This window comes from Populus trichocarpa, chromosome 10 (genome assembly GCF_000002775.5).
Source record: "Populus trichocarpa isolate Nisqually-1 chromosome 10, P.trichocarpa_v4.1, whole genome shotgun sequence".
NCBI lineage: Eukaryota > Viridiplantae > Streptophyta > Magnoliopsida > Malpighiales > Salicaceae > Populus > Populus trichocarpa.
The window spans coordinates 6,169,627-6,241,715 of NC_037294.2; the positions used below are offsets into that span (position 1 = coordinate 6,169,627).

Here is a 72,089-nt window from a genome sequence, read left to right on the forward strand (position 1 = left end):
CTTTAATGGATCTCTTGGTGTTGAAGCTAAGATCGCATCATTCCCTTTCTTCTTGAAAGATTCCTCTCTCGAATCATCACCTACATCAAGTAAAGAAATATCAGATACATTATATGTAACACTAATACTATACTCACTTAATAATTCCACTTTGTAGGCGTTATCATTAATCTTCTCAAGAATTTGGAATGATTCATCTCTTCTCAACATCAACTTAGATCTTCTTTGAGTAGGAGATCTTTTTTTTCCTTATATGCACCTAAACCAAGTCTTCTGATTCAAATACCATCCTTTTTCTATTGACTTTAAATGCATGGTGCTCAATCATCTCAATCCATTTTTCACTAATAACATAACTTAAGAAAACAATTATTTCAATGCAAAAATCACATTTCTTTATATTAGCATATAATCTTTCTTTTCTAAGTATTTTAAGAACCTGTCTTAAATGATTAATTTGCTTATCTAATCCTCTGCTATAAATCAAGATATCATCAAAATAGACAAAAATAAATTTTCTAATGAAAGATCTCAACACATGATTCATTAACTTCATAAATGTACTAGGGGCATCAGTCAGACCAAAGGGCATTACTAACCATTCATACAATCTATATTTAGTTTTGAATGTTGTCTTCTATCCATCATTTTCTTTCATTCTAATTTGATGATAACCACTTTTCAAATCAATTTTAGAAAACATAGAATAACTATACAACTCATCAAGCATATCATATAATCTAGGGATAAGATATCTATATTTTATCATAATGTTGTTAATGGTTTTACAATCAACGAATATACACCAAGTATTTTCCTTTTTAGGAACAAGTAATATTGAAATTGCACAAAGATTCATACTTTCTCGAATGTACTCTTTCAACATCAGCTCTTTCACTTGCCTTTGAATCTCCTTAGTCTCCTCGGGATTACTTCTAATCAATTTATAATTGATGCTCTTGGCATAAAATCAATTTGATGCTCAATCCCTTGAATTGGTGGCTAACCATTAAATATCTTTTTAGGAAATATATCTTCAAATTTATGCAAAATAACTTTAGCAACATTTGGAATTCAAGAATTCAATTTATCAAAATTAAAATATGCCTCCTTATACAATAGTAAAATTATAGGCATATTGGAATGATAAGCATGAGTAAGGTCACTTTGTTTTGCATAAAAATAAGGTGTATCCTTAATTTTTTTACACACTTTTCTTTTCTCACCCTTACTTTCTTCTCTTCACTCTCAACCTTCTCTATTTTTTTTTTATTGAAACCTTCAATCCTATTTCAAATGGCCAAAACTTTCCCGTTAATTGTTTCACACTCATGGCTCACCTTATTTTCACTTGGCCTTACATCCCCATTGTTATTTTTCATAAAATCTTATTCAACTTCCTCGACTTTCTTAAGTTTCAATTGATCCTCATACACTCGTCTTAGTGATAATGGAGCAAGTGTGTGAATTTTCCCATCCTTATCAGTAACATACCTATTGATGAACCCATCACGCATGACCTTTCTGTCAAATTGCCAAGGTCTACCCAAGCCCTTGACAACAAATACCTAATCTCTCACTTATGCTTCGGTTGAGCAATATTTTTCTCTTTTTCCTCCAAAACTGCAATTGCTTCCTAATAAAAAAGGTTCAGCTACTTTAGGTGTAGTCATTGGTTTCATCGGTGCATTACCCTATCTCCTAAAATGTGACTTCCAACCCAAAAAGGAACCTAAATATCCATTAAGTTTTGCACTAAAATGGAGAAACAATTGAATTGGTGGGTGGCCGAAGGGTACTGCGTGTATGTAATAGAGTTATTTGATATGTGTTGCCCAGGAGGATAAGAAAAGAACTGAGGAAATCTATAAGTTATAGGGGAAACTCTGCTGTAAATTTGGTAAACCAAAGAATTAATAATGAGATATATTGTTAGACAGATTGCATAAAAAAAAATTTACCTCATTTTACCCAGACATGATGATTAAAAATATGAAAGTTACATGAAACTTTCAAATCGTTGCATGATGAATTAGAAGGTCTACCATATATCACTAGAAATGTGTGGATGTCTACCTTCCAATGTAATTAGAATCACATCAAAATTCATTTTATAGCTTTAGTTATGGCTAAAATAGTGGTGAAAGGTCAAAACTAGCAGATTTGAATCTTCTTATTTCAATCTTTCTGTAATATTCATTCTTAAATATGAATAAAATTAATCAAGCCTTGTTTTTCATTCTTTAATATTCTCTTGAAGTCCACCTTAGCTCATATATCTTGAAGAAGTCCATTAATTGCCTTCTTGAATTTCTTTGCTCTAAGTCTCGTGACTAGACCCAATGGATCTTTTGATATTGAAACTGGGATCGTATCACCTAGGCTAGAAAAATAGTTGGATCAAAAGATTTTTTCTGTCAATTTCATCATTTTTTTTTCTCAATTTCATTCTTAAACTTTTTCTAATATCGATCGATCAGGTTATCTTTGGACATGCTAAGTCGATTGGATCACATTAGGTTAATTTTCATATAATTTTAATTTTAAACTCAAGTTAGACAAGAAGTCGGGTTATGAAATTTTAATACTGACTTGTTAAATCAGATTTAATAAAAATATAGCACGGATCATGCTAGTAACATCTATTTAACTTAAGTGATGTACGAGTGTTATGAGTAAGATTAAGATATATGAAATAACCTACAAACTCAAAGTTGACTTATAATCCTTAATTTATACGTTTTCATGAACAAACATGCAAAATCAAATTAATAATGCATGATTTATTTATTTATTTTAGTCCATCTACACCAACATTACCTTTCTCCTGATTTTGCACACGTTCTTTGCTCCAGGAGAAAATAGAAATGGAAACAGAAGCCCTAATTAAACCCTTTTAATTAGAAAAGAAAAGGAAAAAAATTTCTTACACCGGCCTCTTCCTCCGATCGATACACAAATTAACTATATAAACCAAGAAACCTCCCTCTCATCTGCCTATCTAAAAAAACAACAATATTAATGGCAATCAAGAAACATCCTTTTTTCATCTTCCTCTTTGTTTTCTATATCTTCATGAGTTTTTCACCAGAAATTGCCCATGCTGGATCGTATTTGTCCACCATAACAGGGGGCAACTGGGTGGTTCTCCAAGAAAGCATAGGCATCTCAGCCATGCACATGCAAGTCCTTAGAAACAACAAGGTCATCATGTTTGATCGCACAGACTTTGGCCGCTCCAATCTCTCTCTTCCAGACGGCAAGTGCCGGTACAAAGACGAAGCGGTTAAGCCTAAAGATTGCACTGCTCACGCCGTTCTTTATGACATCGCTTCCAACACCTTCCGCCCTCTCATGGTCCAAACTGACACTTGGTGCTCTTCTGGTTCCCTCGATTCCTCCGGCAATCTCATCCAAACCGGCGGTTACAAAGCAGGCGAGGCCGTAATACGCTCTTTCACCCCCTGCGATGACGATTCTTGTGATTGGGTGGAGCTGTCAAACCAGGTTCTTTGGAACCGGAGATGGTATGCCAGTAACCAATTACTCCCTGATGGTCGCATAATTATTGTTGGTGGAAGAAGGGCTTTCACTTACGAGTTTTATCCCAAGAACCCTCAAGAAAGAGACAATTTCACATTGCCTTTCTTAATACACACCAGAGACCCTCAAGAAGAGATCAATCTTTATCCCTTCTTGCACCTCTTGCCTGATGGTAACCTTTTCATTTTTGCTAACAACCGATCCATCTCGCTTGACTACAAACGTAATAAGGTGATCAAGGAGTATCCGGTTATGCCTGTTGGTGACAGAAGAAACTACCCTTGCACTGGCTCTTCTGTTTTGCTTCCTCTCCGGTTAACCGGAATCACTAATGTGACTGACCATCCTGAGGCAGAAGTCATGATTTGCGGTGGGGCACAGAAAGGTGCCTATATCAAGTCCAATTATCTCCACATTTACGGGCAAGCATCAACAACTTGTGGCAGGTTAAAGGTGACGGACCCGAAACCCGAATGGGTCATGGAGCTAATGCCCATTCCTCGGATCATGAACGATATGTTACTGTTACCCACCGGAGACTTGATTATCATCAACGGCGCAACCAATGGAAGCGCTGGTTGGAATGACGCCATGAATCCAGTTTATAACCCGGTTCTTTACCAACCAGATGAAGATCCGACCCGAAGATTCGTTGTGCTTAGCTCCTCCAAGATTGCCAGGCTGTACCACTCCACAGCTGCGCTCTTGCCAGATGGCAGGATATTAGTGGGAGGGAGCAATCCGCACCAGGGGTATAATATGACAGGGAAACCCTACCCAACTGAGCTGAGTTTGGAAGCTTTTTACCTGCATTACCTGGATCCACAGTACGCGTATCTAAGACCTTCAATTTTGACAGTGGAGTTGTCCGACAGAGCGGTGTCGTATGGAGAGTTGTTCTCCGTTACCTTCGTGTGCTCCTCCTACCGTCTGGATTTGGGGGTCTCCGTCACCGTTATTGCACCGTCTTTTACTACACACTCGTTTGGCATGAACCAGAGGATGGTGGTCCTGAACGTGGTGAGTGTGGTCCAGCTATCCATGTTTGCTTATAAGGCTAATGTGATTGGACCAATTAATGTTAATGTGGCCCCACCTGGATATTATATGATGTTCGTTGTCCATGCTGGCATTCCTAGTAATGCTGTTTGGGTTAACGTATGCTAAACCTTAGCTTTCTTCTTTTTCTTTTCTTTAATCCTTGTATGTCAGATTTTTTACTTTTCATTAATTGTTGAAAATATTATGGAATGTTGTCATGTAATCTTGTGCTGTAATTGCCTCTTGCTGGAGGCTAGATATATAGATAGAGCTTTGCACTCATATGAAATTGTAATCGATAAAATATATTTAAGAGTATGATAGTTTTTGTTTTTAAATATGTTTTGAAATTATATCTCAGTAAAAACTACAATAAAATAATGTTTTTTAATGTTTTTTTTATTTGATGTACTACTATCAAATATGAAATATTACATTTTAAAAAATATATTATTTTGATATATTTTTAAACAAAAATACTTAAAAAAAAACATTTTACACAACAATACTAAACCTAACCTAACTAAATAAAGCAGAATTTATGGCAACTATGCATATTCAATGGGCCTTTTCATTGTCACATAAAAATACTCATACATATAACTGGAAATGATTTGAAAATTTGGTTTCCAAGCCTTATTTGAATTTGATCTTTAATTGAAATGAACAAGATTTAGTGATTCAATTGACAAAATTAAACTTGATACAAACCTAAACAAGTTAATAGTAATTTTTTTTTATTTCACTAAAAATAGTCAAATTAAAGTGATCGAGAGCTAAAATTTTTCTAAAATAGATCTATAAGGACATGTATTTTCTTTGCATTGCCCAAGATTTCAAAGATAAAAGTGGGTTGGATGAGTCCCACTAGTTAGTCTTCTATGGACATCTCAACTGTTGAGAATTGAATTGAAAAACCTAAAATACAAAAAAAACTAGTTGACTGTTGAAATAAAAAGGTGTCCACAAATGACACAACATTGTTATAATTTATATTTATATTTAAGTTAAAATTTTTTCTTTAAAAAAAGTAGGAGATTTTAGTGTACACCTCCTCACAAAATAATATTCACTCTAATAGTGTTTTTCTTCTTTTTCTTTGGCTTTTTTTTAATATAAACTATATATTTTTTTAATTTTAATTTCATCATTTAACATTATGTTTATTAGTGATTACACTTCATATTTTTTTTAATTTACTTTTTATGAGGTTATCCCAATAGAATAACTTGGAGAATAAGTTTAGCATATTAACTCAGTTGATTTTATTTTTTTCCTCTTCTCCAAATTGATTTTTTTTTTCAATTTTACTCTTCAACATTGGGTTGGTTGGAGGTTGTATCGTACCTCTCCTCATAAAATACTATTCAATGTAATAATGTTTTTTTTCCCTTCCTTTTTCTTTTTTATTTAACAAACTATGTTTTTTTTTTAATTTTAATTCCATCATTTAACATTATTGGACTTCATATTTTTTATTTACTTTTTACAAGGTTATCTCAGTCTAATGACCTGGACCACAAGTTTAACATGTTAACTCAATTGACTTGAGTTTTTTTTCTCTTTTTCTGATTGATTTTCTCTCTCTCAATTTCATCCTTTAATATTGGGTTGATTGAGAATTAGACTTTGTGATTTGTTTCGATTTTCTTTCTATAAGGTTATCCCTATCTCGTGACTCAGGTCACGAGCTTAGTGGATTAACTCGGACTAACTCGAGTTGTTTTTTTTATCTTTTTCTTACTTGATATTATTTTTAGTTTCATCTTTCAATATCAGGGTGATTAAGAATTGAGCTTCATAATTTATTCTAATTTGCTTTCTATTGGGTTTTCCTGGTCTCATGACTTAGGATGTGAGTTTGGCAAGTTAACCTGAGTTGACTCGGGTGATTTTCATGGTCATTTTATTCATTTTTTTTTCAATTCCATCCTTCAATATTGGATTTATTGGAACTTATGCTTTTTAGTTTATTTTGATTTATTTTCTATAGGGTTATCATAATCTCTATAACTTAGCATGTAGATTGACAAGTTAATCCAAGTTGATATAATATGTTGTCGTCCTAATATTTATAAAAACAATATCATCTTAGATATTTATATTGAGTCAATATGTTTTTACTGGTCATTTGGGTTGTCTGTGAACCTATCAAGTTGACCAGGTCATATCGAGTCAATCCTCATTCGGTTTTAAAAAAATTTCTACTAAAAAAACATTAGCAGTGCCTATATATTTTTTTAAGTTAAAAATATTTTTTATCCGACCTGCAATGCGGTGCGTGCTAATGAACATTATTCAATAGAATAGTGTTTTTAAAAATTTTCCCCTAGCTAAAAAAAAAAAAAACATTAAGCTAGGATTTGGGGGTGAGATGGTTGTTTTACCATGATTCAATGTTATTTTCAAATTGTTTGGGGGTAGAATAGTCTTTTCAGTTTTTTTTAAAAAATAAATAACTTAAAAACCTTGGGAACAAAAATTAAATAACTTAAACAAAAAAAGTTTAAATTGTTTTTCTTTTAAGTTTCATCATTTTCGGGTTTTTTTTCCTGTCAAATTTGATATCTGTTTTTTTTATTGTTAGTTTTTTTTACTTTGAAAAGTTTTTTAAATTGATATTGTTTTCATGGTTTCATCTTTAAATATTAAATTGGTTAGAAATTAAGTTTCCTGATTGAACCCAAATTCAAGATTTCACGAGTTCTGAACCAAATATAGAAGGTTCACATCAGGCTTGCTTGGTTTTTTTATTTTCCTTTGCTTAACCTTTTTTTTTTTTAATGTTCATCCTCTCGTATTTATTCAATTAGAGTTCAAGTTATGTTATTTTATTTATTTGCTTTTTGTAGAGTTTTTGTTGGTATGAAATAACCCTAGTTATCTAGAGTCTTTTTACTTGTCATTATTTGTTGGGTTTTTTTAGCTAATTATTTAAATTGATATTTTTCTTCTGATTCTATCCTTCAATAGTTAAAATAATTTTTTTAATACAATTTATAAAAATAATATTTTTTTAATTTTATCTTCCAACATTATATCGGTTGGGAATTATTTTTCAAGGTTGAGATTTTTTGATATTAAGCTTCGTGATTCTCTCCAATTTTTTTTTTTTTTTTTCTGTTTGTCTACCTTATCCCCATCTTTTAAACTGGGGGTTGGTCTAAGTTGGCTCTTTTATGACTTGATCCCCAAATCCATGACCGGTACATAGGTAAAGTCCCTCTCTAGGTTCCTTACTTATACAAACCAAAACATACATACAAACTTTTTATTTTAACTCAATCAGAGTTCTATCCAACATTTGATATCATAATTAATTCTATAATATAAATAAATATCTTAATACAATCCTTAATACAATTCAATAAATGAAGAGCACTAACTAGACATAACAAAATAGTATCGATTACAATAAAAAAAAATGGTTATGAAAGTCCAATAAAAATGACCTACTAACAAAGCTATAAGCCTAAAATAAATAAATAATGAGAGGGTGAGTTCAACAACTTAGTGAGTAAATAACATTTAATATACACTTACGAGGTAATACAATAATGAGGAATATATACAAGCTTGGCTTCATGCTTTTAAAAAAGAGTTTCACAAGCAGGCTATAACAAGAGATATCATGAGGTAAGGCTCGTCAAAAAATCAATATGCAGTGAGCATGATACTCCAAACTGTAATATGATCAGTTACCACAAGGAAATCCTATGGACGCTCAGTAGGTGAAATATGAGGAGTATTTGAATACAAAAGAAAACATATTGAAAACGACTTGAAACATATTAAAAACATAAGAGATTACAACTCTAAGATTAGAGACCAAATTGCAATTATAAAACCAAAACAAATCCACTCGATTGAACCGAAACTAACCAAACCTAAACGAATCAATCATCTTCCATTGTTTGGTCAATCGGTCGACCAAAATTGACCAAGCAGTTGACTAAAACCATCAAGAAAATCGGTCGACTAAAATTGACAAACCAGTCAACCAGAGCCATCAGGCCAACCCGTTGACTATTTTAGACAAACCAGTTGACCGACTGATCGAGATTTAGAATCCCAATTTACAAGTTTCCCCAAAATGACATATATTTAACATTTCAACATATATTTTAAAAACCAAAACAATTAACCCATAACGTTTAAATTAATCCATAAACTAAACTCAAAACACAAACTTCAAATCCTTAATTATCAACAAATTCAAAATCATAGCTAACAACAACAATTATACATATAAAATGCCATATCTTTAACATTTCAACAAATACTTTAAAAACCTATAACAATTAACCCATAATATTTAAATTAATCCATCAACTAAACTCAAAACACAAACTTCAAATCTTTAATTCTCAACAAATTCAAAATCATAGCTAACAATAACAATTATACATATAAAAGTATAATGCTTACCTTAAAAACCTATTTTCTCAAACTCCCTTCTCCTTTCTTTATCTTTCCATCTTATAACTTCTTCTTTTCCTCTTTTAATTTTCTCTATTTTAAATTCTAATTTCTTTCTTCTTTTTTTGTTTTTCACTTCCTATTTATATCTATTAACTTTATGCAATTATCAAAGTGTCTCTATCTCATTTATACCTAATATTTACTCCTCCAAGGGCATTGTTGCCCTTTCCTGTTAATTTTTTTTTTCCTTTAAAAATATTACATTATCCCTACCTTATGAGAGCTTTGTCCTCAAAACTTGACAAAAATACTTGAACACTTATCAAATTTATTGAAAAGATAAGGATATTCACCGCATATTTTATCCTCGAGCTCTAGCGTCTCTTTATCACGTGAATGACCTTTTCACTTCACTTTCACTAAAACTATTTCCTTCAATCTAAGTTTCCTTACTTGTCGATCCACTATAGCTTTTGGTAGCACCTCATAAGTCATATCATCTCTCAATTCAATCGGCTAAACTTCTAATTCATAAGATAGATCTGACATATACTTTCATAACATCGAAACATGGAATACCGAATGAATAACTGACAAGTTTGGTGGTAGTACTAACCTACAAGCAATTGCTCCAACTTTCTCCGGAATCTCATGTGGCCCAATGAATCAAGGACTTAACTTGTCTTTCTTTCCAAACTTGAATATTCCTTTGGTCGGTGATACCTTAAAAAACACACAATCACCTACTAAAAGTTTTAAGTCATGTTTTTTTTATCTGCGTAACTCTTTTTCCTACTCTAAACGGTCTTAAACTTCTCTCTGATCACCTCTATCTTATTTAAGGTAATTTGAATCAATTCTGGTCCTATTGGCCTTTCTCATAAACCTTAAACCAACAGACCAATGATCTACACTTTTGACCATACAAAGCCTTATAAGGTACCATCTCAATGCTAGTATGATAATTGTTGTTGTAAGCAAATTCCACAAATAGTAAGAGTCTAGTCTAACCAACTCTAAAATTCATAACACAAGTTCTAAGCATATCCTCTAAGGTCTGAATAGTCTATTTGATTGACTATCAATTTGAGGTGAAAAGTTGAACTTAATTTCACTTCAATACCATAACTTTTTGAAATTTCACCCAAATTTATATTGTGAACTGCGAACCTTTATCCAAAACTATCGAGATCGGAACCCTATGCAATCATATAATCTCACTAATGAACAATTCTACTAACTTTGCATATCTATAAGTAATCTTAACTGACAGAAAATGAGTTGATTTCATCAACCTGACAATAATTACCCATATTGAATCATAACCCTCCTAATTCTTATGTAATCCTGTAACAGGGTCCATTGTGATCCTTTGCCATTTTCATTCTATAATCAACAATGGTTGCAACGATCCAGGATGTTTCTAATGTTCATCATTTACCCTCTGATAGGTGAAATGCCTAGAAACAAAGTCTGTTGTATTAGTCTTTATCATATTCCACCAATAACACACATTAAAATCCTTATACATCTTGGTAGAGCCTAGATGCACGAAGTAAACTATTTGATGTGCCTCTGTCACCAATTCTCTCCTCAAATTATCCATATCAGGCACACAAAGCCTATTTCCATATCTCAGTGCATAATCCTCACCAATCATAAAACCTATAACTTTTCCCTATAATACCTCATCCTTAATCCTAAGTAGCAAATCATTTCTCTTCTAAGCTGTTTTTATTTTATCAATCAAGTCCGACTTAACTTGAAAGTGAACAACTATTGCTCCAGCTTCATTGATGTCAAAAATAACTCTTTCATCCATTAACCCATGCAGCTTCCTAATAAGAGGTCTTCCTACCTCCTGAATATTAGTTAAGCGTCTAGATGATTTTCTGCTCAAAGCATCGACAATTATATTTACTCTGTCTGGGTGGTACTATATGGTATAATTATAGTCCTTTAGTAGTTCCATCCATCTCATCTGCCTCAAATTTAGATCCTTCTGCTAAAAGATGTATTTCAAACTCTTGTAATCTATGAAGATATCACAAGTTTTGCCATACAAGTAGTGCCTCCAAATCTTCAATGTAAAGATTACAATCACCATTTCTAATTCATACATAGGGTAGTTCTATTCATGCTTCTTTAGCCATTGTGAAGCATAGGCAATAACCATTTCATGTTACATCAGAACACATCCTAACTCTACTCTTGAGGCATCATAGTACATCGTGTAACCACCAGAACTAGATGGTATTGCTAGAATAGGTGTTATAGTCAATCTTTGTTTCAAATCCAATTTTTTTTTTCATAAGCTCTTTGTTTCAAATCCAATTTTTTTTTCATAATCTTTAGACCATTGAAACTTAACATTTTTTTGTATTAACTTAGTTAGTTGTGGAAATCCGAGAAAAGCTCTCTACAAGCCTTTGATAATAATTGGTCAAACCTACGAAACTTTTAATCCCTGTCACCAAAGTGGATTTAGGTGACTGCTTCAATCTTTTGAGGATTGAATTCTATTCCATTCCTTGACACTAAATGCGCACAAAATGCTACACTTTCCAGCCAGAATTCGCTTTTTGAGAACTTGCCATACAACTGATGATTTCACAGAGTTTGAAGTACCATCCTTAAGTGTTGCTTATGTTCCTCTCTAGACCTTAAATACATCAAAATATCATTGATAAAGATTATAACAAATCAATCAATAAATGTTTCGATCACCCTGTTGATTAAGTCCATAAAAGTCATTGGTGCATTCATCAATCCAAAGGACATCACTAAGAACTTATAATAACCATACCGAATTTTAAAATCGGTCTTTGGAATTGTAAACACTGGATTTTTAAAGCTAAAAAAAATTATATACTTGTTTTAAAAATGATAAAATAGCCCCTAGGGTTTAGAGGTCTAATTGATATGTTTTATGCAAGGATTAAACAAAAACAAATTGAATTGTTTTGCATAAAATCACCTATCGACCAGTTTTGTGTTATCGAACATAACATCCAATCCGACCGTGGGAGTGAGCTGAAAGTTAATGAGGAATCTCTTCACATATAGTTTTATATACAGTTCAAATTTTAGAGTGATAAGAGTTTGTTAAGGTCATAAAAAAAATGTTGATAATTAGACTTTAAAATAGCATGAAATTCATTAATGGCAATTTTGTAAGTACGCCTGATGAGTTGGAAAATTCCAATAGCTCTCTTCTTCCTTAAACCATGGCTGGACAGGAAAAAAAATGAAGAGAAAATGAGAGAAAAGAGACATTGGAGAGAGAAAGAGAGAAAAGGCAAGGAGGAACCCTAAAATTGTGCTAAGAAAAGTGTTTTTAGCTATAAATCAACAAGAAACAAGAGAGAAAAGAAGGAAACATGGGAGACAAAGTGAAATTCTAAAGAGAGAAAGTAGACTTTGAATGAGAAAGATAATGGATAGGAAACCAGGATAATGCAGTGAGCCTTGATTCTAGCTTAATACACTTGGATAAGTTGTTTTAAAGTAACAATTGCTTGATTTGTTATGTTTTTCATATGGTTATTTGAAATTCCTATTTTTTAGAAAGTTAGGGTTTGTATTAATGTTTGTATGATACACTTTGAAATTAGCTTTTGTGATTTATGTTGATATTGTGAGATTAAAAGATGGTTAGAAAAAAAATATGATGGAGGAGAAAATTGAGCTTAAATGGTCGGCCATGGGAGAAGGAAAATTTAATGAATGGAATGTGTGATTATTACATAGAATGAAGAAAATGATATGAAAAAGGAAAGATAGGGGAAGGTTGTTATGGCATAGGTGATAAAGGAAATGAGGTTACGTGGTTTTGTTTAGAAAAGTATGTCATGAGTAATGTAGGTTAAGGTTAAGATTATAATAGGAAAATGTAAGAAAGAAATATTTATTTGGCATAAAGGTGAAATGTGTTAGGGTTATGTTACTTGATAGGTTAAAAATTTAGAAAGGAAAGTGAAAATTGTTATATATGGTGAAAATTAAAAGGACTAATAGACTTGATGAAATGTAATGTAAGGATTAGGTAATGAGAACCATGTAGATGAGGAACATGTTAAATAAATGTTATGATATAGGCATTGTGAAAATATTATGTGAGAAAGGTAAATGGATATAGATATTGTTTGTCATATATGTTAGTACTAGTACAGATGTTTTCCAATAAATGTTAGGAAGAGCATCCGGAGTTGGGACATCGACGGAAGGAGCTCGAGCATCAAGAGCTGGAGGTAGGTATTGCTACCTTAAACTTTTTTACTTTAGTTGTTTGATTTTCTTGTTAAATTAATGTTCATGAATTAGAAGGAAATGAAATGTTGGTACTAAGACCATGAATTGGATAAAAAAATGATTGTTGGAGAATATAATTGAAATGAAGTTTGTGATGAGTGATGATGGATAAAGGTATTATGAAAAATATAACTTGTCTATAGAAATGGAAGCTAAAGGCTAGTGAAGTAACTTAATCATCCACAAAGTCAGAGATTAAGGGAATGAAAATTTGAACTTAGTTGTTTGTAATTACAGAATCTAAGGGTTATCTTAATTGTCCATAGTGGCGAAGATTAAGGAAAAGAAAATTTTAACTTAGTGGTCCGTAGTTATGGAAACTAAGGGATAATGGTTTAACCTAATCATTTGATAAATCAGAGAGTAAAAGGATAAAGTTGTAATTTAGTTGTCTGGTAGTCAGAAACTAAGGGATTGATTAAATTAGCAACGCGTAATTGAGAAATTGATGAGTTGGGGTTGGGAAGGCCATTTAGTTATGTTGAAATTTAATGAATTACAGTAAAAGTGTTATGGTGAGATGATTTCCAGGCTAAAGTGTTTATTTTTATTTGGGGATGTTTAATTATAGATGAAGGTCTAAGTTTTAAATAGAGGAATTTGAAAGAATTAGATTTTTTGAGAGAATATGGGTAATTATTGTGAAATAAATTTTTAGTAAGGATTTTAAGCATGAGTATAAAGTGAAATGTGATAGATGACATTTTACATGTAATAATTATGTTTCTTTAGAAACAAAAATTTGGAAGAAAGGGATAAAAGAATGGGTTGATGTGTTGGACCTGCCTAAGGTTGTCTTTTTATGATTGAGTTGTGGATATATAGATTTATTTTGATACTAAGTGCAAGTATATAAAAGATGTCGATAACTTGGTACCCATAAAAATAAAGGAAACTCTGTTGATAATTTTAAGAATTTTAAAAAATAGATGGGGTTTAGTTTAATGAATGATAAGGAGGTAGATTTACTATAAAAAAAAGTCGAGAGAAGTGATATATATATATATATATATATATAAATATAAAAAAATTACACGGTATTTTCAATACTAGTTTTTCGATAATAAGGATGTTATAAGAATGTCCTCTCGAATTCATAAAGCCTAGCATCCCTAACACTCTAAGGAAAAAATATGTCTAAGAACATGGTGCTAAACATTTTTCACGTTCACTGATCCTCTACCGGCCTCACTCTTTTTCTAGATTCGAACTAAGAGATGAACACATCCCCCTCGAAACTGAATGATGTCAGACTTATAACCCGATGGTTTGTACGCCCCAAAGCTTCACATTTTTGTCAAATATCATTTTGGAACCTCTAAGGATCCTTTGAGTTGCTCATCCTTGTAAAGGTAAAAGGTGCCAACTTCATATAGTTATTTAATGACACATTGAATCCCTAAACAATATGGGATGACAATGGCACATTTCTATCCTTTCTTTGATTTCTTTTCATATTAAACTTTATCTAGGTCCGCATACATAGCCTGGCTAAGCTGTTGAAATTCTATAAAAGATTTAGGGTTAGCTACTCCTGCACCTGTTTCACCAACCACATTTCCTCTCTTAATTTCCAAGGCTTTTCCTCAACTGGTGGGGGTATATTCTCAATATATCAATGTGTGGATGCACCACTCCTCTTTTGATGCCTTGTAGTCATAAACTACATAATAGGGACGTCGTCCTGATCGTCACCTACCCTACTAACACCAGCTATTTGTCTACTCTTCAGGATTTTCTATAAAAAGTGAAAGCATATAAGTCATACTAGAACAATAGCATGAAAATTATCATTAAATTATAGGAAATCATATCTATCATAAAAGTCAAAGAGTTGAAGAAGACATGCTCGATAAGAATTCAAAATTTCAAGGACAATAGACAAGACGATATGGATCTTAATGCTTCACATATTACAAAATTAATTTTATTCATGGTTCTTTAACCTAAGGCTCTCATACCAAGTTTGTCACGACCCGATCCCCAGATCCATGACTGAGACATAGACAAGGTCCCTCTTCTAGTTCCTTACCTATATGAACCCAAACATATATACATATAAACCTTTTCTTTTAACTCAATTAGAGTTTTATGCAGCATTTGATATCATAATTAATTCCATAACATGAACAATATCTTAATACAATTCATTAAATGTGGAGCACTAACTAGATATAACAAAATAGTATCAATTTTTTTAAAAAATGTAATAACTAAAAGTCCAACAAAACTGACCTATTAACAAAGTTATAAGCTTGAAAAAGATAAATAATGAGAGGGTGAGTTCAACAACTCAGTGAGTAAATAACATTCAATAAACACCTATAGGGTAATACATTAATGAGAAATACATACAAGTTTGGCTTTATGCTTTTAAAGGAGAGTCTCGCAAGCAGACCATAACAAGAAATATCATGAGGTAAGGCTTATAAAAAAATAAATATGCAGTGAGCATGATGCTCCAAACTGTGGGATGATCAATCATCACAGGTTGGTGAGTCCCCCAACTAACCAAGGTTTAGAACTACGATGTGCACAAAGACTAACACTACCATTTTAGCATGGGTATTCTAACTGATATACCATAAGGTAATAATCAAACAAAATAAAATTATTTCTTAAAGGCTCAACTCATACAATCAATCAAATGAGGAATTATCAATTTAGATATCCATAATATCTCATATCAATAAATCAATTTCAATAAGAGATATTGAGTAATATATATTTTACCAAGAAATATGATCCATTCATATTAACAATTCAAATATCTATATTATTCCTCATGCATATAGAATATTATTCACTCATTTGGCTTAAAAGTAAAAAGAACACTGAAGCAGATATCAAAGAAAATCCTACTGACACTCAGCATGTGGAATATCAAGAGTATCTGAATATAAAAAAGACATACTCAAAATGACTCGAAGCAGATAACATAAGAGATTAAAACTCTAATAATACAGACCAAAACGTAATTAAAAACCAAAATATAACCACTCAATTGAACCCAAACATATCTTAAACTGACCGAACCTAAAATAGATCCACTCAAATATATATTTTACCAAGAAGCATAATCCATTCATATTAACAATTCAAATATCTATACTATTCATCTTGCATATAGAATATTATTCACTCATTTGGCTTAAAAGTAGAAAGAATATAGAAGCAGGTATCAAAGGAAATTATATTGATGCTTAGCAGGTGGAATATCAGAACTATATGAATACAAAAGGAAATACTCAAAATGACTCAAAACAGAGAACATAAAATATTACAACTCTAATATTACAAACCAAAACATAAGTACACGCTAAAATAGATCCACTCGATTGATCCCGAACATATCCTAAACTGACCAAACCTAAAAGAACATATCATCCTCTACTGTTCAATCAAATGGTAGATTAAAATCGACCAAGTAGTCGACCGAAACCATTAGGAAAATCAGTCGATTTAAATTGACCAACTATCAACCAATTGATCTGGATTTTAGAATCCCGATCTACTAGTCTCCCTAAAATGGCAGATCTTTAACATTTCAACATATACTTCAAAAACCCATAACAATTAACCCATAACATTTCAATTAATCCATCAACTAAACTCAAAACACAAACTTCAAATCCCTAATTCTTGATAAATTTGAAACCATAGCTAACAACAACAATTATAAATATCAAAGTATAATGCTTACCTTAAAAACCTATTTTCTCTAAATCTCTTTGCCTTCCTTTATCTTTCCCTCTCCTTGCATCTTTTTCTTTTCCTTTTTTGGTTTTCTATCTTCTAAATTCTGATTTCTTCCTCTCTTTCTCTTTTTGTTTTTCTCTTATTATTTATATCTATCAACTTTATGCAATTATCAAAGTGTCCCCCACTTATTTATACCTAATGTTTACTCCTCAAAGGACATTGTTGCCCTTTCCTATTAATTGTTTTTCAAAATATTACAGGCTTGAATTTTTTTAAGGTCACTCTTTTTAAATTTAATATTTTTTGCATTTCATGTTTCAGCATTATGTTGTTTTGGAATTGAGTCGCATGATGTTTTATGGTTTGCCTTCTATTTAGTTGTCTCTTTCGTATGATCCGGATCGTAGAGTTTGGTTTGTTTGGTTTTTTTTGTCATTTTTTTAATTGATCCTACTTTTAATTTTATTATTTAACACTGGATTTGTATGGTATTTGCCTTTAGCTTTTTTTCTTTTTTGCTTTTTATTTGCTTATCCTAATCTTATAGCTTGGCTTGCATATTTGGCATGCTTGGTCAAGTTGACCTGGGTCACTTTTTTTTTTCTTTTTTACTTTTGTCTTACATATTTGATTGGCTAGAATCTTAATTTTGTTGCTTTTTTTTTAATTGTTCTATTTTTACAGGTTCCCTGTTCTTTTTTCTCGGTTGGGTATATGCCCCAAGTCTCATTTTTTAAAAACTTTTTTAAAATATGCTTACATTGCTCGAGCATCTTTTCTTTACTAATAAAAAAATATTTTGGCCTGTGGTGTAGCGCGGGTCACAAATCTAGTAGGTGTTAAAGCAATAAAGTACAACATTTTAATCTATAAATAAAGATTGTCACACTAATGAAATAACTATTAATTATGTATGGAGGTTTTGCTAATAAAGATTGTCACATTTTTTAATAGACTCACGTTGTCAAGTCAGAACGACAAGTTCAAACGAATGGTGATCTTCAAGCAAGCAACCTGTCAATTTTAATAATTCTCTTAATTTATTATCAATTATATATCTACATGAATTCAAATTTCTATATATTTACCAAAAATTACAACTCAACAATAAAATTGACAAAATATAAAATGAATCCGTTAAATAAGTCATTATTTATTTCATCACAAAACACTGAAGTCAAAAATTCGATACAAGTTTCATCAATTTACAAACAAATATAATTTTATAAAATCTAAAACAAACTATATATAACATGCACAAATCATAAATCCATACAACAAAATTGTATGAGAAAAAACTATAAAACAAGTAAACACCCAAACAAAATACATATAATACAAAAATATGCAAAAAAATTAACATTTAAAAATTGTGTACAAATAAAAAAGGGCAGATTTGCTTATTTAAGGTGGAAAATCCGCAATAAAAATTTGCAAAACACGGATGCTGACAAACCGAGTGTTGTGGTGGCCGGATTTGTTGTAGGAGGTTGAGTTGTGTTGAGATTGAGGGGGGATGGAGTGGTTGTTTGTTGCAGGAAAAATTGCATAAGAAAGAAGGAGAAATGGGGGAGGGAGAGAGGAGGATTGATCACTAGGTCATAAATTAAATATTACTGATGGATTTATCGACGGAATTATTCCGCCGGGCATTCCATCGGTCATTCTGTTGGTAAAAAGTGTCACGTCACCGTATGATTTGTCTTTTTGAATCCCACTATAATACCATCCGTAATTTCGTTTATATATACCAAGATATTATTTTTGTCGGTATATTTAAGGATGAACTTTAACGTCGGGTTAATACTGTCAATAAAGCTGTTGGTAAAAGTTATACGTCATCGTACTTTTCTGAATTTTTTATTCCTTCTTTCCCACTGTAATTCATTTGGTGTTTACCAACGGATATAGTGATGAAAAAATCTATCAGTAAAATTCAATCTACCAACAGAAAAATTTCATCGGTGTTTCCATTTATATTTGCCAAATTTTCTAGTAGTGTGCAGTGTCATTTTCATTTTAAACAAAAATCAGGTTTCTGAGGATCAAATTAAAAAATTTCGAACCAAAACAAACTGTAAGTGTCCCGGAGGAAAATTCATGACGATAAATACTATGAATCTAATTTGCTGGAACTAAATTGAAAACTTTTACAGAAAAGGGACTGAATTTATTATATTATTAACGGATAGGAGAAGAATTTATTGAATTCGTCCTTGATCATAGCGTTGTCGTACCTGTCACATATTGCCTTTGTTTGTTAAGATTTTCTTCTTGTTGTTGTTTAATTTACTACGTATTAATTATGATTATTGTTTGTTAAGTTACTTAAATTCGGTAGCTACAAGAGTGTAATTCAATTCATAAACAACTAAATCAGTTTAAAATATTGTACATGCTGTGGTACCCAGAGTAACACCCCCCCATCTTCTTCTGTCGAAGTCTTTTTAACCTAGGCAGGAAACAAAAGAACCCGCAACAGCTATCAGTATGAATTAGCCGGACTGTAATCAAGTCCGGCAGCAGCTCTTGCATTTATGCAGCCGGGAGATTTTGCATTCCGAGATGCTGAGCAAGACCGTTTGATGTGGTATGAAGAAGCAATTACTTGTTCTCCTTTATCACTTCGATTTAGTTCTGGACTCTTGTTGAGTACTTATACCGGGTGGCCCAGAAAAGGTAATGTAAGAAATTCAGAACACTTAACACACACAAGAGCCAGTAGAATCGTTCCAGATGATGGTGATTGATGTTCGTGCCTGATAGCCATGGCCTATTCTTGGAGTTACCTGTAACATTGTTAACTATTGATACAATCACTGAGCTGAGGTAGTACCCCATTGCCAGGGAGGCCCAAGAGAGAGACATAGCCAAAGATCTCATTCCTGCGGGTGCCTCGGTGAAGAAAAATTCCAACAACCCTGCCAAGGTGAAAAGATCAGCTGATCCTAGGAATAAATACTGAAAGGCTATCCAGAAGAACGTGATTGGCAATTTGTCAACTAGCCCTGAATTTGCAGCAACTCTCTTCCTCTTAATCTCAACAAGAGCTGCCACTGCCATTGCTATTATGGAAAGAACCAATCCGATGCCAATTCGTTGCAGATGAGTGATTCCCATTTCAGACTTGGTTAATTTCCTAGCGAATGGGATGATGAGGTGGTCATAAACGGGTGCTAGCATCATAATGAAGACCACAGGAAACACGGGAAGGGAAGCTGGCGGAACTTTCAAGGAACCGAGCTTGGTGTCCATGGTATCAGCTTGTTGTACAGAAAACGTGGAGAGCTGAGCAAGACAGCAATTGAGCATGATGGTGCAAGCAAATATGGGAAAGATTTTTATCACAATCTTGACCTCTTCCACTTGCTGTACAGTGCATTCTAATGCGGAGTGGATTGGCTTGTTTACCACCGCTTTGTTAAGCCAGTCGAGGCTTTTTGTTGGGGTTTCAGCAGGCATAACTGCTATGGAATTATCTATTGCATCCTTGCTGGTTGGATTTGGATTGGAAGGGCTCGTTGTCAGGCTTGCAATGGCATTGCCTGAACTTCTGCTCATACAAGTGTTAACTCCAGCAGCAACCAAAACCTGTTCAATCAAATCCATTAACAGGTGATTAGCTGCATACGGTATAGAGACTGTATAACCATTCAAAACTGTTTGACGGCCATGGCAAGTTTGAGTGGTGTCCACCAGGGAGCACGTGGATCACACAGTTCTTCTGCATCTCTGGCTTCTTATATAGATGAACCAATATGAACTCCTTTCCATAGTTAATTTGGATATATATATCAGAAGCTTAATTTACCTTGGAAATGGTTGCAAGTGGACTGCCAGAAGGTATTTTATTCCTGTAAGCAGCTGATCCAGCAAGAAAGATTGGGATAGACAGGAGTATTGCAATGGTAGAGATTCCAAAGCCCCACACCCACCCTTTGTTATCTTCAACCCACACAACAAATGTGACTGCGATCAGGGCTCCACATGAGAGACAGAAGACAAAGTAATTGAAGAAGGTCGATCTCTGCTTCCTTCCTTGTGGAGTGCTCTCGTCAAACTGCTCAGCCCCGTGAGCCGGCAATGATCCTTTTATCCCTCCAACGCCAAGCGCCACCAGATAAAGGCCTGTGAACAGCATTGCTGCTTTCGCACCATCAATTTGCTGGCATGGGATTGTGGGGTTGCTTGGGTTACAAGCTGGTGGCTTCAGGGAAGATGACCGAGCTTGCACTGTCAGTATCACCAAGCCCTGTTCCAGACTTAGAAAAAGCCTACATCAGATATTGTCCGGATATTATGTTTGTGTTTCTTCGAGCTAATTCCTCTCCAATACTACTTATTAATTAAATAGATGTGAGTAATTAATCGAAATATCCGAATTTCCTTTCCTTTTACCCGACCGGAGTTTTTTTGCATGAATTATCTGAATTGATCGGGTATTTCATGTAACCCGGTTTTTTTTTCCCCTAAGATACCAAGGTTTAAGGATACCGAGGGAGTGATCATAGTTAGCCATCCAATATGCCGAAACTGGCTAACTTCACCTGCCAGTGATGACGCACCAGCGAGCGAGTATTTGAATTTAAAGGGCAAGTCGACAGAAAAAAAAGAAAAAGAAAGAGGGTCCCTTAGCACGTGTTAATGGCCGCATCAACTTTCACGCTGATCAATTATAGATGATGACGTTATGCTAAAAGTCAACTTCATACACAACGATTCCGGGAGTTTTTAAAACAAAAATTTATCACATATTAAGATAAAAGTTTGGAAAGAATAATATCATTTTAAAAGATTGATTCGCTGAAATACAATATTTTCATATCTTCACGTGCAGCATCTATTTTTTTAACTATGATAATTTAATATATATTTTTATCAAGGGATTACGAGTTCGAATCTCATCATCCCTATTTATTTAATAAAAATTAAATATAAGATAATCTGAATCTATTCAAGTTTCAAGTTCAACTGACTTTCACTTGAAAAAATATGTTAGAGAATAATATAAATCATATTTTAGAATCTTACCTAACCGTTTAAGCTGTTAGATTGAAGTGATTCTTTAACACCAGTTATATAACTCGATAAATTATTTTAATGTTCTAATTAAAAATTTTAAAAATTATTATTTATCTAATAATTATAATTTATTTTTAGAATTAACCAATCATCAAATTTAAATAACAAGGTGACCAATTCATTCTAAATTTAATTAATATTACAGCTGTTAGCCAAAACATCAATTAAAATTAATTTCACAAAGACTACCAACATGCGACTAAGAGGGAGTTACCTATAAAGAAGGTCAGCTGCAAGGCACCATCAACAGAACGGAGGGGCAAGAGCGTAAATGGATCCTATATATTGGTTAGCCATTGGCAGAGCCAAATTGGCATATCTAAAGACAAGGACCGTACTTTGAGGCACCATTCAGAAATTGAGGTGCACGTAGCGTAGAGAATGATGTGACACTTTGGCATGTAGGCCACAAAATTTGTGACCTTTTGGAAGAGACAAAATTATGAGCAAGCAGAAATAAGATAAGGAAATTATTTTTCTGTCCTAGCAAAGACACAAGATTTATTTGCGGGTCCCTACACTAAGAAATACGACTGCTCTTATTGGACACGTTGGATGACTAACGTGTTTTCTGGTCCCGCATCTTAGGATCTGATTTGAAATATGATTATAGTAATTTTTTAAATTTTTTTTATTTAGAAATATATTAAAATAATATTTTTTTATTTTTTATAAAAATAAAAAAAAATTAAATTTTTTTAAAAGACAAACAAAGCTTAAATGAAAATTAATTCTATGTTCAACAACTTATAAATTATATCAATTTGATTTTAAAACTTTCTTGATTGTGTTTTTTTACCGAGATTTTTTGACATTATTATCATTTTTATTTTATTCTATAAATTGATATTGTTTTAGCGGATAAATACGTAATATAGGCCACAAATATTGATGTTCATCGATGAAATTCTAATGTGTAAAATATACTTAAACTATTAAATTGGAAATGCTTCGAATAAAGTTGATAAGATTTACAAATTTGTAATGCAACTTAAGACATGCGTAAAATATGTAAAATCAGGCTCAAGTTATTAATAAGAACTGACCAAAAAAGATACAGCTGAGAAATAAATAAAAAATCAAAACTAGATTGATAAGATTTATAGATTAATTTGTAATGCTATCTAGAATGAAAATACGTAGGTATAGATAGGCTTGGTAATAAAGTTACTACGTTTCACGTTACAACAACAAGATATATCATTTATGTGCAAGAGGATGATGAGAAGACTCTTGTTTTTTTTTGTTTTGCTATAATCTTCCTATGACATAAGAAGAGGAGTCATCATGGTTATTTAATCAAACCCCGGCCGATTTAAGGAACTAGGACGAGAGAGAGCTCAAGTTCTAGTTCTACAAACTGACAAACTGCTCCTCGTTCGTCAAGGGCTATACATGCCTTGTTAGATGTGCCCAGCTAGTTACCGTGTTCTCAAAGGATCACTATCCGAAATTATATGAGAGAAGTCCTTGTGGATATTTTAGTGTTTCAATTCAATTACGTAAATGCAAAAGTCAATTCCCTACTGGATCAATGATTTAAGAAAATTAATGAAATGAATACAAGTCACCCAACTGTAGCGGCGACTTGTTAGCCACCCACTCCTGGGCACTGTTTTTCTATTAAGAAGAACCTTCCTTTTCCTTGACAACATGGATTTTTTAGGGTGGTCTTATTCCTCAATCTTAGGAACGATGCAAGGATCAAGTTATAGAGCCAGCTAATCGAGAAATTAATTAATTAGCGAAATATTCTAAAAAACTCATGACCTATCTTGCAGTTGTTGTAAGATGGGATTTATTACAGTCAGGACGTGATCATGAGTCGCAGATGTAATATATGCTTTTGTTTTCCAGTAAAAACAAGGGCGAAAGGTGAAAGTAGAAGACAGCCTGGTCCGTCTAGAGAGTTAATTAGACAAGTAAATAGGTTTCAAACAGCCTTAATTAGACAAGTAAATAGGTTTCAAACAGCCCCATCCCCACCCAAAAGAGAGAGAGAGAGACAGAGAGAGAGAGAGCACAGACTGCAATTACCAGGAATTCAATAGCTGCACTTATCAGGAAGATGTGATAAGTCGTGAAAAAAGTATCAGCTAGGAAACCTCCAAGAAGGGCCAAAAGAAAAGACGTCCCCATGAAATTCGTGACATTATTGGCCGATTTGGATGGAGATAAGTGCATATACTCAGATAAATATATCACCAAATTGCTAGCATTTGCTAGATACGCCAGGTTCTCCAATATCTCCACACCTACATATATAATTATCGATCATTGTACAATAACATGGGGTTTCTTGAACATAGTAATCGGTGTATTTAATCAGGTATAGAAGAAGACTTAAAAAAAAAAAGCATTATTGAAGATCAGTGAAACAGACCCAAGACGTAGGAAGCAGCAAGCATGCCACCATGGAGGCCACGAAGTGCAGGCCTGTTTCTCCAATCCACATAGCCCTCCCATCTGGTCGGCTGGTGTTCCAGTTCCTATACCAAGAAACAAGAAAAAGAAAGAAACCCGTGATGATCATCAGGAGCCGAAGAGAGATCGAAATCAAATAGTAGGATATTTTTTTATTTTTTCTTTTTGATATGAATAAAGAAAACCAACCATGAAGAGGGAGTGCGAACTGCGAAGCAAAAACTAATTAACAAACAAAAGAGAAGAAAAGAAAAGAAAAGGAGAGGAGAGGAAGAGGAACCCACCATCTCTATCTTTCCTTTACAAGAGGGGTAAGTTGGGGCTGGATCTTTGGAGAGGGTAGAGACTTTTGATTATTAAAGAAGAGCAGAAAGGATGACTGGTGGGGGATTTAAAGAGTGGAGCAAAGGAAGGGCCAACTTGAGACAAAATGGTCAAGGCTCTTTAGAAAATAACTTTGATGCTTTCAACTCCCTTTTGCGTTCCCAAAGAATTTATTTTTTCTTCTTCAAAATTCGATTTCTAATATATTATGGTTATCTTTGCAAGCAAAACACCACTCTCTACTACTTGTATTTATAGATATTAAAAACAGCAGTGTCTTATCAAAGATTGTTACGTCAAGGTGATTTTTTATTCCCAATTAAGAATCAGAGGTTAAAATGTTGTTTGAAAACCTAAGATGCTGGTAAAAATGTGATGTACCAAGATTTATCCATTTTTTTATATATATATTTGTTTGAAAGATATTCATTCACTTTTGCAAGAAGATTATAATAGTCATTTGATTCATATCTTGCACCTTGTGGGCTCGAGCTAATAACCTAAACTTTAGGTGCTAGCGAGCGATCAACCAACATCTTATGAGTTTCAGCTATGCATCCAAGTCCAGGTATTGAATGAGCACCTAACACTTTTTGGACTCAAACAGAGCACTCGAGCTTATATGTTAGGTAAGTTCTCAATACCCTTTAGACTTGGGGGTAGTGTGCTCGAGCCTAACCCTAAGAAGTGTGTATGGCCTCTTTAGGCCCTAGCCTTTATTTTTAGTCCAATAACATGGCTTGATATTCATGGGCTCAATTAGTGTCTTAAGCCTAATCAATTTTTTTTTAGCATGTATAAGAGATATTTTCTCTTATTAATGCATGTGTATGAAATATTTATCCTTCGTTAATGTTATAGGGTAAAATAACTCTCCAACCCTTTCAATGAAAAAAAAAAAAAAACAAGGTTCATGAGCTATAAGTGCCCCTTAAACTACTCAGGTAAGAGATTCAAGATTTTACATTAAAAAACACAATCATATTCAACACAAGAACAACCTTATTCTTAGAATTTAATGCTCTTTAGGATATTTATTACTCATTTTCTCTATAAAATTATTAACTTTACCATTTAAGAGTCCTCAAATCCTAAAAAAAAAAAAACTTTTTGTAGATATCCAAAGGCACTTATCAAGAGATATTTTTCTTTACTTTAGAGAATAGAGTTATTTAAATGAGCATTTGATTAACCCATAACTCAATCACCAAAAAACCTTATTCCTGAATATATCGAATTTTGAAACTTCATCTAATCTTAGTCTTTGAAAAACTTTAAATGATATACGTGGATTCTATAACAAATAAAAATTATAGATTTGGAAATCATACCAAAAGATGTGTGATTTGCTTTAGAATTGACTACATTGATGGCCCACGCTTTGCCGCAAGCCAAGCCAATTTCTTTACAGCATAAAAAATGATGCTAAAGCGTTGTCATTGAATTTTAAAGAACAAAAAAAAAATCAACATCTTGACATAATAGAAAGAGAACTAAAAAAAAATGATGATTGTCAAACAACAAGAATCAAGCTACAAAAAATAATGATGAAATAAAAAAATCAATGAAAAAAAGTATTAAAAAAAAAAGCACTAACAAAACCAAATGACGTTGTCAAAACCCGCAAATAATAACATATAAACAAGATAATCCAATAGAAGTAAAAACATATATATATATATATATATATATATATATATAAACAAAGTTTAATTTTAAAAAGAATTTGAATTTTGAAGGACAAAATAAAAAAAAAGATTAAAAAAAAACAACTTCTAAAAACAACCTAGGCTACTTGGAAAAACCTCTCATCTAGATCATGAGATAGGGATAACCTGATTGAAAAGAAAACTAAAGAAAATAATAAAGTTTATTTTTTAAAACTAACAACTTCGAAGGATATAACTGAGAAAGAAAATGACATTAACTCATGTTAACTTTTCAAACTAATGACCATAGTTAGTGACTAAATTGGAAGCACCACATCTAGAAAGCAACTATTTAAAAACTTGGATCCAATGAGTTGACCCATGTCCCAAGTGATCCTTAGCTTTGACTGGCCCGATTTTCAAAATAAATTAGGGGAGAATTGATCTAGAGTAATACTGTCAAAAACCTGGGTTAACCAATGTTTCGGTTAACCCGGGAAAAATCCAGTCAAAACAGGGTCAAACTCGTTTACTATTATCCTTGTTTAGAAAAACAAATGGTATAATTTTGAATTTTTTATAAGGATCCCTAGTAATATGGTCAAAAACCTGGGTTGACCAATGTTTCTGTTAACCCGAGAAAAATCCAATCAAAACAGGGTCAAACTCGTTTACTATTTTCCTTCTTTAGAAAAAATTGGTATAATTTTGAATTTTTAATAAAACAAAAAGATTTTGTTGACTTAAGTTAACTCGAGCCAACCCACTCGACCTGTGACCGATAATTGTCCCAGATTGACTTTTGGGTTAGGGCTTAGAAACAATGGGAAAAAACAAGGAGACCAAATCCCAATAAATAAAATATCGAATGATGAAATAAAAAAAATTGAAGGATAAAAAATAGCAATTAAGAAACTAAGAACCTCATTTGAAAAAAAAAATTGAGAGGATAAACTAAAATTTTGAAATGAAGAGCGAAATTAAAAAAAAAATCAAATTAACAAATGAATCGAAAATAAAAAATAAAAATAAAAAGAATGAGGGTCAAATTTCTAAAAAAAAAATCAAGATTATGGATCTAAAGATGAAGTTCAAAACAAATTAAAATTTGACAAAATAGCTAAGAATTAAAATTAAAAATCAAAACATTGAGAGACAAAACTTAAATATGAAAAAATATTGAACTAAAAGGCAAAATCAAAAAGAAAAATTAAATTCACAAAAGAATCTGAAAAATAAAAACAAAGAAAACTAATTTCTAACGAACTCGATAATGATGGATGAAAATTTTAAAAATAATTAAAAATAACTAAAGTCAACGCGGTCCAACTTTCAGAATATATGACATAGATTATGAAGCAGGATTACAAAGTAAAAGGCAAATCCGAAAAAATAGCAATATAAAATTTTAAACCAACCAAAATAATTAGGGATAAACTTGAAAAATCAAATTAAAGAAAAAGTGATTTAAAAACTGTAGATTTGAAGAAAAAAAAAAGAAGAGAGAATCAATTTTGACAAAAAAAAAAACTAAATCATAAGGGATGAAATTAAAAAACAATTTCAATTAAGAAAAAGATAAGAACAATAAAAAAATAATAACTATATACTTGGAATATGAAGAAGTTGGATAAATGATTTAGTTTTACTAACTCAAATTAAATGATTTTCACAATTTTAAAACTAATTTCAAAATATATATAGACCTCGTGGGGTTTAATGATATTAGTGGTCATTTATGTATTGATTTATTTTTTATAAATACATCCAAATGGTTTCAATTTAAGTAGTTAGATATCATTGGTTTGGCATGTTAAAAATCAAGGTAATTTTGATTTTTAAAAGAATGGAGGGACACGTGTTAGATTTTTATTAGAAATAATTAAAATTAAATTAAAAGTTTGAAAAACAAATGATTAAAAAACTCAATAAAAAATAAAAATTGTTTAAAATTTTTGCTGACTTATATATACATATATTAATTTTTATTCATATTTTTAATAATAAAAAACTTATTGAAGTGATCATTTAAGTTTTGTAAATCAAAATATAGTATAATAATATTCAATAAATGAAGTGATCATTTAATTATTTTCTTTATAAAAAAACTAACCATTAATATTGAAGTGACCATTTAAGTTTTGTAAATCAAAATATGGTATAATAACATTCAATAAATGATGAAGTAATGATGATGTGATGTAACACACTTGATGGTGGTAAAATATAATTTTTTATATACATGATTTTTTATTTAATTTTCATGAAAGTTTTGATTTTATATGTTTGAGATGTTTTATTTTTCATTTAAAATTTATATATTTTCTAAGTTTTTTATTTTTATATTTAAAATAAAATAAAACAAAATAGCTAGAATTCTTTTAAAAAAACCATCATAGATAAACACAAATTAACAAAAGATACACACACACACACACATACTTTTCAAAAGCAATTGAATGTTTTAAAATTATTTACAATCATAAGTAAATAAAAAGGTAGCTAGAAAAAAAATTGAAAAAGAAAAGACAACATGAATAACTAAAAGATTTTAAACATTTTATTTATTTATTTTACTTTTAACAATATTAACATTATCAACTATTTGAATAACAAGTTATGCCTTTTATATATAACTAGATGATTACAATATGAGTCCAAGTTGTTTTTTTTATATATAAAAGATAAAACTTGAAATCTTTTGAAAAGAAAATGCTATCAGGATTTTACAATTTACCGACGAAATATTCCGTTAATAATTAGACATTAATTTCGGCAGCCTAACTTTTACCGACGGGATCATGGATGATTATTGTTCATCAATAAATCTTTCCTTGGTGATACATGTTATGTTAATAATATAATCACTAATGGATTTACATACGAAATAAGTGCACCAAACAAAAAACTTCCCCGTATAGTTCCAACGGTATTTCTATTGGTGAAGATTGCATATCACCGATAAAAAAACCATTTGTAATTTCATCGGTGATTTATGTCTAAATTATTGATGGAATGAACCTGTCGATGATTAAATAGTATCAGCGGCATTTCAAGTAATTCTTTTCCAACTCTCTATAATATACTGATGGAGTTATTCTGTTGGTAAGCCCACCAGTAACTTGTTTAATTCTTTTTAAAATATATATAATAAACAAAGTAGAAAAAATAAAATAAATTAAAATCAAATATATATTATAAATTTAAAAATTTATCAATTTAAATACAATTCATCTAGAATAGAAGGGCTGAAAGAGGAAGAGGAAGAGGCCAATCATCGTTGAGACCATGGAGCCAATAAAGGGGAGCACATGTACCATTTATTTGTGATTTTAGCTCCATGTAAAATCATTGGAGTTCAACCATCTCAACACACAATTGTTATCTCAGCAACAATATGGGTCATCTGAGCTTCAACTTGTTGGTTTAAAATCGCCTGAAATTTTTGAGATTGAGTGCTCGGAATCGATTACGAGCATCCAATAGTAGAAAAACTTTAGGTTGTCTGTAACTCCTTGGTCGTAGTGTTTTAGATATCTTAAACTCAATTTCTATTGAATCTACCAGATGATCTTACCTCCAACCACAAATCCGAATCGAGTTTCAGATATGTCGAAGGATCGTCGTCGTTTCTCTCCTGCAATCGGGTGTTATATGTTTTCTCAGGAAAAAAAAGTCATCTCATTCAAAAAAATTGAAACTTAAGAAAAGAAATTGTTGAAATCCAACATACCATGAACTTCTGAGCTCAATTATCCACGAGATGTTGCACCCTTTTTCGACGGTTAGCATTTCGCATGAGGCTCCACAAAAAGCTCCATCAATTTTGATTCGCGTCCAAAAATTGTAGTCTGTAAAAGAAAATTATTGTTAGTTAAATATTTTTATATAAAACAAAAAAAATTAAAAATATATGTAATAAAAAAGAATCTTACCATCCACTTCGCATGTGAAACAATAAAATGGATCCACCAGTGTGTATGATAATGGAATCATGAATATCCATGTTCCAATTCTTCACACTAGACTGCTACCACCACACAAAATGTTTGGACATCACATTATGAAATCTCTTCAAATTGTCATGTCTCTCCAACTTAGAAGACCTCTTTCAGATTTTATCATCATCATCTTCTTCTTCAATTTCATCATTATCATCTCCATCATAATCTTCTATATTGATTTCATAGCTATCATCATCTTCATTGACTTTTGTATGTTCGTTGGTTCTCAAAACATCATTTAACTCCTCAATGTTAACATCAACAAAAGTATTCTTAGCGACGTGAAAACTTAAATTTTCCTCTATGTTGATAGATGAAGCAACTCAATATGGATCAACTAGCTCATCAAGTTGAGAAACATCATCTCCTGCAGTTACTTCAGCACTACCATCCTGAACAACGTGAACATGACCTTTAAGATTGGTTTTAACTATGGACAACCAATCAACCCTAGAACAATCTATTTTTAAAGAAAGAAGTGTTTGTGTAATAAACTTGCTGGCATTGCTTAAAGAGAACAATAACATCACTAACATTGTGATGTCTAGCCTTTGTATTGATTTTAACCAAACCATGATGAGGATTTACTTTGATTTCTTTGTTGGTGGTATCATACCAATAATATTTTAATAAAAAAAAACTCTATCTTGCTCACTATAATATTGCAATTCAATATCCTCTTCTAACTTCTCATAATAGTCAACTTCAAACTTATTAGAAGTCGATCCCTTAACATAAACCTCATTATTATATGTTTTTCTACTATGACCATACTTTTCAGTATAAAAAACATGTTCATTGATGAAATAACCGTTATAGCATTTCACCTTTCTTTCAAGACCTAGTCATAGTAAATTTAAAGTAACACTAACATTCTATCTCAATTGATAAACTTGGTACATGAATTACAACCATAAACATTTAATGAGAAATATGTAATGAATTTAAGTACTCTAAGAGATAAGAATAATTATATGTGTTATTAACTATGTGAAAAATTGTTCATCTTTTAATTGAAAGATATGAGATTTAGTTAGCTGTGAATTTTTAGATAGTAAAAATTGACAATGTTGCCTACAATGAATTATTTAATCTACCAGTTTATGATAGTACGAGAGAAAAATTGTTTGGAAATAATGACATGTTAATTATTACACTTACTGAATAAAAGGTCTCAATTTGTTGCAGTTAAATAACATATTATTATATACATGTCTGAATTCTATTTCTGTCAAATACCTTCTCCTCACAATATTTTTGGTACAGGTCATCCAAGATGAGAAAATATTGACAAGTTTCCACTCAAAAGAACTTCCCTGTCATCATTATACATTGAAATGTGATTGATTTTTGTTCTTAAATGAGACTCGAAATAACACGAGATAAATATTGAGATTTCTTCAACAATATAAGTCTTGCATATCAAAGCCTCAATATGTGCTTTGTTTTTTTACTTTTATTTTAAGATTTAACAAGTATTTGCATGGAATTAAATGAATGTTTTGATTTTTTTTCTTCAAAAAAGACAATATAAATTAAATTACAATGCATGTGTAATCATCCCTAACCTCTCGAATGAATACATCTATCTATACTAAACAGGGCCTTCATCTTTTGACTCAAATAGTAAATATATGGGTAGATGCTCTATTAAGTCGAAGAATGATGAAGAGAATATCATTTGAAGTTTGTAGATTTTCTGGACAATATTCATTTCAAGCCTCTCTATATGTTGGGTATGCAACTTGTTAGAGCATATGTCTCTAAATAAGGAACCGATTTCCATGAGTGCATCCTATATCCCATTTGACAATAAATCTCAGTAAGCAAGTGGAATGAGTGTTTGCATAAACATGTGGCAGTCATAACATTTTATTCTATACAATTTGTATTCCTCCAAATTAATTAATCTAGATATGTTCGAAGCATGTCTACGAGAAAATTACAGACTTTTAAACCATTGGTAGACAAATAAATATGCATTTTTATATAAGACGAAGCTAGCTTTGGGCTTTGCAACCCGTGAACCATCATAAACCAACTCCATATTTTTACAGTGACAAAACAAAGGTATATTCATTATAGCCTTCATGTTGTCCTTTGCCTTCCTTTTCATGTCCATAACCGTGTTAAAAATATTTTCAAATACATTATTTTCAATGTGTATGACACCAAGATCATGACAGAGGAGGTTAGTTTTTCAATAAGAAAACTTCCAGAAAATATTTCGCTTTACCGATTGTAGATCACACTAAAACTAGAAAACTTTTGCTAACTACTTTAAAATCCAAATATAATGTCATCGAACTGTGACACCACATCAAACAATTCCTCACCCGACGGTACCGGCAGTGCAACATCCCTTTCAACTCTACCAACAAATAAGTCTTTTTTTTTTCTATACTTGTGATCTGTTGACAAGAACTGTCAATGACAATAAAAAAAAGATGTTTTACCAATATTTGTTAACGTGAAGGTTTTGTTATTTTCCATATAGTATGGACATGCTAATTTTTCATGCGTGCTCCAACCAAAAATTATTCCATACACAGAAAAATCATTAATAGTCCATATCAAAGTTGCCTTCATCTGAAAATTTTGTTTCCTCGAGACATTATAAGTCAAAGTCATGGATGACCACAACTGCTTCAACTCATCAATCAATAGTCAAAGATAAATATCTATATTCTGACTTGGACTATTAGGATCGGTTGTGACCATAGATAGAAACATGAATTATGGCCTCACACATATCTTATGTGGCAAGTTGTAGACTATGAGTATCACCAGCCAACAAGATTAAGAAGCAGCAAATGACACGAATGGATTGAATCTGTTTGTATATAACTTAAAACGTATGTTCCTTGATTTCATTAAAAAATGAGGATGTAACCTATTAAAATATTTCCAGGCTTCACCATCAAATGAGTGCACTATAACTCCATCCACCATATCATATGAATGATGTCATATCATATGCTCAGCAGTATTTGAAGACATGAATAACCTTTGTAGTCTAGGAGTGATTAGGAAGTATCTAAGTTTTTTTATGTGTGGCAAGATTTCTTCATCTGGCAATTCTAGGTTTATAACGAGCATGCTCACATAATCTGCACTCAATCAAAGTTGTATTTCTAAGGTAGTACAACATGTAGAAGTTTGGACACGTGTCAATTTTCTGGTATTCTAGACTTAGAAGTCCTTTATTCCTTTCAGGTAAAATACTTGTCAATTCAATAATTTTGTTGTAACCAACCTTACTCAGCTCATGATCTGACTTGATGGTGAACACTTGTGCAACAACTGATAATTTATTGTGATTTGTGTACCCATCCCATAATGGTTCGTTAGAATCTTTCAAAAGATCAAAAACCTCAATTGCATTATCATTTGGTTCTTCATCTATGATTGAACATTCACCTGCATAACCTTTATTGATTCTCATCGCATCCATAATGATATTTCTATAAGGATTACTATTGTCATCTACAACCCCAAACACGTTGCTAGAAATATAAGTTGACCCAACCATCTTTGTTTATCATGGTTTCGTGAGGAACATATGTTTCTATGTGTGCAAACCAACACAAATATTTCTCCATGAATTCTTTTTAAAGAAGATGTATCATTAAACATCTAGATTGATAAACTTTTTTATTTTTACACCTTTTACATGGATATCTAATACCACCTCCACTAATATTTCTCCGATTAGATAGTGCATAATTAATAAAACCCTCAACTTCATTACAATAATCCATCTTACGTAATTTTTCAGGTGAATCTTGATACATCCATAAACAATCATCCATTATTTATATCAAACCTATATAGAATATTGATGACAACATGTATTCATTAATTATGTAAACTAAATAAATTAGCTAACATTGGTTTAACTCAAACTTATTAAATCTATTTTAATAGTACTCTTAAATCATTATCAATTATCTACATAAATTCAAATTTATACACATTTACCAAATTTTCAATTCAACAATAAAATTAACAAAATATAAAATATACCCATTAAATAAGCCATTTTTTTATTTCATTACAAAACACTCAAGTCACAAAATCGAAATCAATTTCATTAAATTACAAACAAATATAATTTTTCAAAATCTCAAATAAACCCTAACATGTAAAACTCATACATTCACACAATAACTTTCTATGTGAAAAAAACTACAAAATAAGCAAACACACAAACAAATTACATATATTATAAAAATATACAATAAGAATTAACATTTTAAAATTGAGTTCAAACAAAAAATGGATAGTTTTGCTTACTTGATATGGAAAATCTTAAAAAAATGAATCAAAACAGTGATGATGACAGACTGAGTATTAGGGTGGCTAGATTTGTAGTAATGAGAGGTTGATTTGTGATAAAATGGAGGGAGGGGGTAAGCTATTTTTTGCAGAGAAAATGGAGGAAGAAGAAGAAATAGGGGGAGGACGAATAAGAAAGGGGGGATTGCTCGTCAGGTCACAACTTAAATATTACCAATGGATTCACAGACGAATATTATAGATGAGTTTATTCCATCGGTATTTTCGTCTGTAAAAATAACACATCATTGTACCTTTTTGTTTTTTTTTATTCCTTCATTTTCCACTGTAATTTTATCGGTATATATCGACGGAAATTTTACGTTGGTGTTTACCAACGGACATAGCAATGAACTATTTCGTCGGTAAAGTTCACCGCGATGTATCAATAAAAAATTTTCTGTCAATATTTTTATTTGTATTTATTAATTTTATGGTAGCAGAAAAACTCTAATGTCCAAGTTGCAGAAAAGAGCAGATGATCAATTAGCATAATGTGCAAGTGAAATCATGATAGAATATCTTAAGATAATCGGATTAAGAATTGAATTATTTATTTATAAACAATGTAATGTACCATTTGGCCAGTAAGGTAAAGTTGTTAATGCCTCGCCATCCAGTTTCTTGTATATGGGCTTAGCTTTCATAAACGGCATTCATAGAAGGGAGTCAATTATTTTTCTCTTTTTTTTCGTGTTCCATTGTTATAAATAGGATTATCTTGCAATAAAAAACATATTCTTTAATATAGAATTGTTCAGTGGTTCATGAACTTCTTCGTTTGATGGATGATGATAACATCAATTATTTAAATTAATAATAAGATACGTCTTTTAGTTTTTTATATACAAGTAAAAGACTACAATATTAAATCCAGATTATTTTTTTAATAAATAAAAAAAAATAATTTGAAAAAAGAGGTCGATTATATATGCTTGGTAGAATAGTACACGCCCACCACAAAATTATCTCTTGTTGAAAAAGAACTACAATAAAATAGCTTGTAGCCTTCCTTGTGTAAAAAAAAAGGGACGATTTGTATTTTGTACCCTTGGGGTTTTTTTATTCCACAATAAATTCGATAGCTTTTATACTAATTAATTGAGATTGAGTATTTTTATTAAATGATCTAAGAGAATTTTTTTATATCAATTTAATATATTTAGAAAAATAAAAAATCTTAATATTAAATTTAAAATTTAAATTTGAAGAAGAAAAGAAATGAGCAGCTTTCTTAAAAGCCAATCCGTCGAGGTTTTGTACAATCAAGGACGAATATATTGCTGCATGTGATTCTTGAAAAATCAATTATCTTCGATCAATCAATCTCTTGTTTTGCTTTTTCGTGCATGGATATTGGCCCTTCATGTTTTGCTTGGATATTTCAACTATCAGTCTGACTATTGACATGTGAACTAACTAAACTTTATTTATTGCTCCATATGTGGAGCCATGTGTTTTTTAAACTTTATTTAGGTATCATACTGTAGAGTATTTTTTAAACAATATTTTTAGTTTGAAAATATATATATATATAATTTCAATTTATTTTTTTAATTTTTAATATCAACACCTCAAAACCATCAAGAAATAATAAAAAACTAATTTAATATTTTTTCAAGCCAAACACATTTTTAAAACACACGCAATCTCATATTCAACCGCAAAGTTAAAAACCTCTAATTTGAGGTTTTAATTCAATATTTTTTAGGGATAATTATAAAAAAAATCTTCTATAATTTGGTATGTTTTTCGTTTTCAATCTAAGGTTTAAAAAGTTATGGTTAGCCTTTGTGGCTAACGGAAAAAATTAAATTAGACAAAAAATATTTTTATACTAGTATATGATAAATGTAAAATTGCATAATTTTTTCATAAATATTTTCTCTCTCTTTCAAATGTAATTTGTCACTTCATTATCTCTCTTTTTCTCTTAAAATAACGACACACCTATACAAAAACACTAAATTAAAAGCAAAATCTTTGTTTTTTATATTTAATATCTTCGTACTAGTATCAAAAGCCAAAAATCACATGGTGTTGTTTTATTCAACTTTTTTGAAATTATGAAAACCTCTAATTTTATAAATTAGGGTTATTATAGGCAATCACTGGATATTTCTAAGTTCAACAAGTATGACGAGTTTCGTAGTGATCTTGCTCGCTTGTTAATTATTATTATTATTATTATTATTATTATTATTATTAACTAAATTGTGTGGGAAAAGAACTGTGTGCAATGTAGGATATAGAGTGTAATCATTGTGAATGACATTGCAAACAACACTATGTACATACACATTTGTTTTAACTAATAAACTAAAAGCAATTCGTTGTGTATTGTGTACTGTGTATGCTTAACTATGGATTATAATAGTTCAATGACAATTATGCCCTTGAATATGTTAGATGACTTGGTGATTTAGAGAGGGTGTTTTGGGTTTTTTTTTCTATTTTATTCTTCTTCTTTTTGTCATGGCTCAATATTTGCCAAATTTATTTTTATTTGTCATCTAGTTTTTTTCACTAGAGATAAAAAGCTTTTTCCCTCTTTTGATTTCTATCTTCCCTTCTCTTAATAACCCTTCTTTTCCTTTCTTTATGAAGGGAATGAGAAGATAGGCAGAAAACTTGGGCTTTTGCGTACAAAAATCAGTGATGATTTTATGTTTCTTCCTTTTCAAATTAGGGGTTTATAATTGAATTTATGTTTGTATTAATGATTTTGAATTTTTCTTTTAGAATTCCAATATAGTGTAGGAGAGTGTGTGGACGAGGAGGAAACCATGATGGAGAAAAAAGATCTGCAGAGAGACTGAGAGAGGGCTTTTCTTGCATCACTGATGATGAGGGTGGTTGTGCTAGTGGTGATTCTTCCACGATGGAGCTAGGTATGTCGAATAGAAAAGAAAAGAAGGTTTTTCATCTAAGATCCTTGCTCTCTTCTTTTATTTTTCAATTACCTCTTTGGTTATGAAGCTGCATGTTTTTGTTTTAATGGGTTTTGGTTGTGGTTCATTTTGGGTTTTGAATTCTTTTTTTTTTTTAGGTTTTAATATGATTTTCTATATTGTGACATTAAGTTGAGGTGCAATTTCGATGTTATTATCTTGAAAAGATGTAGAGCATTGATGTTTTTCTGAATTTTATAAGCTAATTTGCTAAAAATATTGATTTTTTTCAATTTTTTATTTCTTTGAGATTCTATTGATGTTATTTATGCTTCTTGGTTGGTATTTTGTTTATGTAGATTCTTTGTTGTTTTGCACATATTTTTTTTCATCTTACTTGCATTCAACCTACTTTCCTGTGATTACTCCTTCCCTAATTATATGTTTTGTTTTTGCTGGTTGTGCTACCATTTAGTTAGTCATGTTTTTTTGTGTTTGTTTTGTTGTTGGTAACTTTGGCTTTGTGTTGTACTCTTAGAAACCTTAAGAGGCATTTTTTATCAGTTAAGGTTTTTAGTTGTCTAATTAATTACTTTGATGTTAATTTAATCTCTTATTTGTTGAATGGAGTATGAATTATTACTTTGTGTTCGGTTGTTTCTTTTTCTTGGATAGTTGAGGAAGGGGGTTCGAGTTGCTAATATCATAAGCAGACATTTCATTTTAAATGATTTTGTTTGCTTTTGTCCTTACATTCAGTGGTCTTTAGATTGTTCCTTTGTTCTCGTACAGCCTCAATCAATTTGTTTGTGGTTTAGTTTTGGTTGATTGTCATGGCTTATATATACAATTAAGGATTAACCACGAAAACACTTTCTTGCATTTCTGAGCCTATTGTCTCAGTTCTGTGCTAGTCGAATATGCATGTTACATTCTTTTATGCTTTAGAACAACCAGTTTTTTATTTCTACCTTTTTTACCATAGGGATTGATTATATTGTCTAGCTTGCTTTGTTTATTAAAAACTTTGAATCAGTTTTTTTATTCTCAACTGACCCAACTCCTTTTCATTTGTGATTTTAATGTTTTCTTTGAATTTTTTAAACTCCATTATTTTTTCTACTTTTCCTTATAAATTTACTTTTTTTTCCTTTTACTTTTCCATGTTATAAGCTTTGATAGGCTGGGTCCTTCTTTTTCAGAAGGCTCATACTTGATTGAGCCCTTGATTCATCTTTGTCAAAGTTGTGTTTCATTCCTCAAGTGACTTCTTTTTGTCCTCTTGACTCATTTTATTTTTTTGATTTTTTTGTTATCCTTTTCCTTTTCCCTCTTCTTTTTGTTTTCTTTCGTCATTGTTTTCATCCTTTTCTTGGCTTAGCTAATATTCGTTACCTTGTTGTAACAATAATTTTTTTATTTTCCTTTTGATCTATTGGTTCCCCTTCTTACAAGAGTGCTTGAGAAAGTGCATACTAAGCTTGTTAAATGTCTATTAGCAGCTTGGGTTCAGGTTAGGTCTGGCCTTCTAGAATTGATGCCTTATGATTATGTTCATGTGGTTTTTTTGATATGTTTGTTGTGACTAGATTCTTTTGGATGTTTGGCCATGACTTTTTTGTTGGTGTTCATGATTTTTTGTTGCTTTTTTGGTTTCCATTATTCTTTTAATTATATGTCCACATTTTTTTTCCAATCTTGATGTTTCTAAATTGTGTCTACTTTTCATATCTTTGTGTGGTTTCTTTTAGTATTGATTCTTGTTTTTTTTTTCTTAGAAGAAGTTTGAGAGAAGTTTTTCTATACCTCATTATAACTGAAGTGTATAATATATATATATATATATATATAGGAGAAAAGTGTTAACCCTACAGTCTATCAAAATAGAAAATACTTACTAGATAGGAAAGAAACCTACATTAAACTAGAAAGGAATAATCTATGGGATTTGGTTTAGCTAGTACCAGATTCTCCTTATTAAAACATATATTCTGAGATTTCCTAACTAATTTTAAAGGAGATTTCCACACTCCCCCTCAAGCTAGGTTGTATATGTTATACATGCCTAGCTTATGACTTAATTCTTTAAAATTAGTTCCAGGAAGTGCTTTGATAAGTATGTCTGCAATTTGAGCTTTAATAGGAGTGTAGATTATATGGACAATTTTCTTTTCAATCTTTTCTAAGATGAAATGTCCATTTATTTTAATGTGCTTTGTCATGTCATGATGCACTGGGTTTTTAGTTATACTTATGGCAGCTTGATTATCACAGAACATCTTGCTAGGGTTGAATAGTTTCACTTCAAATTCCTTGAATAATCTTTGTACCCACATTCCTTCACGGATGCCAAAGGTTAAAGCTCTAAACTTAGATTATGCACTACTTCTAGATACAACCTGTTGTTTCTTGCTTTTCCAAGTAACTAGATTTCCCCAAACATAAGAGCAATACCCAGAGGTAGATCTTCTATCTAGAATATCTCCTGCCTAGTCTGTATCTGAGTAGATTTCAACATTTCTATTGCCACCCTTCTTGTATAGCAGGCCTCTTCCAAGGGTCATTTTTAGATATCTCAGAATTCTATTAACTGCTTCCATATGCTCTTCTGTTGGATTGTTCATGAATTGAATTACAACATTGACAGAGAAGCCAATGTCTGGTCTGGTGTGTGAGAGATAGATGAGTCGTCCTACCATTCTTTGATATCTTCCCTTATCAACTAGTGTTATGTCCTGTCCTGCTTCTATCTTCTTGGTTGAATCCATTGGAGTCTCTACAGGTTTTCACCCAAGCATTTCTATTTCTTTTAATAGGTATAGGACATATTTTCTTTGAGAAACATGTATACCTTTCCTTGATCGTGCCACTTCCATATCAAGAAAGTATATGAGGTACCCAAGGTCTTTAATCTCAAATTCCTTGGCTAAGAGTTTCTTCAATTTCACTAGTTCTTTTCCATAGTCACTAGTTAGGATGATATCATCAGCATATATAATTAGTATTGCCTTTTTATTTTCTGGAGAAGATTTGATAAACAAGGTGTGGTCTGCTTAGCATTGAGAATACCCATTCTGGACTATTATCTTTGTAAATTTGTCAAACCATGCTCGTGGTGATTGCTTAAGTCCGTATAGTAATTTCTTCAATTTACACACTTTGTTGTAGTTAGAAGAAGTTTCTAGTCCTGGAGGTATCTCCATGTAAACTTCTTCCAAATGTCCATTAAGAAATGCATTTTTGATGTCTAGTTGATGTAATGGTCAGTCTTGATTAGTTGCTAAAGATAGAAGAATTCTGATAGTGTTGAGTTTGGCCATTGGAGCAAATGTTTCCTGGTAATCTATCCTATAGGATTGAGTAAACCCTTTTACAACCAGTCAGACCTTTAATCTTTCAATACTCCTATCAACATTGTGTTTGATAGTAAATATGCACTTGCACCCAACTAGTTTCTTGCCAAGTGGAAGTTCAGACATTTCTCAAGTGTTATTCTTGTTCAATGTATTGATTTCTTCACTGACTGCCCTTCTCCATCCTGAATCTTTGAGAGCTTCTTCAATAAACTTAGGAACTTGTACATTGTCAAAGGCTAAAACAAATACATGGTAAAATGGTGACAACCCTTCATATAAAACAATTCTGCTGATGGGGTGACTTGTGCATGATCTAACACCTTTTCTTAAAGCAATTGAAATGTCTGAGTCATCAGGAAAGGAAGTAGTATTCTCACAATCTGAAATTTACATACTTGAGTGTATTTGAGCAGATTTTGGACTGGGTTCTGAATCGTGGTCTAATATAAGAGGTATTGCATGCTCTAGCTTCTTTTCTGGTTTTTCCTCCTGATATAGGTAAGAAGTTTAGGCTCAGAATTCTCAATTTGTTTTGGTGCAAGATGGCTTTGTACAGGAGATTTAACTAGGACTGGTTGGATGGACTGAATTGGAACTGATGGACCTGAGACTGTAGTTACTAAAGAATAACTTTGTGGGATGTCTCTTGTGTGAAGTATATCGGAATTTATATCCTAATTCTGATATTCTTGCATGTTCTCCTATTGAATATCAGACTTAGGGTAGTAGGCTTGATGTTCAAAATATATGGCATCCATTGAGGTATAAAATTTTATGTTGATGGGAGAATAACATCTGTACCATTTTTGATGTGGAGAGTATCCTAGAAAAATACACTTAATGGATTTAGAATCTAATTTGTTGCGATGGTGAGGATGGATATGGATAAAGATTGAGCATCCGAACACTTTAGGATCTAATAAAGAGAGTATTTTGGTGTGTGGGAAGGCTTAAAGGAGGACTTGACTATGAGTTTTGAATTTTAGAACTCTAGAAGGCATTCTGTTGATGAGGTATGTGGCTATAAGTACACCTTCTCCCCAGAATTGTTTTGAAACATGAGTGGAGAACATGAGAGATTTAGCAACTTCCAACAGGTGTCTATTTTTTCGTTTTACCATTCTATTTTGCTATCGAGTGTCAACACAAAAGCTGATGTGGAGAATGCCTTAATTTAGACAATAAGTATTGAGTTCAGAATTGAAATATTCTTTGGCATTATTAGTTTTTAAGATCTGGATCTTAGTGTGGAATTAGGTTTGTATCATAGAATGGAAGTTTTGAAAGATTTGATGAACTTCATATTTTTCTTTCATGAGAAATAGCGATGTCAATCTGGTGTGGTCATCAACAAAGGATACAAACTAACAAGTTCCAATTATATTTTTTTACTTGTGAGGGACCCCATACATCATTAAGGATCATGACAAAAGGATTGTGATGATTTATATGAGATAGTGGGATAACTACTACAAGTATGCTTGGAAAGTTGACATACTTCACATTTGAAATACTCTGATTTTTTATTGGTAAATAAAGAAGAAAATAATTTCTCCAGGTACATGAAGTTTGGATGACCAAGACAATGGTGTCATAACATAACATCACTATCCTTATTAACATAGAAATTTAAAATTTACCGGCCCTTATAAGGTGCAATGATTCCATTCTAAGTTTGTCCTTTTTGAAGAGTGAAACCATTGAGAAGATAGAACCCTGAGCACATCTTAGCACTACCAATCTTCTTCGCCGTATCCAAATCCTGAAATATACACAAGTTAGGAAAGAATTTAGCAACACAATTCAGATCACGAGTCAATTTACTAATTGAGATGAGGTTACAATCCAGTTTAGGAACATGAAGAATGGAATTTAGGATCATATCTCTTGAAATTTTGTTTAGGCCTATTCCTTTCACTTGGGATGAAGATCCATCAGCTATACGGACTATAGGATTCTTATTGCACTTGTATTCATTAAAAAGAGTTGCATCTCCTATCATATGGTCTGATGCTCTGGAGTTTATGATCCATAGACTTGAGTATCTCTTACTAATAGTAAGGGCTTTTGAAAATTTACCTTTTTGAGCTAACAATTCATATCCAGAGACTAGCATACTTGAGTGAGATAATGGATTTTGATTAAGTAGTTTCTGTAAGATCTCAAGTTGTTCCTTGGTGAAGCGACTTGTCTCAGTTGAAAGGTTGGTGTTCTTGTCTCGATTATCATCTAAGCTAATAGTATTTGCATGTCTATCTTTGTCATTTGTTAATCTTGATGACTTCCAATTAGCAAGTTTGCCATGAATCTTCCAACAAGTTTCTTTGACATGTCCTGACTTGTTGCAGTGATCACACCAGGGTTTTCCTCTTTTATGTCGAGTGTCATAATTGTTGTTTAGATATCCTCGAGTAATAAAGGCAGATCCTTCCAATGTTAAGGCTGAATTTTAAGATCCCATCATTACTTTCTTTTTTCTTTCTTCACGCCTAACTTCAGAGAATGCTTCTCTGAGGTTTGGAAGGGGATTTTTCCCTATTATTCTCCTTCTAACTTCATCTAGATATTTGTTAAGACCAAGAAGAAATTTGAAAGTTCGTTTCTTCTCTAAAATTCTTCTATATAGGGTTGTGTCTTTAGGGCATTTCCAGGCATGAATTTCAAACATGTCTAAGTGTTACGAATGTCGACAGAGTGTGTTAAAGTATTGAGTTACAGAAAGATCTCCTTGGCGTAGATCACGTAATGCTGCCTTAATCTTGAATAGTTCTGATGTATTTTCAGAACTTGAATAGGTTTCTCTTGCTGCATCCCAGATTTCCTTTGTTGTTTCATATAGAAGAAAATTTTCTCCTATTTTGTTTGTTATTGAATTAATTAACCATGACATTACCATGTGATTCTCAGTCTTCCGTGTCTGAAACTTGGGATCATTCTTTTCTAGTATGATGACTTTTTTTATGAGGTAGTCGTCTCTGCCCTTCCCACAAATAAGCATCATAACTATGATAACCATTGAACATAGTTATGCCCGTTGAGTTTGTGACCAGTGATAGGATGTGATATTCTCAGCTAATGTTGTTTCTGGCTGTAAGCTTACTTCATAGATAGAGCTTTGTCCTGCTGCAGCCATGCCGTATATGGTTATGAATTGGAGAAGCAGTTTTTAGGGTTTATAACCCTAGAGGCTTTGATACCATGAAGAAGTTTGAGAGAAGTTTTTTCATATCTCATTATAATTAAAGTATATATATATTTATATACATATATGGGAGAAGAGTGCTAACCCTATAGTCTATTAAAATAGGAAATACTTACTAGACAAGAAAGAATCCTGCACTAAACTAGAAAGGAATAATATATAGGATTTGGTTTAGCTAATACAAGATTCTCATTATTAAAACATATTCTGAGATTTCCTAGCTGATTTTGAGGGAGATTGATGCAACCATATTATTCGATAGTTTCATCCACATTTAACTAGTGTTTTGTCTATGTTTTATATATAAAATGTCTTGATATTCTTTGTTTTATGTTTTGAAGGCACTTTTGAATGAAAGATACAAAAAGGAGTAAATTGGAGGTAATTGATAGATTTGACCTTCAGTCGATGTTTTGTGCAGATCGTGAGCTCTAGAGGTCAAAATGAAGTGATTCCAGTGGCATTAAAAAGCTAACATCCATACCTTTCTGGAAATCTAAGGCAAGAAAATAAAATAAGGAAGAGTATGAAAATCTTAGCTTTCAAAGTCAAATATCGCAATCTGCCAGTGTTGATCTTTGGCCATTCCGACTTGAATATATGGAGCTACAGAAGTCCAATTGATACAAACTCAATTTTTTTGGATTCCTGACTCAAAGGTATATAAACGCTCAAAATTTCAGCCAAAACCGATGTCATATGATGGAGATATGATTTTTCAAAGATGACAATTGAATTCTACCAGCAAACAGGTTTCGTGAAGAAACAAGTCCAAATTACATTCCGAAGCATCTAAACCGATATCCAAGTTTTTATTTCAGCAATTTAGCTCCTCTAAGTCAAAGCTTGAAGATTTCATGAAAGGCTATTTCTTTTTTTTAAGAAAATAGTTATTGAAGTACTTAAATGTAAACAGTCTACTTAAGGGAGAACTATTTTGTAAAATAGAGACTAGGTTTCATAGGATATAAAAAAGAATGAGAGAAGAGAAGGGGAGCAGCCAGCCAAGAGGAGAAAAATGCCCCCCTCCTCTAAGAAACTCAAAATTATCACTACAAGATTTAACAGTTTTACCGACGGAAATTTTCCGTCAGCGTAAGACACATATTCCGTCGGTAATTAATTTACTGACAGAATCACCGACGGAAATGCTCCGTCGGTAATTTTTTTTCCGTCGGTAATAAAAAAATAAATTTATCCGCTTCATTTCGTCGGTATATCCCTCGGTAATAATATTTTTTTATTACCAACGGATTTACAGACGGATTTACCGACGGAATTACCGATGGAATTTCCGTCGGTAATTCCATCGGTAATTATTTAAAAATATTTTAAAAAAATTCATTTTATAAAATTATAAAATAATTAAATTAGCATAAATTAACACTGTATAATATATACTCAAAATGCTTGGAAAAAAGAATAAGAAAATCAACTCAAACAAATTTGCAACAAATAAATTCAACTAAAAAATAAATTCAACTAAAAAAATTCATATGAAAAAAATAAAGTTGCAATTGCTAAAAATTTAAAAATCCTATAAATAAATCAACTAAAAATTGATCTCATGTGAAAAAAAAATCTCACAACAACATTTATACAATTATTAAGAACAAAAACAATTAAAAATAAAATAAAAAACAAATATAGTGAAAAAAATCATGAAAAAAGAAGAAAAAAGAAAAATCTTACCTTAATGTAGTTGCAAGTGAAGCTAAGGAGAGAAAAAAAAATTTGTTAAGCATATTAATTAAAAAAAAAACTAAGAGAATAAAAGAAGAAAGAAGAAGAAGACATACCCAAACATGGAGGAAAAGAGAAGGAGATGAGGAGAGAAAAGAAGAGAAAGAAATATATATTGATGTTTTTTACATATAGTGAAGAAGAAGAAGAAGAAGAAGAAGAAGAAGAAGAAGAAGGAGAAGAAATAAGGGGATTCAGGCTTTTTATTGAGGCGCGTTACCGACGGATAATTGAATATTAATATTTTTTAATTATTCCGTCGGTAATTCCATCGGTAATATTTAATTTAAATTTTCAATTTTGTAAAATTTTTTCAGAAACCACCAACAATTACCGACGGTTTTTCAATCTGTCGGTTATTCCGTCTGTAATATTTAAATGAAAATTTTAAATTAATTGAATTTTTTCAGAAAACCGTCAAATAACACTCTTTAAAAAATACCGACGGAAAATTCCGTCGGTAATTCCCTTTGTAATTGACATGATGAATAGTGTTCATAGTTTACCGAGGGAATTTTCCGTCGGTATTTCCGTCGATAATTCCGTTGGTAAAAATGACACGTCATCTTTTTTTTTGCTTTGTTTTAAATTTTTTTTCCCACGGTAATTCCGTCGGTATATACCGAGGGAATATTTTCGTCGATAAAATCCATCGGAAATTTACCGACGAAAATATTCCCTCGGTATTTCCATTTGTATTTATCAATTTTCTGGTAGTGTATGCATTCTTCCTTCTTTTTGATTAGTTGTTCAACAAACATGCAAGGCTAAACACTTTTTCTTGGTTGTAAGGACACGGAAACCTTCGGATTTCAAGAACTGTGAGATTTATTTTACCTTTTCTTTTCATTTTATATGATGAATATGTTTGTTCTTCTATGCTTATTTTTCCTATAATTGTTTATTTTAATTGCTAGAGCGGACTCTAAGTTATTATTGTAGACAATCTATTGCTAAGTTTGATATCAAAACTGGAGTTGTGGTATATGAACTTGTGAAGCAACTGATTTTAATAATTGTGGCGGATCTACGTTATTAATCTTAGGGAGAACATTCAATCAAATCAAACATAGACTGCGGACAGTTATGTTTTCTTGATTAATCAACTTATCTAGTTCTTAAGGCTGCGATTGAATTAAATTACTAGTGCGGACAGTGTGGTTGTTTGATGGTTAGGGTTAGTTATACAGCGGATCCATTAACTAACCAATGTTAAGAAGAGATAAATATTCAGAATATAAATTGATGTTTCCTTTCCATGATCAGTTCTGATTTCTGTAGGTGGATGTCTGCTTGCGACCAAGGTTTGTTCTCTTGATAATTTTCTGATTTTATTAAATTTTGTTTGATAGTTTTCTGTTTTCTTTTGCTTTAGCCTAGATAACGTCCAACCCCCCCCCCCAAATTGCATATCATCTAGCATAAAAATCTGACTTGAATCTTCCTCGTGGGATCGATCCCTTGCTTGCTCTATACTATCTTGTGTGTTGTGTTTGAAGTTAGGGTAATTAATTTGTGCGATTGCGACATCGCAACAGAGATTTCCACATTCTTAGATTTATGAGGGGGTTTAATGGTTGTTAATGTTCTTGGTGGATGGTTTCCTACAAAAAAACAAATGTTCAATTTTATTATCCTTGTTTTAAGTTGCCTTTAAAACTATTATTTTCTACCCATATAGCCTCAATTGATCTGATTGTTGTTGATATTTTGTTGGTTGTCATGCTTTTATAGATCAACCTAAAAAAACTCCTTACATGCTTGATCGGGCTGTTTTGTGTTATATTTTTATGATGCATTTGTTACATTATTCTTTATGCTTTGAGTGACCAGTTGTTAGGACTTGCTTTTTTAAAAACAAATTGGGATAAGTTGTGTTATGCTTCTTTCTTTTTTTTAATTTTTTTATATGGTTCTCTAATTCCTAGCAAATCCAACCGCTTTTGATTTGCATTTTTAATGTTTTGCTTGAATTGTTTCCCCTTTTTTTCTTTTTTTTTCCTTTTGTTTTTTGTTCTGCGTTTTTTGTTTGTTGGTTTTAGTTTGCTTGCTTGGTTCTAGAAGATCCAACCTGCCAACTCCAACTAACATCACCTAGGCGCACATAAGCACACGTATCCTCGTTGACCATGCCAATTTAGGTTCAGTGTGAACTTCACGTCGCATGCCCTCCTGAAGCAAAAAAAAAAAGGCCTTTTCTTTTGGCCTGACAGCACACAAAACATGTATATAAACCTACTCTGCTATCCCTCATAATAATAATAAAAAAAAAACAAGTTATTTTTTATCCTTACTTTCATTTTAGTTGATTCTGATATAGCATTGGATTGTTTTATAGACTACACACATTAACACTCTCTTGATCTACTGCCCTTTTCTTTTAATGATCGCTTCTGCATGCTCATCATTCATGATATTTATTGTTTCTTTTCACACGATGTAACAATTATATGACACCATTTTGCTACCATGCAACCTTATTGGTGCAGTTTCAAACAACATCCCAACCAAGAAGGATGCGTCGAGTGCCCAGGCTTTATCATCAAGAAAGGGTCAAGCATCTTCAAAAACCAAGAAATAGACAAGAAATAACGGACTTCCCTATTGGCATGCACAAAGGTATTCTTATTCTTATTCTTATTGCTCTAACATCGCTATCTAATTGGTTTTAGATGACAGTGATTAAATGAAATATGTTTGCCCACTGTTGCAAATTGTTGGAAATTATATGTACAACAACTGTTGCAAACATGTTGTTGTACAACTTTTGTTTAGGCTATATGTTTCTGGGTGCATCTCATCATTTGTTCCTGAGTTTATGGGTCTATTATGTTCATCTCTATTGGTTTCCTTGCTTAGACTCGCTAGCTAGGTCAGCACGTCTCTGAATGTTGCATCATTTGCTTTTGGTTTTGTTGATATTTTGTGTTATTTACTAATCTTTCTCCTTTTTTTAGGACTTTGGTTAGACACTTGGTTTAGACCCTGTACTTTTACACTATGGCCTCTGGTGGCCTACAGCAGCTATGCTCATTGCTTCTATAGGTTTGTCTTGGCTCTTCTTACAATGTAACTTCCTTTTATTTTGCTTGTTATTGCTTTCTGTTTTGATTTTAGGCTGCTTTTCTTTGTTGTTTGCTGTTGTTTTCCATCAATAGGCAATCTTACAACACTATTATTGCTTGGAAAACATATTGTTAGATACGACTCCTTATGAATTAAGGCAAGCTCTTGGATTGGCAATTTAGCTATCTGGTTATTTGGTTATATGTTGTTTGTGAGAGAATACATGTTGTGCTTCATATGTTGTTTATAGGCTAGTTGCGTTGGTTGTGCTTCATTAACTTTAGGGGTTGTTAATCCCAATGGTGTGCGCAATAGACTTCTCTGATTACAGATGGAATCCTTTCTCTTAATTTTACATAGGAATTTTTAAAGGGAGGCAGACCTAATCCTTCTTCTCAAAACTTGGTTTGGGTTGTTTATATCTTAACATAGAATAATTTTTTATAGTTCCTTTGCAGAGTCCATTGATATCACAATCACCAGAATACCAAGCTGCTACTATCAAGCAACAAATGGCATACATTGTAGAGCAGTGTAGAGGTCGTCATTTTTCTTCAACCTGCTGCTCTGTCATTTTTCTCAAAGGTTTACCTAGGATTGGAATAGTTTCTCACTAACAATAATAGGTTCAGCAAACCTTTTGTAATTTAATTGTTGATCTGCTGAAAAGTATCATTAAATTGGATCTAAATGAGAAACAAAATTCAATAAATCGTATACTATATAGAAAAAATTAAATGTTCAATAGGCTTTGAAAATGAATGCTTTCGAAATATGTAGAATGCTATATTACCATGGGAAATACATTTTTCTGGTAGGAAACGATTCTGAATCGATCTTGGTGGCTGATTTTTTGACATGTTAAATGACTAGACCAAACTCGGTGCTGCTGTTTTTTCCAGCTTAGAAAAGTGCCTTTGATCCACTTTTCCGTAAATTCTTACATGTTCCTCGCATGTTATGTAAGCAAAAAAGATTATTGTGACCTTTACATTCAATGAATTTCAAGAAAAAGAAGGCTTTTAGATTTGTAATGCTACTGGTTATGTCATTATCACCTTATGCAAATACTTTGTAGCTCCATGCTTTCTCCTCTTGAATTTCTAACAAGCCATTGCTATATGTTTTCTTAAACATAGTTCAATCATCAACTTTAAAATGTCTTTCTCATAAGATATATGTTTTTTAATTTCAACTTTAATGTTACATTTTGGGTCCAAACCATCTCCCACATGTCTTTCTCACATTTGCATTGTTTCTTCACTGCAAGACAACTAACTTCAAAGCCTTTAATGCATTGCTAGAAGATGCAGTCAACATGATTCAACAGAACACCTGCAGAGAAAAATGGGCAATCCTCTCTGTATCTTTTCTCCTCTTTTTTTTAATAGACTTCATGAATTTGTTTGGCCTATCATTGTTGCTTTTAAACACTATGACTTTTGCACTTTTCCTTGACCTTTGCCTGTGCTCTTTGTGCAAGAATTCAGAGCTCCTTTGCATCATTTTTGCTTGTGCTCTTAATGCTATGTAGATTTGTTTGCATTTAAATTAATAAACTACTTAGACATAAATTTGTTGAAATGTTCAAAGGTCGCCTCCCGTGTAGCACGGGCCAAAGGCCAATTAGAGGAACCATAGAAATCAGGCTAGTAACTTGTATTTTTTACTAGATGTGAAAGTTTATGCTTGTATTTGTTAATTGTTTTAGTTATCTAGGATTAATAACTATATAAGAAAAAAGCTAAATACAAAAAAAAATAAAAAAAAATCAGAAAGAAAGGATAGTCATTGAAATATAAATTAAAAAATTATTAAAAAAACTCTTATTTTTAAAAACTCATGGACGAATGAACAAGAGCAAGCTGCGTGCCGACTTTATTTTTTTAAAATGTAACTGGTACAAATGAAAAAACAGGATATATGTTTTTTGGATTCAAAAACTCATTTTCAACTTATTTTTACCCAAAACACCTAAAAAACCATAAACACCTTTACAAAGAAAAAAGCTAAATACAAAAAAAATAAAAAATCAGAAAGAAAGGATAGTCATTGAAATATAAATTAAAAAATTATTAAAAAAGCTCTTATTTTTAAAAACTCATGGACGAATGAACAAGAGCAAGCTGTGTGCCGACTTTATTTTTTTAAAATATAACTGGTACGAATGAAAAAACAGGATATATGTTTTTTGGATTCAAAAACTCATTTTCAACTTATTTTTACCAAAAACACCTAAAAAACATAAACACCTTTACAAAGAAAAAAGCTAAATACAAAAAAAATAAAAAATCAGAAAGAAAGGATAGTCATTGAAATATAAATTAAAAAATTATTAAAAAAACCCTTATTTTTAAAAACTCATGGACAAATGAACAAGAGCAAGCTGCGTGCCGACTTTATTTTTTTTAAATGTAACTGGTACGAATGAAAAAACAGGATATATGTTTTTTGGATTCAAAAATTCATTTTCAACTTATTTTTACCCAAAACACCTAAAAAAAACATAAACACCTTTACAAACTCATAAATAGCCTTAAAAACAAAAAAAATCTAAAAACCTGAAATAAAAAATCTTCCTGAGTTTAGATCTAGTTTTTTTGGCCATTTTAAGGTCACAAAACACATAAATAAAACCCCCTCACAAAATAAAATCCTTTGACACCAAGATCAACTATTTTGGTGGTCGGAATGGGTAAAAACACTGATTTTTTCTTTTTATTGTTAGATTCTAGTGATCTTTCTCCTCTGTTAAATCAATGACTAAATAATAACAAAAAGAAAATTTTATGCCAAATTTTAATTGAAAAAATATTGAGGGATTGAATATATATAGTTTGTAAAGTTTGAAGAATAAAGTAAATATTTTGTGTGAATTTTGAAACTATCATCTATTTATAATGTGTTTTTTATTTTGATTTTTTATTTTTTTATTTTATCTTCTATTAGTAAACTTGATTCAATTATCTTTGATTTTGGCTTAAAAAAATACAATTGTGCTGGAAAAACATAATTCAGGACCAAATAAAAAAAAATATTAGAGGAAGAGACATGACTTTTGATGGGTATATACACATGATTCATATCCATATACTATATTGACTTGATTAATTAAAAGTCTTTTATAATGGCGTTACGTTTACATTTGAGACTTGGTTTTTCTGACACCGTTGAAAGAGATGGGCATAACCACTACATGTGTTACATGTGGGATCAACGTGATTTGGCTCCATCTTCATTTTCTAGAATTAAAATCTAACTTCAAAAATGGTTTCAAAATAATTCTTAAATGTTACATGTGGGATCAACGTGACTTGGCTCGATATTTATTTACTAGAATTAAATTTTAACTTAAAGTATTTTTGCATTTTAAAAGTTTTTGAAAAAAATTATATTTTTTATTTAATTTTTTCTTTGTTTTAAATTAATTGTTTTTTTTGTTTTTAGATCATTTTAATATGATAATATCAAGAAAAAAAATATAATTTTAAAATATTTTTAAATAAAAAATACATATTAGTATATTACAATAGCAATAGCAAAGGAACTCTAAAACCCATAACTAACTTATAGAAATCATAGTTTTGAAACCCGACCCGGTCATCGACCCGGTTAAGTGATCGGGTCACGGGTCAGATGGGTTGACCCGGGTCAACAAAAAAAAAACAGAGACATAGAGAAGACAAAGAGACTTGTGACCTTCCTCCAGCAAAAGGGAACTTCAACTTCCCCTCACCGTAGGCTGTTGATCCAACCAACAAATACAAACCCAGAGAAACCAGGACGAACAGATAAAAGCCACAAAGAAGGGGAGAACCACAAACAGATAATACAAAAAAACACAGACGAAAAATGAACTAACACAGATAATATAGAGAGAGACCAAGAGGAACAAGAACAGAGAGAGACAGAGAGAACAAGAGAAATAAATAAATAAATAAAGAGAAGACAAGCAGAGAAAAGCAAGAACAGAGGTGAAGTGAACGAAAAACAGAAGTAAAGGGGAAGAAAGTAACATTGGTTAGCCAGCCCTCCATCACCATCGCCTTCGTCTTTAAGTAGCAGCTCCAGGTAAGTCTTTCTTTCTCTTTCCCCCGCTTTCAATTCTTAATAATAATTGTAATAATAATAACAAACATGGATTGTGGATCATAAGGAACAGCGAACGAAAGGCCTATTGTCATATATATAATCGATGGCAGCAAGTGAAAGAAGGATTATCGCAGAAATTGAGGTGCTAGGCTGAAATTGAAATTGATGCCAGAAATGAGAAAACGGCCAAGAATAAAGAAAATAGAGAGTGAAAGAAGGAGATTCAAACCTTTTTCGCAGAGATCAATGGTCAGACGTTCGCTGCTCCTCTGCTACTCAGCTGAGTTTCAAAGACAAAGAGTAACATTAATTAGGTTTATTGCTTCGTTCTTCTTCTATCTTCAGTCTTCAACGTTTTGGCATTTTAGATGGCAAAAAAAGACGTCGTTTAATGACAGTGAAAATAAAACAAAATTGACCGGGTCTCACCCGGGTTTGGCCGGGTGGACCGAGTCCCGGGTTTGGCCCAAGCAGGTTTTTGCCTCAACCCGGACTGGTCCCAGGCCCGGGTCGACCCACCGGGCTGGTCCGGGTTTTAAAACTCTAATAGAAATACTCTTACTGCCTTTCCCTTCCTCGTTAAAAGTTAAAACCCAAAACATGTTAAGATGATGATAACAATTTGCAGCTTTCTTAGCCAAAAAAAAAAAAAAACTATTCGAATCTCAATTTTATAATGTTAGAACAATGAATCGAAACAATTCAAGCATTAGAATTCATGAGATTGAACTGAGTCTCTTAACTCAATTTGAACTTGTTTTCAACTCGCTATCATCAAATTATGATAAGTAGATAACTCAGTTTCAAAGCATTACCATTAGTATTCACGGTGTTATAACCTAGTAGCAACTCACCACTGTGAAACTCTATCATTATAAAAAAGATATTTGAGAATATGATAGTTGTTGTTTTTTAAAGTGTTTTTCATCTAAAAATACATCAAAATAATATTTTTTTATTTTTTAAAATTATTTTTAACATCAGCACATCAAAACGATAAAATATAAAAAAAAAATAAACAAAAAAATTGAATTGTCATGAAACTTGTTAACATGTAATTAGGAAATTAGAGATTATCTTTCTATATAGGAAAGTAGGAATCCTAAAAGATATACATTGATGTATTCCATAGAATAGAAAATGTAAGCTCCACAAAATTCTACCTATAAAAGGTATTCCTCAAGGAGAGAAGAATAAGAAACACTATTAAAATAAACCCTTAAACCTTAAACTTTATCATGGTATCAGAGCAAGGTTGAAAACAATTCCTTCTTAAAACTTTTCAGCCGCCACTTTAATCTTCATCTAGAATTGGTCTTGAAACAAGGGACTAACCATGGATGGCACAAATACCTCTATTATTCCCATAAACCATACACCAATCTCTGTTGAAACACCCAACCTAAACACCTTACCCTTTGGATTTAAATTGAATGAGACAAACTTCAAAATCTAGTCACGGATGATTGAACTCCATGCTGCAGGATTAAACAAGCTCAGCTACTTAACTGGGCAGAACGCTAGAGTGGAAGAAGGAAATTCTGGTCACTCAAAGTGGTGCATTGAAGACGCAGTGGTGAGAGGATGGTTGCTGAAAACTATGGAGCCTCATCTCATTGGCTTATTTATATACCTTTCATCTGCCAAGGAAATCTGGGATAGTGTCACTCAAACATTCTATAATGGGGCTGATGAATCACAATTCTATGAGCTACGCTGCAAGGCCACAAAGACGAAAAAGAATGGACGTCTAGTTAATCTGTATTATGCAGAACTTAATATCGTCTGGCAGGAAATTGATAAGCGACGACCGATTAAAATGATGTGTTCTGCAGATCTTAGAACCAGACAAGAAGAAATTAAAAAGGATCGGATCTATGACTTTCTCGCAGGATTGGATGAGGTATTTGACTCAGTACGGAGTGATCTCCTTCGCATAAAATCTATTCCAAGTATTGAAGAATGCTTCAACACTGTTCGACGGGAGGCTCAGCGTCAAGTCACCATGCTTGGAACAAAGAACACTAGTGAAGGTTCATCTATGGCAATGATTTCCAAAACCACCACCTCGTCTAACTTGCGCACTCTCTGAGCTGTTGAGGAAGCAGAAAAGGATAAGTTACTTTGCAGTCATTGCAATGGAAGTCGTCATACCAGAGACACTTGTTTTGAGATTCATAGCTACCCCGAATGGTTCCTAGAAAAATGAAAGCAAAGTAAAGCAAGAAGCAATAAACGTCCAGGCCAAGCAAAATTAGCCAATACAACCGAACTTCCTTCTAGTATTGCTGCCATGGCAATAGGCCAAGGAGACCATACTAAATCGGGTGAATTACTCTATTTAGCCAAAACAACTGACTCTGTTTCGGCCTCAGGTAAAACAAGAGTGGTTTTGTCTACATCCACAGTTCATTATACAAGTTGGATCATTGAATCGGGTGCCACAGACCATATGATTTACAATAAATCATTGTTTCAATACATGACTTCTCCATCTAAGGAAAAAGTCATGACAGCCAATGGGGAATTTACTCCCGTCATTGAAGCAGGATAAATTGTTCTTACTCCTAATCTTTCACTATATAATTGCCTACTTGTTCCGGCACTTTCAAACCACCTATTGTCAGTTAGTCAAATTACAGAAGAATTGGATTGCATTGTATTAATGTTTCGCACTTTTTGCTTACTTCAGGATATCCGGACTCAAGCGATCATTGGACGTGGTACTAAGAGGAAGGGGCTATACTACGTAGATGATGTTGCTTCAGGTCATGTCCATCAAGTTCAGAATCATCATGTTAACATCCACAAGAATATTTGGTTGTGGCGTCATCGGCTGGGCCACGCCTCCTTCGGCTACTTAAAAAAACTATTTCCATCCCTATTTGATGAGATTCCGGATCCTAGTTATTCTCTTAAGTGTAATGTTTGCATCTTGGCCAAGAGCCACTGTACTTCGTATCCTGTAAGCTTGACTAAAAGAATAAAGCCATTTGAATTAATCCACTCTGATGTCTGGGAACCTGCCCCAATTACTACTCAATCTGGAATTCGATGGTTTATTATGTTTGTCGATGATTGCACCAGAATGACTTCGTTATATACTATGCAACACAAGAGTGATGTGTATAATATATTCCCAATTTTTTACCACATGGTTCGCACTCAATTCTCCCTCCCGGTTAAGATTATTCGATCAGACAATGGTGGAGAATATCTTAACTTTGAACTCTTGAATTTCTTTCAAGACAATGGTATTCTCCATGAGACTACTTGCCCACGCACTCCGTAACACAATGGTGTGGTAGAACGTAAAAATAAGCATATCCTTGAAACTACTAGAGCTCTTCTCATTGGTGCTCATGTTCCTCAACATTATTGGGTTGATGTTGTGACCTATACAGTGTATCTCATAAATCAGATGCCATCACAAGTCCTCTCTTTCAGCACTCCTTTGCAGGCTCTAACTCAACATGTTAAGATTCCATCCCTACTACATTTAGAACCTCGTGTTTTTTGATGTGTAGCGTATGTCCACCTACAGAAAACTCAGCGCATAAAACTGGATCCATGCGCAGTACGTTGTATGTTTCTTGGCTTTCATCCTCACCAAAAAGGGTACCAGTGCTACCGTCCTTCTTCTCATCACATGTATGTCAACATGGATGTTACTTTCTCCGAAACAAAATATTATTTCTGTATGAATCCATCCACCTCTGGTCCTCAAAGGGAGCAGCTGCAACATGAGAACTACAACTGAATTGATCTTCCCTAACCATCCGAGCAATCTGATTCAAGGGAAGGAGAGGAGTCCAGTACACGCATAATTAGTAGTGCAAGGGAAGGAAACACGAAGCCCAATTCCAGTTCACATAACAGCAATCGTGCAGGGGAAGGAAACACAGAGTCCAGTCCATGTGACAATTTACATAACAGTAGTGTTGCAGGGGCAGGGTATATATAAGAACAACATGATAATCAAGATGAAGCAACCCCTTCCTCTCCACATATCCATGTTCAAGATCGACCGGATATTCATGAGGTAAGTAACACTGAGAGCCCTTCCTCTTCCCCTTTATTACCTGCTCCATGTTACTCTCTTCCTCCTAGGCAGAATCATGGGAAGGCACCTGACAGGTACTCTCCAAATGGAAAAGAAAGATATACAATCACACAATATGTCTCTACACACAAACTGCCACCACAGCATCAAGCCTTCGTAAAAGAGATGGAGAATATAAAAATACCTACAAAGGTTGAGGAAGCCTTACAGAACCCAAAATGGGCAGAGGCAATGGAGACTGAAATGGATGCACTACAAAGAAATGGCACATGGAGTATTGTATCACTCCCTTTAGGAAAAAAAACCAGTGGGTTGCAAATGGATATTCACCCTCAAACATAGAGCAGATGGGACAATTGATCGATACAAGGCAAGGTAAAGCATGTTAGTATCCAACATTAAGGTCCATGTTAAGTTTATATTATACTTATTCTTACACCATTAGTGTACCCTTTTCACCTTGACATAATTAACTTAGCAACACATAATGAAAGAAAGAAACATAAATAAACAAGGAAAGGAAATGAAAAGCATAAGCAAGAAATTAATATAAGCAAAACTTAAGCATTACAAAATATAAAGAGAGAGCAAGAGCATGATCTTGATCTGAACACCAAGATGCCTAAATACATGGCAAATGCCTCCTTTTATAGGCCAAAATTCGGAACTATTGATTTGTTGACTAATTGATGAGTGGGTGGCCACATCTTGACTTGGTGACAATTCTTATCTTCTTGTCTGCCAAAACCGTCATTGATGACGTCATAATTTGAACAAACTTAAATCATGAAAGTTCTAGGGAATTGTCTCATCTTTCCAGGATAAATATTTGAGATCATTTGGACTTCTAGAACTCGAGATATGGGCTGAACACTGAACAGTGTCTGGGTTGCAGGACAGATTCGGGCTTCTTCATTGTTGCTACAATTTGGACTCGAAAACGGCCTTATTAAATCTTGGGCTCCGCATGAAAGTTGTAGGTCTATGTCTTACCTTTCCATCCATATAAAGTAGACCTAAATCCGAGATCTACAGCTCTATATATAGCCCGATTACCGAACAATGTTCCAGTTTGGACTGCACCAACATCTCTTTTCTAAGTTTGGCCATCTCTTTGTCCTTTCAATTTCAGTACTTCAACTCATCAATCAATTCTTTCATTTATGTGATAGGCCTGCATTTAAGATGAACATTTACCATAAATTAAAGGTATCTTATATTATTAGATACGTTATTATAAAACATGCTTTAGTTAAGGAGTTATTGATACTTCAAGTGCAAAATAATGATATAAAACCTTGATAAAAATGCACTTTTAAGTACTAATCACACCCCCCAACCAGCTTATTACTAGTCCCTAGTAATCAAAGCGTTAAAATAGAAAAAATATTTGCAAATTTCACAAAGCAAGGCATTCATCATTCAACTTCCATTAATCTATCCAGATAAACAAACTCTCATTAAATTTTATATATCTGCTCAATACCTCTTAAACAAAATATTATTAAACCTTCCTTTTTATGTGCTCAATGTATGAAAACATAGATGATGGGGCTTTTATTGGAAGAAAACAATATTCTGTTCTAATGTTTAAGGTTAACTTTCTTGGGTTGGGATTATTATCTTTTTTTTTTTTTTTTTTTTTGGTATTTTTTTTCAATATATATACATATACTTAAAACACAATGCATCTTTAACCCATGTAACGAGCTTTCGGCTAATGACTCCCAGACCAGTTGGTCTTAGGGCATTAGGTGTTGAGACACCCCTACGAGCTTAGTAACTCGGGTTGCAGATACTGATACGTAGATAGTGCAATGTTTGATTCCCTTAAGCTTTTCTCCTTAACCCATGTAACAAGCTTTGGGCCAATAGCTCTCAAGTCAGTTGACTTTAGGGTATTAGGTGTTAAAACACCCCTTCGGGCTTAATTGCTTAGGTTAGGGAGGCTACGAAACCAAACTTATCTACGCTTTTATTATCATCAATTTTTGTTGTTGTTTTTTTTTTTTTTTTTTTTAAATTATAGACTATCCCTATCCCTTAGTTGTTACCTTTAACAAAAGAACATAAATAATGTAATAATCCAATGTGCAACCCACAATCATATGTTAAAGTGTGTGTGTGAAAATGAAGGTTTAAGAATACTTGTTAAATGAGTATATGAGCAGAATCAAGTGATAACAATGCGAGAGTTTGTAAACCTGAATATTTCAAGAAGTATTCTAATAGGCCTTGTTATGAATATTGCAAATGACCATTAGAAAATGTTTACTAAGATGCGTCTCAAGAGTCAATAAAATTTCCCCTTACTCTGCCATCCTAGTAAGAACAGTTTAGCCAAATGGTTTTTTTTTTTTTTTTTTTTTAAATACTACTACCCTCTCCCCCCAACCAAAACGAGACATTGTCCTCAATGTCCTAAGGTAGAAAGATAGAGTATAGAAGACATCACCTGAAACAACGAACACTGACAAACCTGAAACATACTTAAACAAATATAAGAAATAACAAAACAAAATAATATGCTAATAATAAAACCAAAAGACACAAGGATTCACAAACGAAGGCTCAAATCCAATCTAAGCTTTTTACGGCTTTCCGTAGTTGACCAATTTATGCGACTCATGGAAGGATCAATTACAGGGGTGAAAGATTGTAGTTTGTCGATCAATTGTTCAGCAGTAGCAGCAGAGATTATGATTTGTCGTGCCGAAGATGTTAGAAATTCCTGTTCCACAGCTTGATCAAGAAAAGACAACAAATTATCATAAAAACCATTAACATTGAGCAAACCTATATGTTTATGGTGAATGTGAAGTTGGGCCCAAGAGGAAATATGAAAGATCTCTTCCAATGTGCCCAAACCACCTGGTAAGGCAATGAAGGCATCAGCATGGTTAAACATTGCATTCAATCGATCAGACATTGTGGAGACCTGTAGTTCCTCTCCAATTGTTCTTCCAATGATGTCCCCTTTTGTTAAAGCTTCGGGGACGACCCCCAAAACTTGACTACCTCCTAAAAATGCAGCTATTGCCACACCCCCCATTAACCCAAGGCTGCCTCCCCCATACACTAAATGAATCTTTTTCTCAGCTAGTACCTGACCAAGATGATTTGCTGCTTCCAAAAAAGCTATTTCCTTCCCAGGACTGGATCCACCGAAAACACAAATATTTTTTATGTGATAACTTGAGGGACCTGCCATTTCTACACACTTCTATATCTGTCTAATGTAAGGGTTGAGTAGAAATGAGGGGAAGGAAGAGAAGATTTTATAGATGAGGATTTGAAAATGCAATCATATCACCTAGATATAGGCCAGCTGGAGTCTCACACTCTCTCTCTCTCTTTATGTATTTATTTATTTATTTATTTTGAAAAGCATGTGTATGTACAGGTAGTTGTGATTGTGGCTCACATCTTCCCTTGGTTTTACGTCCAAGAACGGCTTAAACGCCCTCTATGGGTCGGGGATAGGCTTCCCATCCAGTTTTCTTAAAAACTGGCAAACAGGGTCTTTTTTAGTCAGATTCCCAAGACTAAGTCGATCATGTTCTTTATGGAATTGTGGCCATAAATCATGAATAGCACGATGCACATCTCCACTAGGATGCGTCTCAAGGGTTAATAGAAGATTATCTAAAGACCCCTTACTCAGGCCATCCTTAATGAATTGTATTTTATCTTCACGATTTATAGATACCATTCCTAAAGAACGACATGTTGCATTACAAGTCCATCTAGCACATCGGTGACAGACTTTCAGTCGTTTTGCACGACGTTTCTTTGCAAAAGTGCTTTTACCTGTTCCAGGCATGTGTGAAATGAAAGAATTAGAGGACTCACCTGATAATCGGACCTTTGCTTCAATCAGCCAATGAATATCTTCAGGAATTCCATGATTCATTAACAACCTTAATCTTGCACACCTAGCACGGTAAATTTTTGTAATCGCATTCTGAGGCAGAGCGGGAAAGTACTTTTTCAATTTTTCAAGAGTGGTGTCCATTTTCAAATGAGAATTGGAGAAGAGAGTCAAAGAAGGGAGAAAGAGCAAAGAATTGCACAAATATACAGATATCAGTTATTATGGGAAACTGAAAGAACCGACTGAAGTCACGGAGTACCGTTATCCGCCATTTGACCGGGGTGAGAGAGACTAACAAAACAAAATTCACACCAAAAAGAAACACAAAACAATGTGAGAAAAACAAAATACTCAACCTTTATCTATAGGATCATTCAAACCAATGGATTCATTTTCACTAGGAAAATTATCAAAGTAAGGTTTCAAACGATGTCCATTTACCTTGAAAACATTGTCATTCTTTGGATTCTCGATATCACAGGCCCCATATGGATACACACGTTTCACAATAAAAGGACCGCTCCATCTTGATCTTAGCTTTCCAGGAAATAAATGGAGTCGAGAATTATAAAGCAAAACTTTTTGACCAACATCAAATGTTTTTCTCAAGATTCTCTTGTCATGAAATTCTTTGATTCTTGCTTTATGAATTTTTGAATTCTCATATGCATCATTTCTTATTTCCTCAAGCTCATTTATTTGTAACTTACGCAGCTGACTGGCATCATCAAGGTTTGAATTGAAAGCTTTAATAGCCCAATAAGCTTTATGTTCAAGTTCCACAGGCAAGTGACAAGGTTTTCCATAGACTAGTCTATAAGGTGACATACCTAATGATGTTTTATAAGCAGTTCGATAAGCCCAAAGTGCATCATTAAGTCTTAAAGACCAGTCTTTCCTATTAGGGTTCACTGTTTTCTCCAAGATTTGTTTGATCTCCCTATTAGCAAGCTCTACTTGTCCACTTGTCTGAGGGTGATAAGGGGTGGCAACTTTGTGTGTGATTCCATATTTCTTCATTAAAGACTCAAATGGCTTGTTGCAGAAATGTGTTCCACCATCACTTATCATGGCTCGAGGGATTCCAAATCGACTCAAAATATTTTCTTTTAAGAACTTTATTACTATTTTGTGGTCATTGTTTCGACTTGGAATTGCCTCTATCCATTTTGAAACATAATCTACTGCGACTAATATGTACAAGAAACCAAATGATGGAGGAAATGGACCCATGAAATCTATACCCCAACAGTCAAAGATCTCAATGACAAGAATAGGATTTAAGGGCATCATATGACGTTTTGAAATAGATCCCAACTTTTGACAATTTTCACAAGTCTTGCAAAATGCATGTGAGTCCTTGAACATGGTGGGCCAGTAAAATCCACTTTGAAGGATTTTTGCAGTGGTCTTTCTTGATGAGAAATGACCCCCACATGCCTCAGAATGACAAAATTTAATGACACTACTTACCTCATTGTCAGGAATGCATCTTCGAAATATTTGATCAGGATAATATTTGAATAAATAAGGGTCATCCCAATAAAAGTTCTTTACTTCATTCAAGAACTTTCTTTTGTCTTGGGTACTCCAATGAGCCGGCAATTGTCCTGAAACAAGAAAATTAACAATATTAGCATACCAAGGCATTGTAGAGACAGAAAATAAAGATTCGTCAGGAAAGTAGTCATCGATTGGTGTGATGTCAGATCTCGAATCTGTTGTCAATCTTGACAAGTGATCTGCGACAACATTTTCGGTGCCTTTCTTGTCTTTGATTGTGATATCAAATTCTTGAAGTAACAAAATCCACCGAACCAATCTAGCCTTAGAATCTTTCTTAGAAAGAAGATATTTCAATGCTGCATGATCACTAAAAACAACAACAGGTGAGCCAACAAGATAAGACCTGAATTTTTCACATGCAAATACTACTGCAAGTAATTCTTTTTCAGTGGTGGTGTAATTCATTTGAGCACTATTCAAAGTTTTACTTGCATAGTAAATCACATAGGGTTTCTTATCTTTTCTTTGTCCCAAGACAGCACCCACGGCATAATCACTAGCGTCACACATTATTTCAAAAGGTAATGACCAATCAGGAGGTTGAATGACAGGAGCAGAAGTAAGCAGGTTTTTAAGTTTAACAAAGGCTTCTTCACAATGTTCATTCCATTCAAAAATATTATCCTTTGTTAGAAGGTTACTCAAGGGCTTAGATATCACACTAAAATCTTTGATGAACCTCCTATAAAAACCAGCATGTCCTAAGAATGATCTAACATCTTTAACAGATTTTGGTGTTGGCAAGTTAGCAATTAATTCGATTTTAGATTTGTCAACCTCAATTCCTTTGGATGAAACAATGTGACCAAGTACAATGCCGTTTGTTACCATAAAGTGACATTTTTCCCAATTCAGTACAAGATTCTTCTCTTCACACCTGCTCAAAACCTTTTCTAAGTTAGTTAAACAATCATCAAATGAATCGCCAAAAACAGAAAAATCATCCATAAAAATTTCAAGAAAACGTTCAACCATATCACTAAATATACTGAGCATGCATCTTTGAAACGTGGCTGGTGCATTACATAATCCAAAAGGCATCCTTCGATATGCAAAAGTACCAAATGGACATGTGAAAGTAGTCTTCTCTTGATCTTCCAATGCAATTTCAATTTGGTTGTAACCTGAATAGCCATCTAGGAAACAATAAAATTCATGACCTGCAACTCTTTCTAGGATTTGATCCATGAAAGGTAAAGGAAAATGATCTTTTGTAGTCATTGAATTTAGTTTCCTATAGTCAATGCACATGCGCCAACTAGTAATAGTCCTAGTTGGAATTAACTCATTTTTCTCGTTTGTTATCACAGTGACTCCAGACTTCTTGGGTACAACTTGGGTAGGACTTACCCATTTGCTGTCAGAAATAGGATAAATGATTCCATTCTCTAGAAGCTTAATGACTTCATTTTTCACTACTTCTTTCATATTAGGATTAAGCCTTCGTTGCATTTCTCTAGAGGGTTTAGCATTTTCCTCCAAATAGATCCTGTGTGTGCAAATCAAAGGACTAATTCCTTTTATGTCAGCTATGGTCCATCCTAATGCATTTTTGTGCATTTTCAGAGTTTGTAATAACTTACCTTCTTGATGTGCATTAAGTCTGGAAGAGATTATTACCGGAAAAGTTTCATTTTCTCCCAAAAAGGAGTATTTGAGATTGAATGGTAACGGCTTCAAATCCGGTTTTGGTGGTTGAACACTTGAAGGTATGGAATCAATTGATCGTGGTGGCAATTTCTCAATTTTCGGTCTCCAACTATTTTCCTTTGATTCTTCCTGAAAATAAACCATTTGCAAATCTTCAGATTCATCAATCTCAATTTCACTGGAAGTGGTTTGAAATTGGTCATGAACTAATTTTTCAGTAAAGTCCACTTCCTGTAAATCATTATCATCTCCAGGTTGCTTGCAAATGTTGAAAATATTCATCTCCAATGTCATGTTTCCAAAAGATAGCTTCATCAGTCCATTCCTACAATTAATCAATGCATTAGAAGTTGCAAGAAACGGACGTCCTAAAATAACAGGAAATGAATTACATGCTTCAACAGGTTGTGTGTCCAAGACAATAAAATCTACAGGGTAAATAAATTTATCGACTTGTACTAACACATCTTCAACTATTCCTCTAGGCACTTTTACAGATCTATCGGCAAGTAAAAGAGTCACAGAAGTTGGTTTTAACTCACCTAGATTGAGACTTTGAAAAACTGAATATGGAAGTAAATTCACACTAGCTCCAAGATCAAGTAAGGCTCTTTCAATTTTATGTTCTCCAATAAAGCAAGAAATTGTAGGACAACCAGGGTCTTTATATTTCAATGCATTATTGTTCTGAAGAATGGCACTTACTTGTTCGGCTAAAAAGGCTTTCTTTTTCACATTCAATTTTCTCTTCACAGTGCACAGATCTTTCAAAATTTTAGCATAAGAAGGAACCTGTTTAATAGCATCCAACAAAGGTATATTGATCCTTACCTGTTTGAAAGTTTCAAAGATTTCAGAGTTGTGATTAACTTTCCTTTGTTTGGTCATGGCATGAGGAAATGGAAGTGCTGGCGGAGAATCAGTCTTTTCTTTGCAATGATCAGATTCAACCCCTTCCTTACCCTCAGAGATTGACTCATCATCATTCTCACAAGGTTCAAGAATGGGTTTTTCAATAACCTTACCACTGCGAAGAGTGATGACTGATTTTACGTGATCCATGTGTTGGCTTCCCGAACTACTTGCATTTGCATGGTACTGCCCCTTGGGATTTTGTTGTGGTTGAGATGGAAACTTACCTTTCTCTTGGAAACTGAGAGCAGATGTGAACTTTGCAAGAGTATCTTTAAAATCTGTCATGCTTTGACCAAGTTGAGTGTTAATTGCCTCTTGCTTTTCCATAAATGCATGCAATGTTTCCTCAAGATTTCTTCTAGGAGGCGGAGCATAAGGAGGTGCATATCCATGAGAATTTTGGAAATTATGGTGTGCTTGAAACGGTGGCTGTGAAGTTTGAGCATTATTGTTCTCACTCTTCCAATTGAAATTTGGGTGATTTCTCCAACCAGGGTTGTATGTTTGCGAGTATGGGTTATGATTGGGCCTTTGGAAACTGTTTAATGCGTGGGCTTGTTCATGGAGACATTCTTTAAAAGAAGGCAAGGTTGGACAGTCATTGGTTGAATGTTCATTGGTTTCACAGATTTGACACGCAATGTCTTGAACAGATTTTAATTGACCACTCTTTTTCAATTCTAGTGCCTCGACTTTTCTAGCTAAGGATGCAAACTTGGCTTGGAGGTCATGATCTTCCCTAAGGTTGTACATACCTCCACTAGATGTATGAGGTTGGGTTTTACTTGGTGCCTCATAAGTTCCTGTAGTGTCCCAATTTTGTGCATTTTCAGCTAGCAAGTCTAGGTATTCCATGGCTTCATTGGGGTCTTTATCCTCAAAAGTTCCATTGCACATTAATTCAACCATTTGCCTATCTCTAGGAGTTAACCCTTCATAAAAATGTGAAACTAATCTCCATGTTTCAAAACCATGATGGGGGCAAGTATTAAGCAAGTCTCGATACCTATCCCAACATTGGTAAAATGTTTCTCCTGGTTTTTTAGAGAAAGTGATTATTTGTCTTTTGAAAGAGTTTGTTCTGTGAGATGGAAAAAACTTCTTTAAAAATTGTTGTTGCATATCATCCCAAGCACGAATAGATCCAGGTCTCAAATTTTGTAGCCAAGTTTTAGCTTTATCTTTTAATGAAAAAGGAAAAAGCTTTAACCTAATGGTGTTCATGCTACAATTTGAGTCATTATAGGTGTTACAGACCTCCTCAAATTCCCTTAAATGCAAGTATGGATTTTCTAAATCTAAGCCATGAAAAGATGGTAAAAGTTGAATAATGCCTGTCTTAAAATTAAAATGAGATGCATCAGGAGGAAAAACTATGCATGAAGGTGCACTTGTTCTTGTGGGATTCATGTGGTCTCTAAGAGTTCTAACCCGAATATTCTCATTATTCTCATTATGAAGCGATTGGTTATCTTCTTCGGCCATATTTTCTGAAAATGATGAGGATACCCTACAAAGTCTACCACTTAATGTACGTGACCACACTCTCATACACGCGTAGGAAGAGAATAAAAAGAAGGAGAAAACAAAAGAAAAAGAAACAACACAAAAGAAACAAAGTTAAATACAAGAAAAGTAAAAAGAGAAAATAAAATAAACACTATAATTTGTACAAGAATTTACCTCCCCGGCAACGGCGCCAAAAACTTGACACGACCAAAAGATTGATGTCTTCTCCCAAGTGCAGGAGTGTCGAAGTAATAAATAACCCGGCAAGACCGGGGTCGAACCACAGGGAGGTTAATTATATAAATTATAGATAACAATAATACAACAACAACAATAACAACAATAATAATAATAGTGAAGAAGAAGAGGAAGAAGTTGATGAGGACTTTGAGATGGAAGATTAAGGTAAGGATTAAACAATGATAACAACAAATGTCAAGGTTAGAGGATCCACTAATGGTATTTCAAACAAGTATAGTATAAACTCTTTTTATTCAATTGGAAACCACACACAAAGGAGGTTCCAATCAGATTATAAATTGTTAACATGATTACATTAGTTATCTTATTCGAATAATGCTAATACTTGTAAATGTTGTCAGGCATTCATGATTATAACTTATGTTAACAACAAATCAAGTTCCTTTCATAGCTCAGGTGTCGGTTATACCATACAGTATGGGCTATGAAAGTGCCAAGTATTTGTTGTACCAAGTGTTATACAACATAAATCTAGATTAACCATTTAACAAGCAAAGTATTAAAAGTGAACAAGATAACAAATATAAAGCATGTTAGTATCCAACATTAAGGTCCATGTTAAGTTTATATTATACTTATTCTTACACCATTAGTGTACCCTTTTCACCTTGACATAATTAACTTAGCAACACATAATGAAAGAAAGAAACATAAATAAACAAGGAAAGGAAATGAAAAGCATAAGCAAGAAATTAATATAAGCAAAACTTAAGCATTACAAAATATAAAGAGAGAGCAAGAGCATGATCTTGATCTGAACACCAAGATGCCTAAATACATGGCAAATGCCTCCTTTTATAGGCCAAAATTCGGAACTATTGATTTGTTGACTAATTGATGAGTGGGTGGCCACATCTTGACTTGGTGACAATTCTTATCTTCTTGTCTGCCAAAACCGTCATTGATGACGTCATAATTTGAACAAACTTAAATCATGAAAGTTCTAGGGAATTGTCTCATCTTTCCAGGATAAAAATTTGAGATCATTTGGACTTCTAGAACTCGAGATATGGGCTGAACACTGAACAGTGTCTGGGTTGCAGGACAGATTCGGGCTTCTTCATTGTTGCTACAATTTGGACTCGAAAACGGCCTTATTAAATCTTGGGCTCCGCATGAAAGTTGTAGGTCTATGTCTTACCTTTCCATCCATATAAAGTAGACCTAAATCCGAGATCTACAGCTCCAGATATAGCCCGATTACCGAACAATGTTCCAGTTTGGACTGCACCAACATCTCTTTTCTAAGTTTGGCCATCTCTTTGTCCTTTCAATTTCAGTACTTCAACTCATCAATCAATTCTTTCATTTATGTGATAGGCCTGCATTTAAGATGAACATTTACCATAAATTAAAGGTATCTTATATTATTAGATACGTTATTATAAAACATGCTTTAGTTAAGGAGTTATTGATACTTCAAGTGCAAAATAATGATATAAAACCTTGATAAAAATGCACTTTTAAGTACTAATCACAAGGCTGGTAGCAAAGGGGTATACACAATCATTTGGCATTGACTATCAAGAACTTTTACCCCAGTTGCAAAGATGAACACCATCAGAGTCTTGTTGTCTTTAGCAGCAAATTTCAATTGGCCTTTGAAGCAATTTGAGGTGAAAAACACATTTCTCCATGGAGATTTGGAAGAAGAAGTGTACATGCAACTCCTACCTGGGTTTAATGGTCCGCAATCTAGTAGAAAAGTGTGTAAATTACAGAAAGCATTGTATGGCCTGAAGCAATCACCAAGAGCATGGTTTGGGAGATTTATAGATACTATGAGACGAATTGACTATCACCAAGGTAACTCAGATCACACTTTATTCATCAAACGTAAGAATGATAGAGTTACACTGCACATTATTATGTGGATGATATGATTGTAACTGGTAATGACACAGACGAAATAAAAAGACTACAAAAATGTTTGTCTATGGAATTTTGAAATAAAAAGCCAACGGACAATTACTGATGCAACGTTTCTCAGCCTTTACTGCAAAAAACGGTCACTGGCTTAAAGAAGAAGAAGATGAACAGCCTTTCAAAACGACGCCGTTTGGAGATAACAGGTGGCCATTTTATGTTTTGACCCGTGCAGTTTTGAAAGTCTTGTAATTAAGCCCCTGGTTTAAACTGTAATTGGCCCCCTGCATTTGCGCGCCATTTTCAATGTAGTCCTTGGATTTTAATTTTGCAATTTTGACCCCAAACTTTAATATTTCTTGAATTAAGTCCCTGAATAAATTATTTCCAAGCTCAATTAAGTCTAAAACTTGTCAATTCTCCAATTAAACCCTTGATTTGATTAATTAAATTAATTTCAAGCTTAATTAAGTCTCAAAACTTATCAATTCTCCAATTAAACCCTTAATTGGATTAATTAAATTAATTCCAAGCTCAATTAAGTCTCAAAACTTATCAATTCTCCAATTAAGCCCTTGATTTGATTAATTAAACTAGTCAAGAATTTAATTAAATCTTTAAACTTCCAATCATGTTGCCCTTAACCCAAATTTTAATTCATTCTTTATTTATTTTATTTTTACTTGTTTTTCATCATTTTTTTAGTAAATAAAATAATTAAAATAGAAAGGTCAAAAATTGGGTTATGACAGTTGCCCCCTCTTTATAATATTTACTATGCAAAGATATTAGAAAATTTCATTTTCTTTTAGCTTTGTGTAGTAAATGTATAAAGAATAGTAGATATAGAAAGAACTTTTACTTTTTTTTTCTTTTTTTTTTAGTCTTGAAAACTTCGAAAACAGTAGATTGACACACGACCTTTACAGAGAGATGTAGAAATCAAGAAACAAGTCATTTGGAAGACGACCTAATTTTTTGTTTTTTTTTTTTAGAAGTGGTCTCATTGTAATGGGTGACCTACCCAAGTGGAAAAATACAAAGAAAGGGTCCCGTTGTGATGGGTGACCTACCCAATAAAAAAAAAACAGAGAATGAGGGCTCGAAGGCTCACTCAAAAGAATGTGAGGGCTCGAAGGCGCACTCTAAAGAATGGTCTAGGGCTCAAAGGCGCACTCGAAAAGAAAACGATGGCTCAAAGGCGCACTCGAAAAGAAAACGATGGCTCAAAGGCATGCTCAAAAAGTAGGCGCTCGAAGAGAAGCGAGGGCTCAAAGGCGCGCTCGAAAAGAAGGCGAGGGCTCAAAGGCGCGCTCGAAAGGGAAGCAAGGGCTCAAAGGCGCACTCGAAAAGGAAGGTAGGGTTAGGAAACGCACTACCTTGGATGGTCAAGGGCTCGAAGGAGCATTTGAAAGGAAATGAGGGCTTGAAAGCGCCCTAAAAAAAGATGATCGAAGGCTCGAAAGCGCATTCGAAGAAGGTGGAAAAACACAGAGATTTTTCAGGTGGCCTAATTCTCATGGGCAGCCTGTCCAGGTTGAAAAATTCTCAAAAATGAAAAATTTTCAAAAGCAATTTCAATTTTTAGCCATTTCAAATTGGCCTTCCACTTGATGGATTCCGCCAAAATTTTCTCTTATGAAATTTGCAAAACTCATTGTCCAATGTCTCAAAGTTTAGATGATATGCATGCATCTTTACCTGTTTTAAAATATAGGCCCCCTATTTTTCTTAATCTTCTTGTTGCTTTGATTGATGAGGACTTGCTACCTCTGATTTGGGTCATCTTCATCGTTTGGCTTCTAGTCCACTCGAGTTGGCCCATATAAATCTTTTTCCAGATTTGTTTACACAACTCAGTCTTCATAATGTCCATCATGACCCACTATCTTGCTAGAGATTTTCTGTCTTGTCATATAATTTTAGAGGATCATTCATTAACCCGGTCTCATTACTACAAACATTCGGTGTCAATTGCTGAAATGATCAAGCTGTCTTTCGTAAACCAAAATGCCCCCTTGTCTTATTGTAGGAAATGCTCCTCTCTTTTTCCTAGAAGATATAGATTTTCCTTGAACACAATGTTGCCCCCTTGTACTGGTCATTGCCCCCAAGTGTGCTATGTCAGTGACTTAGACAAATAATGGTTTTAAGAGGCCCTTCTCTCATTTATCTCCTTTTCAGTTTGGTGAAAGATATAGGTCGAGAATAAAACTTGAAATCTTGATCTTGCATTTTGAAAACAAAAATTGTTTCAATGTGAGCCTAAAACAATTTGCTTTTGAAATCTTGCAACTCCTTGGTTATTTTCTTTCTTGGAAAAGAGATTATTTGCTCTTGTGTTTGGTAATGAAGTTTTCGGTGAAAATACGTGCTTGACCGCTTTATATGTTCGGCTTGTTTTAACTCGCAAGTGCACGAGTGTGCGATGTAGCAATTAACTCGGTAAGATCGAGGTCATATCCACAGAGAGCTAGATCTGGAAATTAAGCTAGGTAACAAAAAAAAACTCAAGAGAAATTAAATTAACAATAACTTGGTTGAAAATGATTGATGGATTTGTTTTCAAAGATGAAAAAGTGTAAATAGATTTTAAATGACAAGAAAAAGTAAGTCTTGGTCCAAATCAATTCTAATGGTGATGTATTGGTGATTCCTTCAACATATATAAGATAACTCAACCTAATATCAACGATGGTGATATTAGATCGGAAGATATTACAATGAAGTTTAAAAAGATGAAGATTGATTATTGCTTAAGAATGAACAAGTACTTTCATATTAAGTAAGACATTGAATCAAGCAATCTCTATACCAAAACTAAGGTTTATGCATAAAAATTCAAGATTATAACATTACCTAAATGATTTCTAAAATTTCTTTGCAATAATAAAACATTCATGAAGAAAATAAGAAGATAAACATTAAGATTCATTCATATCTTAAAGAACTCACCTCAATCACCATCATCCTTGATTTGGATCCAAGAAGGAGATTAGCCAACCATGATTATATATAAGAACACTTCAATAAACATGAAATAACTTGAATCACACTGAAATAATAAGTTTTACAAGCTAAAGAACCGAAATCTATAAAGAAGAACACAACACAATTTCAGTAAATATTCAGACACAAATCTGACTCTAACTTTGGACAGCAATTCGACCCTCCTAAAAGCCTCCTTTGAAGATG

General features: G+C 33.0%; 2 protein-coding genes across 4 annotated transcripts; one reads left to right on the plus strand and one right to left on the minus strand.

Moving 5' to 3' along the window:
* The first annotated feature begins 2,944 nt into the window (after nt 1-2,944).
* LOC18102344 (aldehyde oxidase GLOX) lies at nt 2,945-4,749 on the plus strand. Its single transcript, XM_006378098.3, has one exon. It carries the CDS (start codon nt 3,022-3,024, stop codon nt 4,708-4,710), a length of 1,689 nt encoding a protein of 562 aa, XP_006378160.3. The 5' UTR covers nt 2,945-3,021; the 3' UTR covers nt 4,711-4,749.
* Nucleotides 4,750-19,357: 14,608 nt separating this feature from the next.
* LOC18102345 (protein NRT1/ PTR FAMILY 4.6) lies at nt 19,358-25,045 on the minus strand. 3 transcript variants are annotated; one of them, XM_024609537.2, is made up of 5 exons: nt 24,715-25,045; nt 24,485-24,590; nt 24,139-24,356; nt 20,831-21,271; nt 19,358-20,610 (listed from the first exon to the last, which is right to left on the minus strand). In XM_024609537.2, exons 1-5 carry the CDS (start codon nt 24,715-24,717, stop codon nt 19,651-19,653), a joined length of 1,728 nt encoding a protein of 575 aa, XP_024465305.1. In that variant the 5' UTR covers nt 24,718-25,045; the 3' UTR covers nt 19,358-19,650. The 3 variants fall into 3 exon arrangements, with proteins under 3 accessions (XP_024465305.1, XP_006378161.1, XP_052311985.1); XM_006378099.3 differs by having other exon boundaries at nt 24,810-25,044; XM_052456025.1 differs by lacking the exons at nt 24,139-24,356; nt 24,485-24,590; nt 24,715-25,045 and adding an exon at nt 21,514-22,009.
* Between the last annotated feature and the right edge of the window lie 47,044 nt (nt 25,046-72,089).

Bases quoted from the DNA above. Each gene is read 5' to 3' on its own strand.
- LOC18102344 (XM_006378098.3), top strand. From the start codon at position 3,022: ATGGCAATCAAGAAACATCCTTTTTTCATCTTCCTCTTTGTTTTCTAT.
- LOC18102345 (XM_024609537.2), bottom strand. The intron at 24,357-24,484 runs GTCTGTTTCACT...TTATATATGTAG, and splicing joins TGCTGCTTCCTACGTCTTGG to GTGTGGAGATATTGGAGAAC. The intron at 21,272-24,138 runs GTAATTGCAGTC...AGTCTGGAACAG, and splicing joins GTGCAGCTATTGAATTCCTG to GGCTTGGTGATACTGACAGT.